The sequence below is a fragment of the Ovis canadensis genome, chromosome 1 (genome assembly GCF_042477335.2).
Source record: "Ovis canadensis isolate MfBH-ARS-UI-01 breed Bighorn chromosome 1, ARS-UI_OviCan_v2, whole genome shotgun sequence".
In the NCBI taxonomy this organism is placed as follows: Eukaryota; Metazoa; Chordata; class Mammalia; order Artiodactyla; family Bovidae; genus Ovis; species Ovis canadensis.
This window is the reverse complement of record NC_091245.1, coordinates 104,692,094-104,763,880: the sequence shown is the minus strand read 5'-3', so window position 1 is coordinate 104,763,880 and position 71,787 is coordinate 104,692,094. Positions and strand designations below refer to the sequence as shown.

General features: G+C 43.5%; 1 protein-coding gene, 1 non-coding gene and 1 pseudogene across 4 annotated transcripts; 2 read left to right on the top strand and 1 right to left on the bottom strand.

Moving 5' to 3' along the window:
* Positions 1-19,022: 19,022 nt before the first annotated feature.
* LOC138431192 (U6 spliceosomal RNA) lies at positions 19,023-19,129 on the top strand. The gene has a single exon (XR_011253597.1). It is a non-coding gene; the product is annotated as a U6 spliceosomal RNA (small nuclear RNA).
* Positions 19,130-30,245: 11,116 nt separating this feature from the next.
* S100A7 (S100 calcium binding protein A7) lies at positions 30,246-50,606 on the top strand. 3 transcript variants are annotated; one of them, XM_069571493.1, is made up of 4 exons: positions 30,326-30,448; positions 47,043-47,139; positions 48,460-48,616; positions 50,386-50,606. In XM_069571493.1, the coding sequence occupies exons 2-4, from the start codon at positions 47,072-47,074 to the stop codon at positions 50,548-50,550; spliced, it is 390 nt and encodes a 129-aa protein (XP_069427594.1). In that variant the 5' UTR covers positions 30,326-30,448; positions 47,043-47,071; the 3' UTR covers positions 50,551-50,606. The 3 variants fall into 3 exon arrangements, with proteins under 3 accessions (XP_069427600.1, XP_069427594.1, XP_069427606.1); XM_069571499.1 differs by lacking the exon at positions 47,043-47,139 and having other exon boundaries at positions 30,246-30,448; XM_069571505.1 differs by lacking the exons at positions 30,326-30,448; positions 47,043-47,139 and adding an exon at positions 46,961-47,009.
* Positions 50,607-68,005: 17,399 nt separating this feature from the next.
* On the bottom strand, positions 68,006-69,398 carry LOC138436865 (ephrin type-B receptor 1 pseudogene; annotated as a pseudogene).
* Positions 69,399-71,787: the final 2,389 nt, after the last annotated feature.

Here is a 71,787-nt window from a genome sequence, read left to right as displayed (position 1 = left end):
GCCTTGCAACCTGATACTTCTCAGGTATTAGTCATTATGCTAATCCATTTATAAGCATCATATTTAATCCTTGCAAGGTATTGTCACCGTATTTTCACACATGAAGAAACAGCTTTGGGAAGATTAATAAACATGCCCAAGATCACAGAGCTTGTGTGACCCCAGGTGGGCCTGATTCCACACCTGGATATTTAATCTCAGTACTGTCCCATGTGGTGATGACTGTTCCTGAGAAAGAGGGCAGAATAAAGAGAGCTGAAGTAATTACATACAACACAAAGAAAATCTCTTTGGGACAAAAAAGATACAAGAATGTGTAGGAGGAGGGCTTATTGCAATCCATGCAAAATTTATAAAGGCAGAAATGCCTAGACATGCTCTGGAAAAGTTATTGGATTATAAGAGGGAAAAAGTTATCTAGAAAGAAATGATTCGAGTGTCTCGTACTTCTTAGAATTTGCTCATAAGGATCACAAGTGAGCAAAATCTTCAGTTTTGTGGGGAAAAAGTTTTTGACTCAGAATTTTATAACTAAGTTATTGGCCATTTGTGAAGGCATCAGAAAAATGTTCTCAGACCTGCCAAGGTCAAAGTGATCTAATTATATTCTCTTCTGGAAGTAAATATACTGATTATATTCTTTTCTTGCAATAAATTACTGGAAGTATGACCCCAATCAAAAGATGAATCCAAATGAAGAACTTGAGGCATAGTGGCTTAGAATTCTTAATAATAAACCAATAAAGCCACTTAACTCATAGTTAAGTCCAAAATATAATAATAAAATATATTATTAATTTACTGTTCCACTAAACTTTAAAAGTAAGCTTAAAAATAATTATTTCAAAGAAAAATACAATGTAAACACAATTTATTGGCAACAACTGCAGTTTAAATTGTAAACCATATTAACATTAAACAGGAAGTGGGTTTGGAAAAAGCAAAAGTGTATACCTTTCTTTATATTATATGAGGAAAATGAAAGGATATAATTTTATTCTTGACTTTCAAGATTAGAATAATATTTGTAGAAAGTTAAAAAAATTTTTTTAAAAAGTATCCACAGGAAAAATGAAGAGTGAAATACATGTTTTCCAAGTAACTGGAGAAACTATGATGAAATAAAGCATGATCCATGTAACAAAAGTAGTAATCATAGGAAGAGCAAGAACGTACGGAAAAGGAGAGCATTAAGAAAGCAGAAACAAGGGAAGTATATTAACCGTGCCCTGTTAACCTATATATTGTTATATACTGTTGCACATTAAATAATACAGAATTATGTGTACAGTATGTTTCCAATTTTGATATTACTCTAAGTAATATGTAAGAGGTAACAGCATCTCCCATATTACTTTCTGTTGAGCATTCCTTTCTGTGAGATTTAATAATTGTTCTAGAAAAGGAGATGTGGTACTGCAAGGTGAGGAGAGCCTAAGTGAAACCTTATCAGACAGGATTTATTTTTTGTGAGTCTTCTCAGAGCCTTGTTGGATATGGGAAGTGGATAATTTTTCATTTTGGCTGCCCAGCTCCTGGATTTCCGTTTTATGTGTGGGGAAGATCCATCTTCCACTGTAGAAGCTCAAGATTCCAGTTATATACTTAATTTCTCTCTTCCTCGACAACTGCACCAATCAGAGATGCACCTGCTTGGAAGTCTGGAGGTGGGCCGGGTGCCCCAGGAATCAGGGGTTATGGAGAATCCTTCCTGGCTTTGGGCAGCAGCTTTGCCAGTGCCCGTGATGGCTGTGCAGCCCAGTGCTCAGTGTGACCACGCAGGTCCTTGCCAGACCGCTACTGTGGCACAGTTATGTCTATGCTTCTGTTTGTGTGACTTTTGTTTATTCTTGCCCATTTTCACTAGCCCGTAAGCTCTCATTCCCTAGTCTTCTTGGTGAATCTGTCTAACATCATTTGACTAAAATCTTTTCCTGTTCAAATCAGTTGGAGGCAGTTCCCATTGCTTGCAGTTCTGAACACTGACCCACACATTATGTTAATGTGTAACTATAAATTTCTAAGAGGGAATTTATTTTCCAAAGTGATCTGCCTACATTTTTTTTCTCTTCTTTGTAGAAAACTTAATCTCCTGTGAAATTAATGTGCTGTGGAACGTGAACTGGAAACTTGTGGTTAGAAAAAAATCTGGAAGAGAACATAGTAATGAATCATAATGGATATTTGGCTCCAAATAATGGGTTGAGGATTTGTGTTTGTGTCTCTCTCCAGAGATCCCATTGGAAAAAGGGATGGAAGCTTATAGCAGGAAAGGTGATGTGAGACGCATCAGACAGTGAGTCAGAGATTCAAAGATCTACAAAAGATGGAAAATTGAAGGAGGTATGTTGGTTGAGTGAAGGAAACCTCAGACAGAATATGATGCCAGGAAGGGAATGGAGTGAAACTGGAAACTCATGCGCATTCTGGAGTACCAGGGAGACTTCAGGATGAGTCGGCTATGGAGGATGGGAATGAGTAGAGGGCTGGCACTGCTAGCGTTGGCTGAAAGTTGTGGGCATCCAGAGCAGCCACACCCCTCTCCTCTCTTCCTTTACCTGCTTGCAGAGCAATAGCTGTCTGGACCCAGTATTTCCCTAAAGAAAACGAACAGGCTCCCTGGAACTTCTTCTTCTTTTTTATTTAAAATTGTATCTATCTCTTTCTGGCTGTGCCGGCTCTTCATTGCTACATGGGCTTTCTCTAGTTGCAGAGAGCAGGGACGACTCTTTGTGGTGGCGTGTAGGCCTCTCATTGCTTTGGCTTCCCGTGGTGCGGAGCACTGTCTCCAGGCACGTGGGCTTCAGAGGTAGTTGGGCACTGACTTCGTTGCCCTGTGGCATGTGCTATCTTCCCAGACCAGGGATCGAACCCACAACCCCTGCATAGGCAGGTGGATTCTCAAGCACTGGACGACTACAGGTTCAGCCGGTAAAGAACCAGCCTGCGATGAAGGAGACCCCAGTTCGATCCCTGGGTCGGGAAGATCCCCTGGAGAGGGAAATGGCTACTCACTCCAGTATTCTGGCCTGGAGAATTCCATGGGCAGAGGAACCTGGCAGGCTACAGTCCACGGGGTCACAGAGTCGGACACAACGGGACAGAGCAACTTTCACTTCACTTCACTACCCTGGAAGTCCCATAGTTGCCTTTTCTTAACAAGAGGAAATCAACAGCAACAAAAAATCCAAAGCAATTAGTGACTTGAGATAAAATAGAAAATAATAAGAAAGTCATGATCCAGAAACAAAGCAGCCTAGAATGTGACATGATTTTGAGCAATGGACAGGATGAAAGAAAAGGCTTTATTCAACTGTGATGCTAGGTCTGGCCTGTAAGAAACCAGGAGAGTGACCCTGGGCCATTAGATAAAACAGTCATAGCAACTTCCGGCTGTGGAGTAAACAATAATTATGTTGCCATAGCAAAGTAAGCCCTGTGTTTTGGTTTGTTATTTATACTAAACCTATAAAGAGAGCCTGAAGGTTTAACTGCGGTCCCAGACCAGAATATGAATGTTTTGCACAACAGTATAAGACAGAAGGTGGGAGAGGAAGGAAGGGGGAGGTGACTGCTGGGGAGGCTGAGGTCCAGATAAGTTCATCTTGAAGAGGGACAGGTAAGAGGTACTGGCTGAAAGCAAACAAAGGGGGCCTGCCATTTCTTATTAGAAGTTGCACAAGTAGTCAAGAGAAGAGCTGGAATGATAGTGTAACTATCAACACTGGGGAGGAAGACAGGGAGAAGAGTTAGGAAGTAGAAAAAAGGCAAGTTAGGGACTTCGCTGCCAATTCAGTGGTTAAGACTCCGGGCTTCCACTGCAGGGGGTGCCACATTAGGTCCCTGACAAAAAAAAATATATTTTTTAAATTAAAAAAAAAGGCAAGTTAATCTTTATTGTTTATTGTATGCACTCAGCAGATGATGTCTAAAGCCAGTGCCTGGAGTAACAGAAGCATAAGCCACGAGCATAGCATGGTGGTGAACAGTGAGTACAGAGTAAGCGGAAGAGAAACAGTTAAAATGATGTGTATTTGAAGACAGGACCTGCAGGAGGGCAGGGAATGCTCTTTTTCTTTTATTATTAAAAGCTTTTCTGAATGATTTAACTCTTGAAAATCTAGGTGCTTGCATGAGTTGGGTGAATATATGAAAAAGGAGGTGGCATTGAAAAATTAAAGCGCTTTCCAGGTAGTGCTAGTGGCTAGGAACCTGCTTGCCAATGCAGGAGATAGGGGATCGATCCCTGGGTTGGGAAGATTCCCCTGGAGAAGGAAATAGCATCCCACTCCAGTATTCTTGCCTGGAAAATTCCATGGACAGAGGAGTCTGGCAGGCTGGTCACGAAGAGCAGGACACGACTGAGGGACTAACACTTTCATTTTTCTTGCTGAGGGCCCTCTAAGAGTCCCAGTATCTGTGTCAGCCCTGGCCTGTGTGGCCAGTCCATGATGTTGTCTGGGGAACCTAGAAGGACACAGGAGGGGGTGATGGAAGGTAGGTAGGGGGGAAGCACCGGCCGTGCGGGTAATGAAGGCCCTGGGCCCTGGGGGGAGGTGAGCTCATCGCTTGCCTTCATGGGAGATGGGTGTGAGAACCACAGCAGTGGTCAGGGAGGAGCTTCTGTCATGATCCACTCCCAGGGTGTGTGGATTTTCCAGTGTTTCCTCCTTTTTAATATATTCATCCAGCTCATGCAAACACCTATGTTTTAAAAAGTTAAAATAGCGCTTTAATAATGGGATTAATATCTAAGGGGAAAAAAAAATCAACACACCTTGATCCTCATTATCTCAGCAAAGTTCAGGGCAAGGTGACCCTGATCTGTCCTCACCATCTGGAAGCTCAGCTGCTGTGTTTACCCTGGTTTGCGGCTGGAGATCTGGCCTGCAGCCGCTCTGTTCCTTGAGCTTGCTTTCACCTGCCTGAGGAAGCCAGGAGAAGTAGGGGATAGCCCCCAATCATAGAATGACCCCCAGGAAGCTCCCAATTTAAAGAAGGGAGACCCAAGTCCTGCTCTGAGCAGGAGACAGCCCCTGAACGCGAATCGCTGGTCTAATGGTAAGGATAAGGCTTCTGTCTGGGTGGGTTAGAGCAGGCCCGTGGGTCTCTCCCTTGCCCTTCCAGCCTGATGCCAAGAAGGTAAGGATGTGTCCTTGACTCCTGGGAGCAGTAGCTGTGGGGAATGGTATATGTGAGGGGTGGGGACATCAGCCCTCTCAGTTCAGAGAAGCAGGCAGGACAAAGGGGACGGACTGCAGAGCTGCCCAGGGCCTTTGCCGAAATCGGCCAGGAGAGGGCAGCAGCGTTACTCTAATAAGAGGAGCTGGGAGAGGGGGAAAAGGAGGGAGGTCATTCCCATTTAGGGGACTCAGAGAGAGGGGTGGGGGAGGAGGGCGTGGCAACCCACGTCAGTGTTCTTGCCTGGAGAATCCCATGAACAGAGGAGCCTGGTGGGCTACTGTCCATGGGGTTGCAAAGAGTCGGAGACGACTGAAGTGACTTAGCGCACCTGTGCGCGTGTGTGTACACACACACACACAAACACACACAGGAAAGAGGGTGGGGAGCGGTTTGCTGGAAGCTGGTGGAAGCAGACGTGGGTCCTTTGTATGTCTTTGTTTTGTTTTAGGTGGAAATTGAGGAAAAGATTAAATTTCACATGTAAATCATTGTTACATGTTGCTCATAGAGGTGTTTCAGAAAACAGTCTCCAGAGCAGAGATAAACGTGAGGATGTAAAGTCTCCTACAGTTTGCAGGCATCTTGGGGAGGGCTTTGGACAGCTGTGGCACTGGGGAGACAGAGGCAGGGCAGGCCGGGCAGGGGCCAGGCACTGGTAGCAGTGGACAGGGAGGCAACAGAAGCAAGTTAGATGTTTTACTTATTTATTCCTTTATTTTAAGGTGGTTTTAATATTTTAAAGTCTTTACTGAATTTGTTACAGTATTTCTTCCGGTTTTATGTTTTGGATTTTTGGCTTTCAGGTATGTGGGATCTTAGCTCCCCAACCAGGGAGCAAACCCGCAGTCTTAGCCACTGCGCTACACTGCCAAGGAAGTCCCAATTTATTTATTTTAAAAAATTTTATTTTTAATGAACATCTTTCTTGTATTTTTTTTTAAAATTTAATTTTTTGGCTGTCCTGAATGGCACGTGGGATCTTAATTCCCCGATCAGGAATCGAATTTGAGTCCTGTGCAGTGGAAGCCCAGAGTCTTAATTCCTAGACTGCCAGGTATTTTGATTTATAGATTCTGGTTGAGAGAAATATATAAAGGCCTGAAATATTTTGGAGGTAAGTGCTGGAAAAATGTGAAATGGTCAGAGTTGGTGTTTGTGGTGTTTTGGGTGATACTGTAAGACTTGTGACTAAGAAACATGAGAAGTTGCCCCTCTTTGTGACATGGGTTGTGCTCTTTGGTGACAGCAGGCTGGATCTGCATTGGGATGCTTCTGGAGAACATGTTGTTCACAAATAAAGCCACTATGAACTTGTCCTTCTTGAAGTCAGAATTGAGGCAGGCAGAGCCGGCTCCCACCAGTCGGAGAATCTACAAGCCAGGGTGACCTTTTGTCGGCTGCCCTTTGGGGCCATGACTTAGGCAGTGGGGTCTTGGTTTTTGTGACAGGCAGTAATGTTCATGGCAGTTAAATGATGACGCTTGTGACATTACAGGCTGAATGATGCATTGGAGGAAATAAAATCTGAAGCCTTTGTGGAAGGAAGAGGTCAGAATGTTTACTGTGGTTTGGGAGGCTTTGCGCAGCAAGTGAGACTTGATCTGAGTTTGGCAGGTGGAGGCCCATGGGTGGGTGAGAAAAGGAGGAAGGTGCAGCCTGAAGGAGGGTGTGCAGTGGGGACTGTGAGACCTGTCCCACCAGAGAAGTGCTGTGGGCTCTTGAGTACAAGGAGGCCTTGAGTGCAAAGGGGGGGGAGTTGAAACTGATATGGTGAAAAGCACTGATCTAGCATGAAGGAGGAAATTACAGAAGGAGGAAGTCACATTTTTTAAAAAATTTAATTTTTATTTGTTTATTTAATTACTTGGCTGCATTGGGTCTTAGTTGTGGCACACAGGGTCTTAGTTGTGGTGCACCGACTTTCTAGTTGCGACGCGGTGTCTTAGTTCCCCAGCCAGGGATTGAACCTGCGCCAGCTGCTTTGGAAGGTGGGTGCTTAATCACTGGACCACCAGGGAAGTCCCAGGAGGTCACATCTAGAAGATAGTAGAAATATCTTTACATTACTTCGAAGATAGCAGAAACAGCGTACCAAGCTGCATCAGTGAAAAAGCCAACTGGATATCTGGGACCTCATTTCTCTCTACCTTTTCCCTCTTGACCTCCCTTTGGGATCTGATGATCTGATTTCCAGATGCTCAGGTTCCCAGATATTAATATTTGCTCTACCTCTTCTTCTCTTAGCGATATAGATGGGAGGCAGGAGTTCAGCCTAAGTTGGCCCTGTGGCTGGACAGTGTCTGTTGGGACTTCTGATTTCTAAGGTCTGATTTCTGGGCAGCTACAAGGAGGGGAGCTGGAGATTGTCTCTATGATTAGTCTTGGGAAGAGGAAATTTGTACCAGTAGGAAAAGGGGATTTCAGAGGATGAGATGGCTAGATGGCATCACCGACTCGATGGATGTGAGTTTGAGTGAACTCCGGGAGTTGGTGATGGACAGGGAGACCTGGCGTGCTGCAATTCATGGGGTCGCAAAGAGTAAGATACGACTGAGCGACTGAACTGAACTGAACTGGGATCCTTTAGGCTGAAAAAAAAAAAAAAACCCTGATTTAAATTGGATTATAAATGGAGCCTATTATCTCATAATAAGAAACCTGGATGTCAGGGGTTCCTGGTCTGGATAATTCTGCAGCTCAACCGTGCCAATTTCTTTGTAATTCTTTTTGTTCCCCTCTCCAGCAGCCTTAAGTATACTTCCCTCAGCAACAACAATTCACATATGAAGGAGGTATTTCCCCTCCCCCCTCCCCAAATCTTTTTCTTACCAAGGCAGAAAATCTTTCTCCTAAATTCTCCAGGAGAAGTCTTTCTCCTTTGCAGCACTTCAGAACCAGATCCATTGGCCACTTCCATGAGCAAAGGAAGTTTTGAGATGTCTTTGGCATTTTCAACTTTCTTCATGGAAGGTGGAGTTTGCCAAAAAAAGAGGAAGGATGGGGAGGGGACAGACAGATGGTTGGTGACCAACAGTGATTGCTGCAAACTCAAAGGATGAAGGGGGATGGAGTTGCTGGAGAAGAGAGGCAAGAAGACCAACTCCTGGGGCCTTGCAGGAGGGAGAGGAGGAGAGCTTTTGGGGTTAAAGATGGCCTATGTGTTGGGGTCCAAAGCATAACTGTGGGCTGTGCATTCGATGTGAGGGGTGCTCCACCCACACTGGGGCTGGGCGCCCTAAGATCTGACATCAGAGCTGCCTGTCTCTGTTTTTCTTCCTGCCGGTTTCAACCGCGATGGCTTGCCTGGAGCCCACAGGGTGGAGGGTGGCACTGCATCATTGGCAATAGGATTCTTTCCTCTTCTGTCGGGAAAAACTCCATGGTCACCGGGCAGTCCTGGACATGACTGGGAATGAAGAACTGGGACCAGAACGCATCTCTTTCTCTTGAATTTCCTGATCCAAATGTCTTGTCCTTGGCAGCGGTGCAGATGAAACAAATAGCAGACACCCGTCAGAGGGGGAAGAAGCAGCCCTGTCCTTGGGGAATTTCCAGCTCTGTAAGGGACGATGGGCCTAAGGGCTCTGATAAGACCTGTAAGTTGGGAGGCCTCACTGAGGGACGCCTTTGTGGGGACATAGATTGGATGGGAGGTACTAGATGGAGGGGTGCTCAGCTGGGGAAAGACCAGGGAGGGGGCTTCAAGGAAGAGACCCAAAGGGCTAGGGTGAGAGTTTAGGGAACAGAAGAGAAAGCTCCAGAAGTCAGCCCATCTTGCCTCCTCAGGATTTTCCAGAGCTTGCAGGTGTGAGTTTTGACCTTGTCCTTATTTGGTACCCAGAACACTGTCCTGGTGAGGCCGTGCCCCAGGGCCTGGGCTGGGCACAGAGAGGATGCGGTGAGCCGCCTCACCCTAAGCTTAAGTTGGAATTTTCTAAGCACGCTGAAGGGTGACCATGGGCTTCCCCCCAGAAACCAAACTGTATATACCAGGACATCCCACCGCAGGAGAGCTGAGGTGGCTTCCTTCTCCCATCTTGTGTTTCAGCAAGCTCCTTGGCTTGCCAGCTAAGTGGTCAGCAAATTACATAAGTGCTGCTCCCCTGAGGAGTCAATAGCAGCCCTCCAGTACCCTCCAAAGAAGGCATGAGTGCCTGGGTTAGGGTTCAGGAGCTCTGAGTTAAGACTGTGCTGTCCCTCACCAGCAGTGTGGCCTTGGGAGAGTCACTTGACCTCTCCCAGCCTTGGCCTTGTCCTCTGTAAACCAGCTGCACTGCTCAGGGCTGTGGGCAGGGGGCTCCAGCGGGAGCCACAGCTTGGTGTCCGTGCCCTGTGTGACTTCAGGCAGGCTCACCTCAGTAGTAGTGTATCTCTACTAATCCTCACTCAGAGATGGACAGCCGATTGTTTAGAGAGTTGAAGCTGTGCCTGGCACCTGGTTGGCACTCAGTGAATGTTAACTTCCCCTCTTTGGTTCCTGAGTGTTTCTTTTTCTTTTATAGCCTTTCACCTCTGGATAAGGGAGGCACTATTATACACTGTGTTGCTATCTCTTGCCAGGGGCAAGGTAAGCAGTGGCATCAGCAACATTGAAAACCAAAACAAAATAGGTTGCAGCTCATTAGTCTTTAAGAGGGATTAAAGTCAGACTATGGGGCTGGCTGGGACCCAGGGTCAAGTTGCTGCCTGACTGTGCTGAGAATTAAAGGGGATAAAGCTAGCGTTCAGCCAGTTTTGTACCTTGTGGTGGGCAACCAGATACAAAGAACTGACTGAGTGGTGGGTTTTCAGACAGGACGGCAGGCAGGTGAGGGGCCTCCCACTCGGCCCCCAGCCCTCGGGGGTGGAGGGGTGGGGCTCAGGCTGGAGCCTGTCCAGGTTTAGGACCAGGTAGACCTTGAAGGGCATTTCCTCAAAGGAGAAATAATCTGCATTTCTCTGGAGTTCCTGAAAATGGTGAGGAAGGGCTCAGTGTTTGATTAGCTCTTCTTTGTGGTTGAGGTGCAGGAGGAATGTTGGTGGGTGAGGAAATGGCTTTCAGCTCCTCTTATTTTATTTATTTATGTACTTTTATTGAAGTACAGTTGATTTACAGTGTTGCATAATTTCTGTTGTACAAGCAAAGTGATTCAGTGACACACACACACATATATTCTTTCTCATCATGGTTATTGAATACACTTACCTGTACTATACAGGAAGACCTTGTTGTTTATTTATTTTATATCAGAAGTGTATATCTACTAATCCAAAATTCCTCATTTATCCCTCCCCTCTCTTCCCCTTTGGTAACCAGAATTTTGCATTTTGTGCCTATGAACCTGTTTCTGTTTTGCAAATAAGTTCATTTGTTTCATATTCTACTTTATTATTACTGCTTTAATTTTAATTTTTTTGGCCATACCTGGTGTCACGTGGGACCTTATTTCCCAGATCAGGGATTGAATCCACATCCTGTGCATTGGAAAGCAGAGTCTTAACCACTTTACCACCGGGCAAGTCCTGTTCCACCCACTGTTAGATTTCACATACAGATGACATGTGATACTTGTCTTTGTCTGGCTTTGCCTACTATGATCATGTTTAGGTCCATCCATGTTGTTGCATGGATGGCATTGTTTCCTTCTTTTTATGGCTGAGTAACTTTCCACTGTATACATGTACCATATCTTCTTTATTCATTGATCTGAAAGTGAAAGTGTTAGTCCCTCAGTCATGTCCAACTCTTTTCGACCCCATGTACTGTAGGCTCCTCTGTCCATGGGATTCTCCAGGCAAGAATACTGGAGTTGGTTGCCATTCCCTTACTCCAGGGGATCTTCCCAACCCAGGGATCAAACCTGGGTCTCCTGTATTGCAGGCAGATTCTTTACCATCTGAGCCACCAGGGAAGCCCAGTCTTCTTTATTCACTGATCTGAAAGTGAAAGTGTTAGTTACTCAGTCGTGTCCGACTCTTTCCCGTTCCCATGTACTGGAGCCTGCCAGGCTCGTCTGTCCATGGGATGCTCCAGGCAAGAATACTGGAGTGCGTTGCCATTCTGTTCTATACGTGTACCATATCTTCTTCTTCATTGATCTGTTGGTGAACATTTAGGTTGCTTCCATGTTTTGGCTATTGTGAATTGTACTGTTCATACACTGGGGTGCAGGCATCTTTTTGAATTAGAGTTTGGTCCAAATATATACCCAAGAGTGGCACATGTTGGTCCCTCTTTAATTGGTGCTCTCAGCTCAACTGTGTTTGTATCTCAGGGCTCTGTACCTCTTCTCCTTTGGGCCCAGAAAGAAAAGGACAACTCTACTTTCAAGATTAAGGTAAAACCTTAATGAATTCTAATGATCAATTTTAGAGTCATCAAGTTTTTCCATTTCTCTCCAGTGGTTGAATGTCTACATTCGTATTCTTGACCTCTGATTATGGCGTGCACTCACTATTGACACCTCCTCTCCACCCCCAAACCCACTGCAAAACCCACTGCCACTGCTACTGTAGAGTCATGAACAACGTGGACTCTAGAGCTGGACCGAGTGAGTGAGTGAGTGAAAGTTGCCCTGTTGTGTCTGACTCTTTGCGACTTCATGGACCGTAGCCCACCAGGCGCCTCTGTCCATTGAATTCTCCAGGCAAGAATACTGGAGTGAGTAGCCTATCCCTTCTCCAGGGGAACTTCCTGACCTAGGAATCAAACTGGGGTCTCCTGCATTGCAGATGGATTCTTCACCAGCTGAGTTACCCAGGAAGCCCGATACAAGATGGTTTCTAAGGAGCAGCACCAGAGACCATGGCAAGGAGAGCTTGACTGGACCACATGTCACATGGTCCTAGAGAAACAAGTGAAGCAGAAAGGACCTATACATGCACGTATCACACAATGTAACAAATAACGTAAGGAATGCCCAACTACCCACCAGCTTAAGATATAAACCATTATCAAAGACCTACATGCAAGAACTTGAACTATAAAACTTTTGTAAGAAAACATATGAGAAAACTTTGTGACATTGGCTTTGGCAATGATTTCTTGGACACAACATCAAAAGCTCAGCAACAAAAGTAAAAAAATAGACTGGATTGCATCAGAATAAAACTTCTGTGCATTATAGGATCCAATCAAGTGAGTGAAAGGGAAATCCATGGGATGGGAGAAAATATTTGCAAATCTTGTGTCTAATAAGAGCTTAACATCCAGAGTATATAAAGAACTCCTACAACTAAACAACCAAAGAAATCAACCTGATTGAAAAATAGGCAAAGGACTTGAATAGATATTTCCTCAGAGATATACAAGTGGTCAATAAACACATAAAAAGTGCACCACATCAATCACCATTAGGGAAGTGCAAATCAAAACCACAATGACTTTCCACCTCGCACCCGATAGGATGGCAATATAAAAACAAGAAAAAGAAAAAATCAAATTAAGTAAATGGTAACGGGATCATACTTATCAATAATTACCTTAAACATAAATGGGTTGAATGCCCCAACCAAAAGGCAAAGACTGGCCGAATGGATACAAAAACAAGACCCCTGTATATGCTGCTTGCAAGAGACCTACCTCAAAACAAGGGACACATACAGACTGAAAGTGAAGGGCTGGAAAAAGATATACCACGCAAATAGAGACCAAAAGAAAGCAGGAGTGGCAATACTCATATCCGATAAAATAGACTTTAAAACAAAGGCTGTGAAAAGAGACAAAGAAGGCCACTACATAATGATCAAAGTATCAATCCAAGAAGAAGATATAACAATTATAAATATATATGCACCCAATATAGGAGCACCGCAATATATAAGACAAATGCTAACAAGTATGAAAGGGGAAATCAACAATAACACAATAATAGTGGGAGACTTTAATACCCCACTCACACCTATGGACAGATCAACTAAACAGAAAATTAACAAAGAAATGCAAACTTTAAATGATACATTAGATCAGTTAGACCTAATTGATATCTATAAGACATTTCACCCCAAAACAATGAATTTCACCTTTTTTTCAAGTGCTCATGGAACCTTCTCCAGGATAGATCACATCCTGGGCCATAAATCTAAACTTGATAAATTCAAAAAAATCGAAATCATTCCAAGCATCTTTTCTGACGATAATGCATTAAGATTAGATCTCAACTACAGGAGAAAAACTATTAAAAATTCCAACATATGGAGGTTGAACAACACACTTCTGAATACCAACAAATCACAGAAGAAATCAAAAAAGAAATCAAAATATGCATAGAAACTAATGAAAATGAAAACGCAACAACCCAAAACCTGTGGGACACTATAAAAGCGGTGCTAAGAGGAAAGTTCATAGCAATACAGGCATACCTCAAGAAACAAGAAAAAAGTCAAATAAATAACCTAACTCTACAACTAAAGCAACTAGAAAAGGAAGAATTGGAGAACCCCAGAGTTAGTAGAAGGAAAGAAATCTTAAAAATTAGGGCAGAAATAAATGCAAAAGAAACAAAAGAGACCATAGCAAAAATCAACAAAGCCAAAAGCTGGTTCTTTGAAAGGATAAATAAAATTGACAAACCATTAGCCAGACTCATCAAGAAGCAAAGAGAGAAAAATCAAATCAATAAAATTAGAAATGAAAATGGAGAGATCACAACAGACAACACAGAAATACAAAGGATCATAAGAGACTACTATCAGCAGTTGTATGCCAATAAAATGGACAACGTGGAAGAAATGGACAAATTCTTAGAAAAGTACAATTTTCCAAAACTGAACCAGGAAGAAATAGAAAGTCTTAACAGACCCATCACAAGCACGGAAATTGAATCTGTAATCAGAAATCTTCCAGCAAACAAAAGCCCAGGTCCAGACGGCTTCACAGCTGAATTCTACCAAAAATTTCGAGAAGAGATAACACCTATCCTACTCAAACTCTTCCAGAAAATTGCAGAGGAAGGTAAACTTCCAAACTCATTCTATGAGGCCACCATCACCCTAATACCAAAACCTGACAAAGATGTCACAAAAAAAGAAAACTACAGGCCAATATCACTGATGAACATAGATGCAAAAATCCTCAACAAAATTCTAGTAATCAGAATCCAACAACACATTAAAAAGATCATACACCATGACCAAGTGGGCTTTATCCCAGGGATGCAAGGATTCTTCAATATCCACAAATCAATCAGTGTAATTCACCACATTAACAAATTGAAAAATAAAGGCCATATGATTATCTGAATAGATGCAGAGAAGGCCTTTGACAAAATTCAACATCCATTTATGATAAAAACTCTCCAGAAAGCAGGAATAGAAGGAACATACCTCAACATAATAAAAGCTATATATGACAAACCCACAGCAAACATTATCCTCAATGGTGAAAAATTGAAAGCATTTCCCCTAAAGTCAGGAACAAGACAAGGGTGTCCCCTTTCACCGCTACTATTCAACATAGTTCTGGAAGTTTTGGCCACAGCAATCAGAGCAGAAAAAGAAATAAAAGGAATCCAAATTGGAAAAGAAGAAGTAAAACTCTCACTGTTTGCAGATGACATGATCCTCTACATGGAAAACCCTAAAGACTCCACCAGAAAATTACTAGAGCTCATCAATGAATATAGTAAAGTTGCAGGATATAAAGTCAACACACAGAAATCCCTTGCATTCCTATACACGAATAATGAGAAAGTAGAAAAAGAAATTAAGGAAACAATTCCATTCACCATTGCAACGAAAAGAATAAAATACTTAGGAATATATCTACCTAAAGAAACTAAAGACCTATATATAGAAAACTATAAAACACTGATGAAAGAAATCAAAGAGGACACTAATAGATGGAGAAATATACCATGTTCATGGATTGGAAGAATCAATATAGTGAAGATGAGTATACTACCCAAAGCAATTTACAAATTCAATGCAATCCCTATCAAGCTACCAGCAATATTTTTCACAGAACTAGAACAAATAATTTCAAGATTTGTATGGAAATACAAAAACCCTCAAATTGCCAAAGCAATCTTGAGAAATAAGAATGGAACTGGAGGAATCAACTTGCCTGACTTCAGGCTATACTACAAAGCCATAGTCATCAAAACAGTATGGTACTGGCACAAAGACAGACATATAGATCAATGGAACAAAATAGAAAGCCCAGAGATAAATCCATACACATATGGACACCTTATCTTTGACAAAGGAGGCAAGAATATACAATGGAGTAAAGACAATCTCTTTAACAAGTGGTGCTGGGAAAACTGGTCAACCACTTGTAAAAGAATGAAACTAGATCACTTTCTAACACCCCACACAAAAATAAACTCAAAATGGATTAAAGATCTAAATGTAAGACCATAAACTATAAAACTCCTAGAGGAGAACATAGGCAAAACACTCTCCGACATAAATCACAGCAGGATCCTCTATGATCCACCTCCCAGAATTCTGGAAATAAAAGCAAAAATAAACAAATGGGATCTAATTAAAATTAAAAGCTTCTGCACAACAAAGGAAAATATAAGCAAGGTGAAAAGACAGCCTTCTGAATGGGAGAAAATAATAGCAAATGAAACAACTGACAAACAACTAATCTCAAAAATATACAAGCAACTTATGCAGCTCAATTCCAGAAAAATAAACGACCCAATCAAAAAATGGGCCAAAGAACTAAATAGACATTTCTCCAAAGAAGACATACGGATGGCTAACAAACACATGAAAAGATGCTCAACATCACTCATTATTAGAGAAATGCAAATCAAAACCACAATGAGGTACCACTTCACACCAGTCAGAATGTCTGCGATCCAAAAATCTGTAAGCAATAAATGCTGGAGAGGGTGTGGAGAAAAGGGAACCCTCCTACACTGTTGGTGGGAATGCAAACTAGTACAACCACTATGGAGAACAGTGTGGAGGCTCCTTAAAAAATTGCAAATAGAACTACCTTATGACCCAGCAATCCCACTTCTGGGCATACACACCGAGGAAACCAGAATTGAAAGAGACACATGTACCCCAATGTTCATCGCAGCACTGTTTATAATAGCCAGGACATGGAAGCAACCTAGATGTCCATCAGCAGATGAATGGATAAGAAAGCTGTGGTACATATACACAATGGAGTATTACTCAGCCGTTAAAAAGAATTCATTTGAATCAGTTCTGATGAGATGGATGAAACTGGAGCCGATTATACAGAGTGAAGTAAGCCAGAAAGAAAAACACCAATACAGTATACTAACACATATATATGGAATTTAGAAAGATGGCAATGACGACCCTGTATGCAAGACAACAAAAGAGACACAGATGTGTATAATGGACTTTTGGACTCAGAGGGAGAGGGAGAGGGTGGGATGATTTGGGAGAATGGCATTCTAACATGTATACTATCATGTAAGAATTGAATCGCCAGTCTATGTCAGACGCAGGATACAGCATGCTTGGGGCTGGTGCATGGGGATGACCCACAGAGATGTTATGGGGAGGGAGGTGGGAGGGGGGTTCATGTTTGGGAAAGCATGTAAGAATTAAAGATTTTAAAATTAAAAAATAAAAAACTAAAAAAAATAAAAATAAAATTAAAAAAAAAAGAGAAAATCAAGTGTTGGAGAAGATGTGGAGAAATTGGAGCCTTTGTGCACTATTGGTGGGCGTGTCAAATACTGTGGCAAAATGTGTTGTAGTTCCTCAACAGATTAAACGTAGAATTACCATGTGCTGTGTTTAGTTGCTCAGTCATGTCTGACTCTTTGAGACCCCATGGACTGCAGCCCTCCAGGCTTCTCTGTCCATGGGGATTCTCCAGGCAAGAATACTAGAGTGAGTTGCCATGCCCTCCTCCAGGAGATCTTCCCACCCCAGGGATCAAACCCAGGTTCCTTGCATTGCAGGGGGATTCTTAACCAGCTGAACTGCCAGGGAAGACGTAGAATTACCATATGATTCAGCAGTTCGATGTCTGAGTATATATCAAAGATACTGATAGTTAAAAGCAGAGTTTGAAGAGATATGTGTACACCCTGGCTCAGATGTAAAGAATCTGCCTGCAATGCAGGAGACCAGGGTTTGGTTCCTGGGTCGGAAAGATCTTCTGGAGGAGGGCTTGGCAACCCACTCTAGTATTCTTGCCTGAAGAATTCCATAGACAGAGGAGTCTGGCAGGCTACAGTCGGGAGCGACTAACACTTTCACTTTGATGTTCGTAGCAGCATTATTTACAAAGGTCAAATGGGGGAAAGTAACCCAAGTGTCCATCATGGGTAAACAACATGGGGATATTTACATCCAATGGCACGTTATTTAGCCTTAAAATTTAAAAAGTAAGGAAATTCTGACACATGTTAAAACATGGATGAGCCTTGAGGATATTATGTTAATAAGATAGTCACAGAAAGATAAATACTCTATGATTCCACTAATTTGAGGTACTTAGCAGTTAGACTCATAGAGGGAAGTAAAATGATGATTGCCAGGGGCTAAGGGAGGAGAGAACAGGGAGTTGTTTCAATGGGTACAGAGTTTCAGTTTTGCAAGATGAAAAGGGTTCTGAAGATGGATGTTGGTGATGGTTATGCAATAATGTAAATGCACTTAATAACACTGAACTGTACACGTAAACAATGGCACCCCACTCCAGTACTCTTGCCTGGAAAATCCCATAGGCTGAGGAGCCTGGTAGGCTGCAGTCCATGGGGTCTCGAAGAGTCGGACACAACTGAGCGACTTAACTTTCACTTTTCACTTTCATGCACTGGAGAAGGAAATGGCAACCCACTCCAGTGTTCCTGCCTGGAGAACCCCAGGGATGGGGGAGCCTGGTGGGCTGCTGTCTCTGGGGTCGCACAGAGTCGGACACGACTGAAGCGACTCAGCAGCAGCAGCAGCAGGACACGTAAAGTTGGCAAACATCATGTGATGTGTGTTTTTACCACAATTACAAAAACTATAGAAACCACTGCAAATAAAGTTGAATCCTCTTTGGTCCCACTACTCTCTCATTCCCCTACACTCAAAGAGACTGTCATCTTGAATTCGGTGTTTATCATTTCCCTTGTGTATCTAGTATTGTTCTGTTCATTTTAAACTTTATACTTTTGAAACTTGAGTTGTCTTTTTTTAGCATTGTCTTTGTGAAATTCACCCATGTTGATATTAGTGCTAGTTCACTAATTTTCACTTTTATGTAGTCCAATATTGTGTATCATATTTCATTTCATGAATACTATGTAATTTATATAACCATTTTCCTAGAATTCTCCTCTTTAATCTCCTGGCAGATAGACTTACTTCCTTTCTTTGCTGTTATAAACAATATTCCCATAAATTTTCTTACACATATTTCATTGTATACAGGATTCTCTAGGAAATAAACCTCAAGGTGAGGTTGCTGGGTCAGAGGGAATGTACATTTTGCCTACATTTGATATTGCTGAAGTTTTCTCCAAAGAGATTATGCAAATCCTTTGAGCAGTGTTTGAATTTGTGCAAAGTCCTAAATGCCAGATTAAATACTTTTCCTAATCTGATATCCCAATGATATAATTGAAACTTGAATTTCCATCATTGCTCGTCTGTGAGCTGCTTGTTCTTATTCTTTAAACAGTTTTTCTATTGCATCGTTTGTCTTTTTCATGTTAATTTGTAGTTTTAAAAAAGTGTATTGGATGCTATATGTTTGTCAGTTACATGTGAAGACATATAACAATACAAAACAAATATTTTCCCCTGGTTGATAGATTTTTTTCAATAGTGTTTTTTGATAAACATAAATTTTAAATTTAAGTGTAAGGAAGTCTTCCCTCCCCGCCACCCCAGATTATACTCTTTTTATCTTTAAGAAAATCTTTGCTGTGCTCGCTTCGGCAGCACATATACTAAAATTGGAACGATACAGAGAAGATTAGCATGGCCCCTGCACAAGGATGACATGCAAATTCATGAAGCGTTCCATATTTTTAAGACAGCCTTCTGAATGGGAGAAAATAATAGCAAATGAAACAACTGACAAACAACTAATCTCAAAAATATACAAGCAACTTATACAACTCAATTCCAGAAAAATAAACGACCCAATCAAAAAATGGGCCAAAGAACTAAATAGACATTTCTCCAAAGAAGACATACAACAATGGCTAACAAACACATGAAAAGATGCTCAACATCACTCATTATTAGAGAAATGCAAATCAAAACCACAATGAGGTACCACTTCACACCAGTCAGAATGTCTGCGATCCAAAAATCTGTAAGCAATAAATGCTGGAGAGGGTGTGGAGAAAAGAGAACCCTCCTACACTGTTGGTGGGAATGCAAACTAGTACAACCACTATGGAGAACAGTGTGGAGGCTCCTTAAAAAATTGCAAATAGAACTGCCATATGACCCAGCAATCCCACTTCTGGGCATACACACTGAGGAAACCAGAATTGAAAGAGACACCTGTACCCCAATGTTCATCGCAGCACTGTTTATAATAGCCAGGACATGGAAACAACCTAGATGTCCATCAGCAGATGAATGGATAAGAAAGCTGTGGTACATATACACAATGGAGTATTACTCAGCCGTTAAAAAGAATACATTTGAATCGGTTCTGATGAGATGGATGAAATTGGAGCTGATTATACAGAGTGAAGTAAGCCAGAAAGAAAAACACCAATACAGTATACTAACACATATATATGGAATTTAGAAAGATGGCAATGATGACCCTGTATGCAAGACAGCAAAAAAGACACAGATGTGTACAGACTTTTGGACTCAGAGGGAGAGGGAGAGGGTGGGATGATTTGGGAGAATGGCATTGAAACATGTATACTATCATGTAAGAATCGAATCGCCAGTCTATGTCCGATGCAGGATACAGCATGCTTGGGGCTGGTGCACAGGGATGACCCAGAGGGATGTTGTAGGGAGGGAGGTGGGAGTGGGGTCATGTTTGGGATCACATGTACACCCGTGGTGGATTCATGTCAATGTATGGCAAAACCAATACAGTATTATAAAGTAGAATAAAGTAAAAATAAAAAGTCAAAAAAAAAAAAAGAAAATCTTTACTGCCCTGATGTCATAAAGATCTTTTTCTATAATTTTCTTCTAAAGGTTTTAAAGTTTTATTTTTTACAAGTTTATATTTAAGTTTTTAACCCAGCTGGAATTTATTTTTGTATGCTATGTAATGTAGCATGGAAATCAATTTTATTTTTTTCTCCACGTGCATAATTATTTCAGTGCCACTTGTGAACTAGGCTGTCCTTTTCTACTGATTTGCACTGTCCCTCTTGATGACACCCCCTTCTTCTCATTTCCATTTATATGTGTGGGTCTATTTCTGGGATCTCTATTTTGCTCTATTTCTCTGTCTCTGCACCATTACTTCAATGTTTTAATGACCGCTGCTTTATAATGAGTCTTCTATCTGGTAGGGAAGTCCACTTCTTTGTTCATCTTCTTCAAAATTATCTGGGGTCTTTCATCAACATTTCAGAGTTGATATATTTTATTAGATTGATTCCTGGATATCTACATTTTTTTTTGTTCTATTACAAATGGTGTTAATAATTTCCCTCAGCTGAGTTGGAGAGGGATAACTTGAGAGATTGGGATGTACATAAGCATACTAATTTATATAAAAAAGATAACTAATAAAGACCTACTGTATAGAAGAGTGAACTTTACTCTGTACTCTATGATGACCTATATGGGAAAGGATTCTAATAAAGAGTGGATATATGGATGTGTGTAACTGATTCACTTTGCTGTAGAGCAGAAACTAACAACACTGTAAAGCAACTGTACTCCAAGAAAAGTTATAAAAAAAACTTTCCCTAACTGTTAACAGTAGCTAGGAATATAACTGACTTTTGCAGGCTGACACCTAGTAGGGATACCTGTATACGCAGAGTGAGGGAGACAGGTCATGGAATTTCTAGGTTGCTCTGCTCTCCAGAGCCCCTGTCAATGGCTGGAGGGACGGAAGTTCTAGTGGCTAGTTTGGACAGGAATGGCAAAGTGGTGAGGGTGGCAGAAGCGAGATGGCAGTGAGGGAACTGGATGAGACAGCTGGAGAGATTTTTGTGCTCAGACAGCACAGTTTAGTGGAGAGGAAATGGCTTCTGGTAAACATATCTGTTAAGATTTCTGTGTGCTGCTGTGCTTAAATCTACATGTTGAGCCTTTTAAGGAAGCCTATAGCTGCCACTATGCTCAGGTTTGTGCCTCTTTTGACTGGAGCTATGTGCAAATCCAGCCAAGCTGGTGAAGTGGGGTGGGGAGGAAGAGCCAGTATAAATGGGATTAGACCTCATACTGAGTAGTTTACCAGTAATTGCTGACTGAGTGGTCATATCCACTTCAGCTTTTGGGTGGGTGTCAGAGACAAAGCCTTGAAGGGAGCTGCACTTAGAGGACGGGGTTTGATACCTTTGCCTGGGTAATGGGGAGGTGGGTTGTCTTGTCCTTCCCAGAACCATCTCATAATATCCACAAGTTGCCCATAGATATCAGGGTAACGTGAGGAAGAGTATTGCAAGACCGGCACTTAATAAGCCCTGAGTGAATAATGCCCTTCCTCTCCCGTGTGCTACCTTGAGAGCCACTGTGGTGAAATCCGGTGTACGGCCTTGGGTGGGGCTTGCTATAATGGGCGCAATGACCCTGGACCCACGACAGATCTCACCACAGTCACGACCACTGTCAGTCCCATTAGAGCCTTGGGAACTGGAACTCAGTCAAACCCCACACCAGAAGCCACGTGGGACCGTCTCTAAATTTCCAGCTTGGCAGAACTTTGAAGCTGGTCTTGCCCATTTCTTTTCTTTGCAGGCATGATGGGATCCCCTCACCCCTTCCCTCCGAAAGCTTTGATCTCGGAGGAGCTGGGATTAGGGCAGTCCGTCTCCTTTCTTCTGCATTCTGTGGCTAGAGGTCTGGCTCAGGGTGTGGAGAGAGAATTAGAGGCAGGAGAGGACCTCAGGGAGCCCCCAGTCTAAGTGGGGAGAATAAGCCTTGCTCCTGAGAACCACCCAGGGTGAAGGCAGAAAGCTCTCAGCCTTGGAGGTTATCGAGCCTGAGGGAGGAAGACCCAGACTCTGCTGAGAAAGGAGGAGGTGAAACAATCTGGGCAGCAGATCTAGGGTGATGTTCTGGGCAGCAGGGCTCTGAGATGGGGGTGGTGTAGGGGTGGACATCAGGGTAAAGCTCCTGGAGGGGACAGAATTTGGAATGGGAGAAGGGGCAGCAACAGGTATTACTTAGACTTACCTTAAGCGAGGCCTGGGTGGTAGACGGAAAGTGGAGGGAGGAAGGGGCTGCAACTGGGCTGCGCGGTGGCAGATTGTGTCAAGGGAAACTTAAGCTTCCCAGGTGGCTCACTGGTAAAGTATCTGCCCACCAGTGGAGGGGTTGGGAGGTTTGATCCCTGGGTTGGGAAGATCTCCTGGAGAAGGAAATGGCTACCTCTCCAGTATTCTTGCCCGGGAAATCCCATGGACGGAGGAGCCTGATGGGCTATTGTCTATGAAGTTGCAAAAGGATCAGACAAGAGCGAGTGACCAAACAACAGCAAGAAGCTTAGGCAGTAAGATCAGAGAAGTGCCCTGCACTGGCGCCAACATATAAGTGCTAACCATTCACAGGAGCCCTGCCCAAGTAGGGCGGCGCCTATGGCAAGGCAAGTGTAGCCAAGATCCTCAGTTGAGGGCAGGGGTGTGGAAGGTGAGGTTCCTGATTCCCAGGGTGAGGAGGGGTTTTAAAAAATGCTTACAACGGACAGTGGTTTCTCTGGAGTCCTCCTTCCCATGGTGGAGCTGAGGTGGAGGCAGAGTGGCTTCTTGGGCCCCTTGCATCTTTCCTCTCCAGATCTAGTGTCTTTCCCAGGGCCATGAGTCAACAGCGAGTGTCAGCAGATGGCCAGGAGCATTTCCACTTTCATGACTTTGTGACGTCAGCAGAGAGCCACTTTGACCTCACTGTCCTGTGCTGGTAACACAGCCATGAATAAAGGGAGATTCTCTTCCTAGAGACACTGTCCTCCTGAGGATTCTGTCCTACAGGGCATGCGACACTATCCGAGGCTTCAGGGAAGGTCTTCCTGACAGATGCCCAAGACAAAAGGATGAAGGGTGAAAGGGTGGAAGGGCGTGTGGAACAGCGTGGGAGAAGCCTCTGAAGGGAACTGGGATGGAGGAATTGGAAGGAAGCCAGAGGAGAATGGAATGTGGGGACGCTGGGGAATAGAGAGCCATGAGCCTGGAGGGCAGATCACCCAGCACTTGGAATGGCCAGGAGTTTGTGCTTTACATGAAGAGAAATAGGAAGCCTTTTTGCAGGGAGGGGTGACTTAGGGTGACCAACTCTTTCTGATTTGCTGGGGACATTCAGGTTTTAGCAATGAAAATCCTGTGTCTGGGAAACCCCTCAGTTCCAAGCAAACCAGAATGAATTTGGCTGATTAGATTTATATTTTAAAAAGTTTATTCTGACTAAAGTATAATAATGGGATTAGCAAGGGCAAGAGAGAGAACAGTAAAGAGGTTGGGGAAAGGAGTTAGATTGAAAATAAAGCATCTAATATTTATTGAAGGTTTACTATGTATCAGTTGGGGTTCTAAGCATTACATTTATTGTGCTATTGAATCTTCAGGAAAAGTTATAAACTAGACAGCGTTCTCATTTTTATTTTTGCAGGTGAGGAAAAAGGTCTAGAGAAATTAGATACTTCAGGGTACTCCAATATCTCATGAGTGGAGGTGTGGGATCTGAACCTGGAAATCGGGCTTTAGTGCCTGACACTACACTAAACTGCTATGAGGGCAAGTATTGTGTCTGTGCCAGTGAAAAGAAGAATAACTGAAAGTCTGTGTTAAAAATAGGCATACTCCAGTCTCTTTTCCTACCTCTGCAGACAGATAAATCTTACTTCCTTACTCCAGCAGACTCTCAATGAGGGCCTCAAACAGAGCTGAGGCAGAGGTGCAGCACGGAAACCAGGGCATTAGGTAAGAGGCTATACATTGGTTGGAGGGACAATCTTAGCTTTTCTCTCTACTCATCAGGGAGAACACTAATGGCTGGCTTATTCCCTTCAGACTAGAGACTTGGCGATTCTTTTCTGGGGAAACTGATCACCACAAGATGGCCTGTCTCATGTGTGCGTGTTTCTTTTTTCTATACCACCAAGTCATTCTCCAACACCAGCTGGGTGTCCTACAATTCAGCTCAATTCTGACATCATTTACCTGGAGATAGCATCAGATCCCATAGGTAAATCCCACAGGCTCAGTCCCACAAAACTGTCCCCTCACCTGACCTCAGATGGCAGTGGCAAGTCCAGGTTGTTACCCGTGCTTCTGATCAGCCGGTTATAGGCCAGAGGTTCCCATGTTCCCCTCTTGGGGTTTGATTAGTTTGCAAGAGTGGTTCATGGAACTCAGAAAAACATTTCGCATACTTGATTATAGTTTGTGATAAAAGGATATAGCTCAGGAACAGCCAGATGGAAGAGATGCATAGGGCCAGCCATGTGGGGAAAGACGCAGAGCTTCCATGCTTTTTCTGGGAATGAATTATCCCTGAAACTCCACATGTCAGAAGCTGTCTGAACCTGTCCTTTTGGCTTTTTATGGAGGCTTTATTACATAGGCACGATTGATTAATTCATTGGCTACTGGTGATAGATTCGACCTCCAGCCCCTTTCTCCTTCCCAAAGAGCAGGGGGTAGGACAAATGTTCCAGCCCTCCAACTGCATCGTTGGTTTCCTGACAACCAGCCACTATCATTAGATGCTTTCAAAAAGTTTTCTTATTAAAATAAACTTTGGTGTAGCTGAAAGGAGTTTGTTATGAATATCAGCATACTTTTATCACTCAGGAAATTCCAAGGGTTTTGGGAGCTCTGTGCCAGGAACTGGAAGGAAGACCAACTATATGTGTCTTATTATAAATGGCAATATAACAGCCTTCCCTAAAATAACTCAATCAGGTCACATTATAATGAAGATTACTGATTGAGAAACCCTGACTTTTAGTCAGAGCTTCCCAATAATTTTTAGTGCCTCATTCGTAAACAAGAGCAGACAGTCAAGGATCACCAGACATTTAAGGGAAGTCTTATATATGAAAGATTAAGAAAAATCCCACATAAACAGATAAAAGGAACTTGGGGGAAAGGTCAGTGAGGTCATAGAAGGAAACTTTACAATATCTTGAGAGAGTTACGAGAAGATACAGCATTGAATTGGTGATACAAGAACAAGAAGAAATTTTAAGAAGAACATCCAGAGGAGAGAAAGGTCTTAGAAATTACAAAATGGGCTTGCTTTTACATTTCTCCTTTTTTGACAGAAGTTAAAATTCAAGAGTGTTAGAAGATAAAGTAGAATAGAAAGTAAAATTAAAAAAATAAAAAATATGGAAAATAAGACAGAAAAGAAATGAATATTGGAGGATCAACTCTGGAAGTTCAAGAGTGGAGAGTGGGCCGAGACAATGGAGGGAAGGAAATGATCAAAGACATGGTAAAGAAAATTGTTGTATCTGAAAAGCATGTTTAAATATAAAAATATGTTTTTATATTTGATTACCCAGCACAATGAATTAAAAAAAGGATTCTTAGCAAGGAATGTCATGATGAAATTTTAGAACAATGTGACAAAGGAAAGATTCTTAAACCTTTTAATGGAATGAAACAGAAAACAATTCTGGAAAATAGAAGAAAATCATAGTCTCCAAACTTTTGAAGGAAAATAATTTACAGTCTAGGCTGTTATACCCAGACAAACTATCAATCAACTATTGGTAGAAAAAAATATTTCTATCTATTCAAGGTCTTAATGTTACCTCCTAAGAACCCTGTCTCAAAAAGTTACTGGAGGATGTGCTCTTGCAAAACAAGGGATTAAACCAAGAAAGAGCAAGGCATGAGATCCAGCAAATAGGTGATGTCACATTAAAGAAACATGAAGGGAAATCCTAGGATGCAGATGTAGGTAAGATGCGAGAAAATGGCTTTGCAGCAGGTCTGTAGAGATTTGAGTCCAGACTGGAGTACGAACATGGAGGACTCCAGGAGAGATGTGTTCAGTTTAATGGGTCAGTCGTGTCTGACTCTCTGTGACCTCATAGACTGCAGCCCACCAGATCTCCCTGTCCACCACCAACTCCTGGAGTTTACTCGCGTCCATTGAGTTGGTGATGTCATCAACCATCTCGTCCTCTGTCATCCCTTTCTCTTCCTACCTTCAATCTTTCCCCAGCATCAGGGTCTTTTCCAGTGTGTCAGTTCTTTGCATCAGGTGGCCAGAGTATTGGAGTTTCAACTTCAACATCAGTCCTTCCAATGAATATTCAGAACTGATTTCCTTTAGGATGGATTGGTTGGATCCCCTTGCTGTCCAAGGGACTCTTAAGAGTCTTCTTCAACACCACAGTTCAAAAGCATCAATTTTTTGGTGCTCAGCTTTCTTTATAGTCCAACTCTCACATCCATACATGACCACTGGAAAAACCATAGCTTTGACTAGACTGACCTTTGTTGGCAAAATAATGTCTCTGCTTTTTAATATGCTGTCTAGGTTGGTCATAGCTTTTCTTCCAAGGAGCAAGCATCTTTTAATTTCATGGCTGCAGTCACCACCTGCAGTGATTTTGGAGCCCCCAAAATAAAGTCTCTCACTGTTTCCATTGTTTCCCCATCTATTTGCCATGAAGTGATGGGACTGGATGCCATGATCTTCATTTTCTGAATGTTGAGTTTTAAGCCAACATTTTCACTCTCCACTTTTACTTTCATCAAGAGGCTCTTTAGTTCTTCACTTTCTGCCATAAGGGTGGTGTCATCTGCATATCTGATTTTATTGATATTTCTCCCAGAAATCTTGATTCCAGCTTATGCTTCATTTAGCCCAACGTTTCTCATGATGTACTCTGCATATAAGTTAAATACGCAAGGTGACAATATACAGCTTTGACATACTTACTCCTTTCCCGATTTGGAACCAGTCTGTTGTTCCACATCTAGTTCTACTGTTCCTTCTTGACCTACATACAGATTTCTCAGGAAGCAAGTAAGGTGGTTTGGCAGTCCATCTCTTTAAGACTTTCCCACAGTTTGCTGTGATCCACAAAGTCAAAGGCTTTGGCATAGTCAATAAAGTGGAAGTAGATATTTTTCTGGAACTCTCTTGCTTTTTTGGTGAGAGGTGTGTGCAAGTAAACAAAGCTGTAGATCGTCTAAGATATTTAACTGAAGTGAGAGGAAGTTTATGATTTTTTGGACAGTTCTAGTAGGGTGAGTGATAGAAAAAGAGAACATTCATCAAATCAAAAAAATAGGTCAGCTATTAACACTTGAGAAAACAAAAAGTTGCATAAGGAAGAAAATATATTCTAAGTAGAAGAGATTGGTTAGCTCTGAATAGCAGTTACATGGTCATAATACTGTATGACCTGAATTCTATTCTAACCAAAAACTGATATAACTATACTGGAGGAATTGTGGGGGAGTGAGTAGTGGAAGAATATGTGTGTGTGTATGCTGTAAAAACACAATCCTCATTTTCCAATATAGGAAGTCATTAGCTAGTCTTAAAAAAAATGCAAAAATCATCAACTAGAAATAGAAGGCTATTATTCAGAAATATAAAAGTAAATACAGGAAGACATGGATCCAAAGATTGAAGTGGTTGCCTCAGGATGGGAACTTGAAAGTGGGGAGAGATGAGGTGGAGGTCCTGACGTTAGTCTTGTAGAACTGTTTGATTTCAAAATTAGCTCTGACACCAACTGTATTTATATAGGACTGACTAAAAAAAATTCTGGAGGGATCAGTAGGTCTGAGAAAATGAGAAGTGTTTTAGACAGAGGCTACAGTAAATATCTCAGAGGGTAGTATATGGGAGGTCTCTGAGATAGGAAAAGCCAGTGTGGATATTGGTGGGGGTTGGGGATGGGGTACAGAGGGGTGAATCAATGGAGTGGTCTGGGACCCAGAGGAATAGAGCAAGGCCTTGGTTTCCTGGATCATGGCCTGTGTTTGGAGGTCTGCAGAGCTCATCTGTGGTCTCTCACCTTGGAGGTGGAGCTGGCTCGGTGACAGGTGGCAGTGGTCAGAGAAGGAAGAAGTAAACCAAGGAGGTTCTATACTTTCAACCTATGAGTCATTCTGAGATGAACAACCTCAGACCTAAGGGGTGGGAAGGCTTTAGGGCCAGAGGCTGAGGAGGAGGTCCTCAGCAGGGAGGCTCGGGGGTGGGCCAGGCACTGATGGGGCTGAGGCTGGGCTGGAGGAAAGGCACTCATGCGATCTGTAAGAGGTGGGGGAGCAACGGGTCACAAAAGCCAGCTGAAGCATCACTCACGTAACAGTGAGTGCCCAGCATATACAAATGACTGCTCAGTAAGTATTTGTTAAATAAATGAACACATGATTGTGTTCTCACAGGTGGCTGCACTGATGCTCTCCAGTTAGACTGGAGTCCCTTATTTTCTCTGACTGAATAATTTGCCTAGAGAGGAGAGTCATTCATTAAACATAATTTATTTAAAGCTTACTATGTTCCGGGAACCATTCTAGAGATTGGGGACACAGCAATTAACAGAATAGAAAAAAATCCTGTGGGCGTGGTGCTATGTTTTGGAGGAAGTAGCTAGTGGTTATCTGGCACATGCTACACCTTTAGTGCTGGTCCAAGCACTGTAGAGTATTAACTCCTTTAATCCTCACAACTTTATAGAAAGGATGTTATTAATTCTCCTGCTTTATAGATGGTGAAACCAAGGCAAAGAGAAATTAGATGGGATTTCCCTGGTGGCCTAGTGCCTAAGGCTCTGTGCTCCCAATGCAAGGGGCCCGGGTTTGATCCCTGGTCGGGGAACTAGTTCTTGCACCACAGCTGAAAGTTTGAAGATGCCGCAATGAAGATCGAAGATCCTGCATGCTGCAACTAAGAGACTCGGCGCAGCAACAAACGACAAGAACAAAAACACCCCAAATTGAACTATACCTGAAAAAAATAAAATCAAGAGAGGCCAGCCAGAGACTCTGTCTTGTGGTGCCTTGCAGCAGAGAGATTGTCCATCCATCTGTGAAAGCGGGTGAGAAAGGCTGGACAGGGAGCTGGAACTGCTGGGCCCATGGGCTGGCCACCCCAGAGTCTCAAACCCCGATCCTTACTCCTGCTTCTCCACAGGGCTGGCAAAATGGCCACAGCCATTAAAAAAAAAAAAAAAAAAGGAAGGCTACTTGCGGGCATTGTTTGTAAGCAAGGGTGAGAATTCACTGGGCAGATGTTGACATTTACAGAATCTGAAGGGTGGGATTTGGTGGAGAAAGAAGCACAGTTGATCAATTTCAATGTGTTTGCCTCCAGCTGATTTATGTAAGTGCCTGATTCTGTAGCTTACACTGAATGAGGACTGGGCTGGACGAGGTGGGTGGAAGGGACCCTGAGTCTTCTTTGCTGAGAATGACCCAGGAAGCTGAATTCACATGAGGGCTGGGTTCCGGCCTCAGGAGAAGTTGAGGGGCCGGGCACCTCCTTCCCTTTCTGTAGTAGATGTAATCTTTTGATCTAGGTGCTGCTACGCCCTGTGGAAGCTGAAACTGCAGTGCCACAGCCCACTTCTGTAAACTGGAGTGTATCCGTGAAGGGAGATTTGGGATTCTAAGTCACAGGGTTTTACAGTGTCTCCTCGAAGTACACCTGAACACATCGGCAACAATAATACACTCTCTACGTCTATATAGCACTTTCTACCTTTCTAGGTGCTTTCATGGGCTTCCCAGGTGGTGCTAGTGGTAAAGAACTTGCCTGCCAATGCAGGAAATGTAAAAGACACAGGTGTGATCCCTGGGTCAGGAAGATCCCCTAGAGGAGGGCATGGCAACCCACTCCAGTATTCTTGCCGGGAGAATCCCATGGACAGAGAGCAGCCTGGCATAGGCGCCTATGGACCCATACAGTCCATAGGGCCGCACAGAGTTGGCCACGACTGAAGCAGCTTAGCACGCACGCACGCAGGTGCTTTCACATCCATTACCTCTGAAAAGCAGGGTATTCACTTCCCATTTGACAGATAAGACAAAGACTTCTCAAAAACAAAGGAAGGACAGATTCTGCCTAGTGTCACACCGAGTTAGAACACTTCTCTTTTGGCCTCGGGGGTTGTTATGTTAGTACTGGAGTCATCTCTCCGTCTCCTGGTCAGCCGTGACTGCATCCCATTAACATGTGTGTTCTCTGTGACCTGCTGTGAAATGGGGACCTGGCAATGTAGGTAAGACCTCAGCACCTGTCCCTGGGAGCCTGCTCCCTTGTTGAGGGGATGCCTGTAAGAGGTAAATCCCAGTGCCATGAGGGTGTGCCACAGACAGGTAAGACTGCCCTGTGTCTGAAGCAGAAGGGGGAACTCTATTGTCTTGAGGTAGTTAGGGAAGCCATCACAGAAGAGGTGACTTTTGGTCAGACTCGAAGGAGTGTTAAGACTTTTCTAGGCGGAGGGGAGGTAGCGGGGAAGCCAGGCAGAAGCTGTGGCAAAGACGAAGTCATGGACGAGATGGGTAAATGTCAGGACCGAGTACAGATTTTGTGTGTGCTAAAATTTTGGGGAGGATCCCCCATTCACAAAAAGAATACATAAATGTTTATTTAGAAAGGGGAAGAGACTATAGCAAGTCATGAATTTAAAAAAGTTGGCAAGTGCCACGCACATTACGTAAGCCAGAAAAACGGCAATATTTTGATTAACCGGATGACTCACCTGTCTACTTAACATTTTTTCTATGTTTTCTTGGCTCTGTGATCTTTGCTTCATATGACAATTGTTTTGTAAAATCATGAGACTAGAAAGACAATTAGTCTTTCCTCTGATAGTGTTAATTAGTTTTGCTGTTGACACTTTAGAAAAGATTTTGTTTTCAGTTTTACAACTTGTTCCCGGTAATGTCTTGTAAATTCTTAGGATTATTGCTCAAAATCTTTATAAAGTTTCTTTCATACATGACCTGTAAAGTTTCAGGGCATCTCAAGTTATAAAATATATAATATCAAAAAATTTTTCTATTGCAAAATTTCTTTCAAATAAGTTATTTTCAGATTCTTTTCCTTATAAGTTATTATAAGATATTGAATATAGTTCCCTGTGCTATACAGTAGGTCCTTGTTGGTTATCTGTTTTGTATATAGTAATGTGTATATGTTAATCCCAAACTCCTAATTTACCCCTCCTCTGCCCCTTTCCCGGGTGGCTCAGACAATAAAGAATCTGCCTGCAATGCAGGAGACCTGGGTTAGATCCCTAGGTCGAGAAGATCTGGAGAAGGAGATAACAATCCACTCCAGTATTCTTGCCTGGAGAATCCCATGTACAGAGGAGCCTAAAAGGCTACCGTCCATGGGGTTGCAGAGTTGGACACTGAGTGACTAACACTCTCACTTTTCTTTTACCCCTTTCCACTTTGGGAGCCATAAGTTTGTTCTCTATGTCTGTGGGTCTATTTTGTAAATAAATTCATTTGTATTATTTTTTTTAAGATTCCATATAGAAGTGATATTATATTTATCTTTCTCTCTCTTAATATGATAATCTCTAGGTTCATCCATGTTGGTGCAAATGACATTGTATAAAATGTAATCGTAAATAGTTTTTTAAAAAAATAGTTTTAAATTGAAGAAAAAATCATATACTAATGCATAAATGTGGAAGATAGAAAGATGGTACTGATGAATGTATTTGCAGAGTCGCAGTGGAGACATAGACATTGAGAACAGACTTATGGACACAGATGCTGGAGGTGAGGAAGGAGAGGGTGGGAGGTATGGAGAGAGTAACATGGAAACATACATTACCATATGTCATTACCATATGTAAAACAGATAGCCAGTGGGAATTTGCTGTACAACTCAGAGAACTCAACCAGGGGCTTGGTAACAGCCTAGAGGGATGGGATGGGGAGAGGGGTGGGATGGGGAGGGAGTTGGGAGAGATGTTCAAGTGGGAGGGGACATGGGTAAACTAGTGGTTTATTCATGTTGATGTTTGGTAGAAACCAACACAATATTGCAAAGCAATTATCCTTCAATTAAAAATCCATAGATTAAAAAAAAAAAAAGGAAAGGGTAATGGGTGATCTATTTATGCTGTCAGGCTCCCAGCTGTGCAACACCCTGAATTGAGATAGTTTTAACAGATTCTTTCCTTACCTTAACAAATTGTTTCTGTGCAATAATAATACTTCATATAGCTGGAAAAAAAAATTCAGCTTCTCAGTTGCACTAGCCACACATCAAGTGCTTGATAGCTACATGTAGCTAGTGGCCAGTGCGTTGGACAGGGTAATCTCTGAGCGTCAACTTTAACTGGGGCCAATTGTAACATCACAGGATCTTTTGTAAATCACCAGGGAAATAACACTACAAAAGCATATTCTCCAAAAGATGTACCTATCCCAGGAGGTGGATCTTAGGAGACTAATCGGACCTATTTTTCACAGTTCCTTAGTAAGGTTCTTGCTGGCAGTATTCAAGTCTCAGTTATAGGTGCTACATGTTGATGCTTAACTTTAGGGGAGCAGATTCCTTTCAGAGTGGCCTATGGACTAGCACTGTGAAGACCAGGGCTCTAGAGCCTGCTAAAGTCTTGCTCACTGCTGCTCTGGGCCCTGGTGGCCACACAGCTGTCTGGGCTTCCCCTGTCAGAGTCCGTGGGACTGTGCTGACAACATTTATGGCCATCTGCCTTCTGGATGGTGGGCTCCTGCCTGGTGGACCCTGATGTGCCATACCGAGGACTTCATAAAACAGCAGAAGGATTAAGGGTCCGGCTTTGGAGTCAGGCTGACCTGGGTTTGTTGGCTTTGTACTACCTGCTGGATGACCTGCTCACATTATGGAACCACTTTAAATCTCAGTTTATTTATCTGTGTAACGGAGATGCTAATATTCATCTAATAGAATTCTCTTGCAGATTAAATAAACTGACTTGTAGGGGAATTCCCTGGCAGTCCAGTGGTTAAGACTTCACATGTCCACTACATGGGTCCTGGAGTCAGTCCCTGGTTGGGGAGCTAAGCCCCTGCAAGACACATGGCGCGGCCAAACCAACAAAAAACTGATGTATGTAAAGCACATATTATACTTGCTGGGCACGGTGTTCAGTAAACAATAGTTCTCAATATCTGTAGCCATTCTTTCCTGAATGACTGGAAGGAGAGGCCATGTTTCTTTCCTCAGACACACTGAGCTATATTTCTTGGGGTTCAGCAAACTCCTCATCACTTCTCCAATTTAATCTATGATTCTATAACCCTGCTTCAACCTCTGGGGCTTGGATGGCTCAGAGGCACAGGTAGCCCCAGGGTTCTGGTGAACCCCAAGGCTCTGTTGAAAATTTCTGGGCATATCCAAAAGCTGGTGAAATACTGGCACTGGGTCAGCTGTGAGCCCCAGAGAAGCACCTGTTCCTTACCAATTTGTCTTTCTCTTCAGTGACTGCTATAGACAGAATGTTTGCTGCTACTGCTAAGTCGCTTCAGTCATGTCAGGCTCTGTGCAACCCCAGAGATGCCAGCCCACTAGGCTCCCTGAGATCCTAACTCCCAGTTGATGGTGTTGGAGGAGGGGGACTTTGATAGGTGATTAGATTATAAAGGTGGAACTCTCATGAGTGGGATTAGTGCCCTATTAAAGAGACCCAGGAAAGCTCCCTGTTTTGCATGTGAAGACACAGTGAGAAGATGATGTAACATGTACTGTGTGTGTGCATACTAAGTCGCTTCAGTCGTGTCTGATTCTTTGTGACCCTACGGACCATAGCCCGCCAGGCTCCTCTGTCCGTGGGATTCTCCAGGCAAGAATGTTAAAGTGGGTTGCCGTGTCTTCCTCCAGGGGATCTTTCCAACTCAGAGACTGAATCTCCTTCTCTTACGTCTCCTGAATTGGCAGGCGGGTTCTTTACCACTGGTGCCAGCTGGGACGCCCATGTGCTGTGCTGTGGTGTGGTCAGTTGCTCAGTTGTATGTGACTCTTTGCAACCTCATGGACCATAACCCGCCAAGCACTTCTGTTTATGGGGATTCTCCAGGCAAGAATACTGGAGGGGTTGTCATGCCTGCCTCCAGGGGATCCTCCCAACTCAGGGATTGAACCCACATCTCTTACGTCTCCTGCTTTGGTAGGCAGGTTCTTTACCACTAGTGCCACCTGGGAAGACCGTGTACTATGTACCAGACACCAAGTCTGCCAGCACCTTGACTTTGTACTGCCCAGCGTGCAGAACTAGGAAATAAATGTTTGTTGTTTAAGCCACTCGGTTTTTGGTATTTTTGTTACAGCAGCCTGAACAGACTAAGACAGCAACTCCTCACAAGGTCCGAGTCAGCCTTTTGGATTCCTCAGGTATAAATCCCACTTGCAATATTGAAGAGCAAGGGAACTTCCTGTGACTGGTTATCAATCATTGTCAGTTCACCAGCTAGCTCTGACGCCAACTGGGCTATGTGACCTTGAATGACTCATCACTCCCTGTGCCTCAGTGTGTTTATCTGTAAAATCAGGGTGTTGGGGCTACATCCATCCCAGGTTAGAAATTGATGCTCTGAGTCTCCAGTCATGAGGAGCCACTGGGAAAATGCCTCCAATGGGAGCTGAGGACAAAGCCATATCTAGGGTGACCAGAGCCCACTTTAGCCCCTTGGCCGCTAACCTGCCTTTGCCTTTGATCTTCTTTAGCAATCTGGGCTGATAAGTATTCCCAGAGAAGTGCCTGGGGGCCAAGTCAATCTTTCCCATATTCCCACTAGTCCTCATGCTCCATTGTCCTGGCCACCTTCTGCCTTGCTCTAAAAGAAGAGGTCAGTCCATAGGTCTGTAAGGAGAAAGTCCCATTATCCTCTGGGCACTCTCCTTGACTGACCAAAAAAACAAAAACAAAAAACAAACACGTCCTCAGTAGTGTCCTGGATGTTTCCCCGGCTGAGCAGCTAACATGTGGATTTACTTCTCTTTGGGGATAATTTTTCAGTCTGCTCTCCACTGCACACACCTAGGGCCTAGGGGGAAAAGGGGGTGCTATGTAGTAGGGAATTCTTAGTGATAAAGGCACCATTGTCCTTTCCCTTTGGCTCCAAACCTAGTCCGGCCCCAAAACTAACCAGCAGCATGTGGTGTAACCATGTGTATGGATCTCTGTAACAACTTGCTTTCCAGAGTCCAGACTAGGATGACCAGCTTGTCCTGGCTTGACTAGGACTTGATCCGTTTTAGTGCTGAAAGTCCGATGTCTAAGAATCCTCTCAATCCCAGGCAAACAAGGACAATTGGTCCTCCTAGTCCAGCTAACGAAGTCGCTTCAGTTGTCTGACTCTTTATGACCCCATCGACTGTAGCCCACCAGGCTCCTCTGTCCATGGGATTCTCTAGGCAAGAATACTGGAGTGGGTTGCTATGTCCTCCCCCAGGGGATCTTCCCAACCCAGGGATCAAACCCAGGTCTCCTACATTTCAGGACCACTGAGCCACCAGGAAAGCCCCGTTAATCAACTATATTCCAATGAAAACAAAACAGAAAAAGCTTAGGTCTTAGGAAAGGAGGGACAGAAACTTACAACTGTGGTTGATCCAATGGCCTTTTCTGATCCTTCCATTTGGTCAAGAAGTCTGGCATGCATTTCTTCTGAGTTTTACTCTGGAAGCAGTCTTCTTTTATGACCCTTTGAGGGTGTTCCTGGGATATTTATTTCTGCTTGTACTAGTGCCTGTGACCAGAGGTGGTCAGGCCACTAAATGTGTGTTTGGTTAGATGGGGGCTGCCCCAGAGTGTGCTCTGTGGACAGTGTGAAGTGTTATGCTGGTGTGCAGGCTTATGTGCGTGTCTGTATGAATGTCTGTGTGTGCATGCACGTGTGTGTCAAGAGTTCCAGGAATCTGAGAGGGCCTGTCCAGAATGAACTGAAGTCATGTTGCTCATTACTGTTGTCCTGCTGTGGACATTAGACTCCAGCCTTGACTTTCCAAACTGAGGAAAATTTTATTGCTAAATCTGAGACTTGAGGTAGAGAGGCTAGAAAGTCTTGCTCCTTTGTTGGTCCCCACAGGATGTGGGACCCCAATATGGGATCCCAATAACTGGCATCCAGGGCCTGGAATCTTCCCACATGGAAACTCATCTCTCTCCTTTCCCTGTGGATCGCAAGCACCACAGCCTTTCTTCTGCGTCCTCTCAGGGACCTCACAGGGCCTGAGTGGTCCCACTCCCAGATCAGGTCCTGATCTTGTGCCCTTCCAGAGCAACATGATGCTCCAGGAAACCACTCAGATTTTACTCTCTGTGGGGTGACTTCTAGAATACAGTGTGAAAGACCTTGGGTGGAGATGGGTGAGGAGAGCGGCCCTTCTACGCCCCCTCATTCATCTGGATCAAAACTAAAAATCCATTTAGTTCTGCTCTAATTTAGCTCTGTCCTCATCCACTTTACATCCTCCTTCCTCCAATCCTTTCCTACCCATCTTATCGTCCATCGACTTTATTCTTTCTCCACAGATCCACACCCAGTGACAAAACACATCAATTATTTCTTTTCTTTCCAGCAGCTCTTTGAAAGCAAAGATGAGTAATACTCATGTTGACAAGTCTTGAGTGGCAAGTAGCTCTACTCAGATCTAATTTCATAATCAATCACACTGGTATCTTCCCCTTATATCTCTGACACATTTAAGAAGAGTTTTATTGCTACACAGAGGCAGAGTCACAGTCAGCCAAAGTTTCAATGCAAATGCTGGCAGTTTTGCATGCATTACAATTAAGATTTCTAACACTTGCACAGATGTGTTGAAACTGTATTATCAAGAACGTGAAACAGCCACTTAAAAGATTAAAACTCAAGCTAGATGTACTGGAAGAAGACTCTTAACTCACTCTGGTTTTGAGAGCTTTGCATTCCCATACTACCCTAGCCAGCTTTCACTGAAGGCTCATGGCATGGATCCTTCTTCCCTTCTCCTCTGATATATCCTGTGACTGGGGCAGAGACTCCATACTGACCAGCTTAGTCGCCCCCTTTCCAGTCCCACTTCTCCAGTGCACGGGGTGGAGGGAGGGCAGTGTGATCTCTGTAGGCATTTCTAACCTCTTGTGTCTGCTACCAGTTAGTTACCATGATCAAGCTTTGCAGAGAGGCCCTTTTGTTTCAGTCTGTGTCTTCCTGTCTCTATCTCCCCAGTCACTTCCATAGTTAAAGCCTGTAGAAGAACTCTTGGTCCAGTCTCCTGGCTTTTTGAGAGTGCAAACCTGACTTGTAGAAACTCACCAAGGAAGGAGCAAGTATACTGAAAACTGGACCAGGTTCTACAACAAATTGTTCTTCTTACTACGAAGCAGTACAATTTATGCCCAGGAGAGGAACAAAATCCTCAGAATCGGGAGCATCTCTTCAGATAGGTCACTCTCTGAAATTTGACCATGACATTGGTGGGAGGCAAAAAGCCAGGAGACTGGACCAAGAGATCTTCTACAGGCTTTAACTATGGAAGTGACTGGGGAGATAGAGACAGGAAGACACAGACTGAAACAAAAGGGCCTCTCTGCAAAGCTTGATCATGGTAACTAACTGGTAGCAGACACAAGAGGTTAGAAATGCCTACAGAGATCACTGCTGCCCTCCCTCCACCCCGTGCACTGGAGAAGTGGGACTGGAAAGGGGGCGACTAAGCTGGTCAGTATGGAGTCTCTGCCCCAGTCACAGGATATATCAGAGGAGAAGGGAAGAAGGATCCATGCCTTGAGCCTTCAGTGAAAGCTGGCTGGGGTAGTATGGGGAATTCAAAGCTCTCAAAACCAGAGTGAGTTAAGAGTCTTCTTCCAGTACATCTAGCTTGAGTTTTAATCTTTTAAGTGGCTGTTTCACGTTCTTGATAATACAGTTTCAACACATCTGTGCAAGTGTTAGAAATCTTAATTGTAATGCATGCAAAACTGCCAGCATTTGCATTGAAACTTTGGCTGACTGTGACTCTGCCTCTGTGTCAATAATTCTGTTAATACCTCTTACATGTATAAATATGTTCATCTCCATTGTTTCTTGCTATTTGTGGACCTGAGATTTGGCTGTCCTGGGTCACACAGAGATTTGCTAGGGGAGCTGGGACCAGAGGACCTAGTACTCCTGACTCTTGGGTCAATTCTTTTACTAAGACTATTTCATGCTGTGATTCATTATTTATTTATTTTGTTTTGGATGGGGGCATGCCTTCTCTGTGTTGGGAGCTGTCTAGTTGTGACCATTCAAAGAGGAATGATACCTGACTAGCCTTCAGGAAGCTCCCTGTGATGCTGTGTTGGTGAGAGAAAGATGTAAACACTGACATTCAGTATTATTGGGGGGAGGTAGTTGAGAAATAGGGGTGCAAGTGTGGGCATTATGGCAGGAATGAGAACTCTGTTGGGCAAAGCAGGAAGGTTCACAGAGCAGTCAGAGAACTGGGGGAAGGGTACTGCGGGCAGTGCGGACAGAGGCAAGTGGTCCAGGAAGGGGTGGTGTGTCTGGGGACCAAGGGGCTCAGGGTGATGAGGGGAGGAGGGAGGCGAGCCTGCAGCCTGACTCAGGCTCTTCCTGACAGTCCTGTTCCCTGTGAAGGGTAGGCCTTCTTGACGAGATGGCCCTTGTCTTCTGGTTCTTTTGCTGGTCCTTGAGATGGATGAATTGTGAAGGGCTCTATGCTGGTGATGCCACCAAGAGCCTGGTCTTTGCCCTCTAGGAACTTATACTTTAATCATTTGTTCTCAGACTCTCTCCAGGATTCAAAGCCCCCCAAACCCCAAACGAAACCAAAACAAACAAACAACAATAACAACAAAAAACAACCCAAAAAACCTGGGGCTATGTTTAAAATGCAGATTCTTGAATTTCACCCCAGATAACTGGGGTCAGTAAGCCAAGAAGGGGACCCAAGATCTGCATTTTCACAATATCTGGAGCTTCTGATCCATGTGGTCCCCAAAGCACACACTGAGGATTGCCAGTCTAGGCAGAGGCGGTGATGCCGGCTGAGCCAGATCTTGACAATGGGACAAGTGTTTGTGTTAAGTCAGCAGCTCGGGCCACGCATCTGCTCTTGATCAGGGAAGGAGTAATATAAACACAGAGCAACCTTCTAGAATTTTCTTCACTGTCTTTGGAGCAGAAAACATTCTTTACTGCCTCTGGCTGTTGCTTGGATCACTGCGTCATCCTGTGAGGCTCAGGTGACAGGGACTATAGGCAAAAGTGGGATGCTCCCCTTTCCAGTCCCTCCTGCAGCCTGCTTCACACCTCCAGACACTTTCCTGGGCACAGCCTCTGGGGGAAGCCAGGTCCTGGGCTCTCCGTTTGTCCTTCTGAAGTTATTAAAAGCCCTGGAAACTCAAGCAAGCTTTTTTGTAGGTAAATGATTAATTACCACTGTGAAGATACAGAACCAGAGAAGTGTGGGGCCTCTGTGGGGGAGGAGCTCTCCTATTCCGTTTTCAGCTCAGCTCTCTGCCACGGCTCAGGGGCATTGGCAGAGTGTCCAGTCCTCTCTCCAACCACCAGCTCCTTTGCTTGCCTTTAACGCAGCTGTCCTGCCTTGGCTGGTTACATGTGGATGGGGTGGCAGCAGGCAAGGTCTCAAGTGTGGAGAAGGAGACTGTGCTGCATATTGCCTTTGCTGAGGGTGATTCAGGAGGTTTACCTGAGGTTTATGTGAGGGTCAGGCTCTGGGAGCGGCTCCGCAGAGGTGGGGAGGGAGTGGGTGTCATTTCTCTAACTGAAGCTCTGCCTTCAGGAATAACTGCTCCTCCTTCCCCATCGTATCTGATCGATGTCCTTCAACCAGGCTACTGCTACACCCAGGGAAGCTGTAAGCATGCACAACCCCCACCCACGTCTGTAAGTTGGCTGTACACTGGAGAGGACCACTTTTAGACTCTGAATCACTGATGTCACTCAGCACATCAGAATCTCTATCGAAAGGAACGTCACCTCTTCCTATTTCTCAACCTCACCAAGTGTTTCTCAACCACTGCCTCCTGTGGTCCTCAGGGTTCTATGAAGTGATGTTAGTGTCCCTACTGACAGACAAATAGACTATGGCACAGGGATGGAAGTGCCATCCCAGCCAGGCCACATGAAGGGTGACTTGTCGGGTAGGGCTAGTACCCTGTGTTCCTGATCAGTGCAGATACAGTGCCACTCTGGGGTAAACCAAGAGATGAGCAAGTGCTGCTGGAACCTGGGGCCCCTGCAAAACCTCTTTGAGGAAGTCAGGGAAAGCTCCACAACAGAGATAGCTGTTAACCTACATCTGAAAGAGGGATGTGTTTCCTGGGAAAAAAGGAGGTGGAAGGGAATGCTAGGTAGAGGACTTGACATGGAGGGTTCAGGAAACCCTAAGGAGGCCAGTGAGAAAGGAGGGGAGAGGCCAGAGCTGGGTAGGAGAGGTGGTCTTCTTAGAGACTTGCTTTTCTCTGGCTCAGGGATGGTACTCTGTTTCCAGGACACTGAGTATTTGATGAAGGAGTCTGGGTCCTGCTCCTGGTGAAGTTACACTCAAGATCAAGGGTCAAACTCAAATATTTTCAGAAGCAAGGAAGCAAAAATTTGTGACAGTCTGGTAAAAAGAGAAACCAAGCTAAAGTGTAATTTAACTCCATTTTCAGTGGAAGAATCCAAAACGGAGAGAAGAGAGACAGTTCGTCCAGGGACACAACCATGGTGGAGCAGAACTGGAGGCCGTGGGTGTCCACTGGCATATTCCTTTTAGAATGATCAAACTGAAAATTTAAAATAACTATGATTAATATGCTAAGAGCTATAGTGGAAAAGTAGGAAGTAGGTAATATGGAAGATTAGATGGATACCGTACCTGGAAAGATGAAAACTCTAAGAAAGTTATGAAAATAGTAGAAAATAGACATAGCAGAAATAAAAAACATTATAATAGCAATGAACGTCTTTGATGGGCTCATTGGTAGACTGGCTACAATTGAGGAAAACAATCAGTGAGCTTAAAGATATGTCAATAGAAACTTTCTAAATAGAAAAGCAAAGAGAAATAAACAAGAACAGAATACACAAGACAATTACAAAAGGTGTAACGTACATATAATAGGAATATCAGAGGGAAAGAAAGAAAGAAACAGAAGAAATATTTGAAGAAATAATTGCTGAGAATTTTCCTAAATTAACAACAGATACTAAACCACAAATCCAGAAATATCAGAGAACACCAAGCAGAACAAATGCCCAAAGAACCGTATCTAGGCATAGATCATATTCAAATTTCAGAAATTCAAACACAAAGAGAAAATCTTGAAAGAAGCCAGAGGTGGAGAAAACTGCCTCACCCTATATATAGAGGCACAAGAATAAGGATTTTATTGAATTTCTCTTCAGAAACCATGCAAGCAAGAATAGTGGGGTGTTTAAGAGTTTAAAGACAAAACCCACCAAACTAGAATTCTGTATTCAGTGAAATTGTTCTTCAAAAGTGAAGAAGAAATAAAGACAAAAACTGAGGGAATTTGTTGCTAGTTAGACCTGTCTTGGAAGAAATGTAGCAAGAAGTTCTTCAGGAAGAAGGAAAATGATGTAGGTCAGAAGCTTGACCTACATAAAGAATAAGAATGTTAGAGAAGGAATAAGTGAAGAGCAAAAAAATCTGTTATTTTTCTTGAAAATTTTTTCATTTTTTTATAAATTTATTTTTTTTATCAAGGTGTAATTGACACACAACATGTTTTTCTTATTCTGAATTGATCTAACTGATTACAGTTTGTTCAAAATAATTATTGCAGTAATATATTAGGAGATTACTTATAAGAGAAATAAATAATAGCAATGTAATAAACAGAAGAGGAAATTCCGGGAGTACTCTGTTATAAGGTACCTGTAAGACCTGTGAAGTAATACAGTATTATCTGAATGTGGACTTAGATTACTTGCAAATGTATATTACAAAGTCTAGGGCAACCACCAAAGACACTTAACAAAACAGTATGATTGATATGTTAAGAGGGAAAACAGAACTGTGCAAAATGTTCAGTTAAAATCAGAGAAGACAGAAAAAAGAGTGAAAGGTGGAAAAACTCACAAAAAAGCTATGAGTAGAAAACAGCTATGAATATGGTTGATATTAACCCAACTATATTGATAGTCACTTTTAGTGTGAATGGTCTAAATACACCAATTAAAAGAGATAATCTAAGCATAGTAGGGCTCATCTGTAGGCTTTCTACAAAAACTTGCTTTTATTTCATTTAAAAAACATTTTTTTTAGTTTTATTGTGGTATAATTGACAAAATTGTGTCTTTTTAAGATATACAATATGATGGTTTCATATACATATACATTGTTAAATGATCACCTGTTAAGCTGATCAACATTCATGACCTCAAATAGTTATCATTTTTTCCCCCCTTTCCTTCTCCTACCTGCTACCCATGCAACCACTTGTTTAAAGAAATCACCTTTTAAACATAAAAACACAAAAAGATAAAAAGTAAAGAGGTGGAGAAAAGCATACCACACTAACACACACACAAATTTAGAGATTTTAATTAATTAATTATTAATTTTGGACAGATAAAACAAGACTTCAGAGCAAGAAAAGTGATCAGAGACAATGAGGGGCATTATGTAATGGAAGGCGGTCGGTTCTTCAGGATGACAACCAGGCTCAACTGTGTATGCTCCTAGTTACAGCGTATCAAAATGCGTGAGGCAAAAGCTGATCGAACTGCACGGAGAAATAGATGAGTTCACTATTAAAGTTTGGAGAAGGAAACGGCAACTCACTCCAGTATTTTTGCCTGGAGAATCCCATGGACAGAGGAGCCTGGTGGGCTGTGGTCCATGGGGTTGCAAAGAGTGGGACATGACCGAGCAACTAACACTATTAAAGTTGGAGACTTCAACACCTCTCTATCAGAAATGGACAGATACAATGGGCAGAAAATCAATACAGACATAGTTGAATTGGACAGATCATCAATCAGTTGGATCTAACTGACTTTTCCAGACTCCTTTAGCCAACAACAGCAGAAAACACGTTCCTCTTAAGCTCATTCAGTGCATTCATCAAGATAGACTATATTCTGGGTCATAAAACATGTCTTAACCAATTTTAAAAGAGTAGAAATCAAATATGTGTATGCTCTCAGACCACATTGAAAATAAAGTAGAAATCAATAATAGAAAGATGGCTGGAAAACCCAAACATTTTCATGGATCAAGTAACATACTTCTAAATAATATGTGGGTCAAAGAAGCTATATCAAGAGAATGTAAAAAATATTTTGAACTAAATGAAAATGAAAAGACAATTTATAAAAGCTTTTCATTTTGGAATGCAGCAAAAGCAGTGCTTAGGGGGTAATTTTTATCTTTGAATATGTATATCAGAAAAGGAGCATCTAAAATTAATAATCTAAGTTTGCATTTTAGGAAATTCAATCATTAGCGTGGTACTTGGTACAGATTGTTCATAAATGGGAGTTCTTGTACTATTAGCTATTAGTTCTGCTAATGTCTGGATGGGTGCATAAAAACAATCTTCCTTTCCAGACACCCAAAGCCACAGTTTCTGGAGCTCAGCAAACCCTTTATCTCTTTTCTAACCCACTGACTCCCATCCCTTTTACTCTAGCTTCATGGAGCTTGTGATGGAGCAAAAGTTCAGAATGAGTTAGCCTGGGTGCAGTGTGCATAGGAAGGTCCTGGGGTTCTGATGGGAAGTTCTGAGCAGAGCTGCTCTGCTCTGGGAGGTTGGTGGGTAGAACACAGCCAGGGTTCCTTGCTGGAGGCACCAGCCCAGCTCTGAGCCTCACAGAAGATCCTGTTCTTTTGCTCAGATCCATACTTTCCATGGGTCTTCCTCCTGCTCTGTGGCTCTGTGGCAGGCTGGTGATCTGAGTTTGCCCCTTGGCTTCCAATGCTCAATGCTCCAGCCTATTAGGCTGTCCACTGACACAGGGGAACAATAATCTAAGCTTCTACTTTAGGACACTAAATCACTAGCTCAGTGCTGGATCGCAAACAGTGATTCTTTTATTAGAAGCTAGTATTCCTCAGTGCCTGTGTGGGTGAACAGAACAATCTTCCTTTCTGGAGACCCAAAACCTCACAGATGACTTCAGCTAGATTTGACTTGGATGAGCAGCCCTTGGGCTTAACCAAAAGGCATTTTTGGTTAAGGCACTGGAAGATTCCCTACAGCCTTTCTGGTGGTGGTGAGTGATGCCGGAGATGCCGGGGTGTGACTGGGCTGCTGAGAATGGTTGAAAACACTGCTGTCTTTGATGGTAAACAGGATTGATCCAAAGTTGGTCCCTAGGACCTGGGCTCTGTGTCCTGAGACTCATCTCTTCTTTTAAAATATTTGTTTATTTGACTGTACCGGGATGCAGCTGTGGGGTCTAGTTCTCTGACCAGAGATTGAACCCAGGCCCCCTGCATTGGGAGCCTGGAGTCTTAGCCCCTGGACCACGAGGGAAGTCCCCCTTCCTCATTCCTTAAACACAGCACAGACACAACCAGGGCCTACCCTGGGCCCCTGGCATACAAGTCATCAGACAGGGAGGCTGCTACACCAGGGGAACGTGAGGTCACAGGTCAAAATCTCTGGTCACCTGAGCAGGATACCACTCTGAAAGGAAGATAAGAAAGTGGACAGTGTAGTATCTGAAGCAGAATTTTTGGCAATCACGGTCACTTTCTTGCAAAGTAATACTGCACAACAGTGAAAAACCACAGCACACCCCCTAACATGATAAAACTTAAAAAAATTTACTACTGATCTAAAGAAGGTGGACAGAACACAGAAAAATATTTCCATTCATGTAAAATTCAGAAATCGGGCAAATTACCGTGTATACAGATAAATGCTTAAATGGTAAACTATGAAGAAAATCATGAGCTTCAATCATGTAAGTCTGGCTGGTAGTTTTCATGAAAAGAGAGAAGAGGGGGTGGTAACTGGAGGACATGTTTTCTTTTTTGATCTAAGGAAGGTTATAGGTGGTAGAAATAAGTTACTGGGCTGTACATACATTTTTGTTTACTGTATATTTCTGTAAGTTTGAGCTATATAAAAAAATGTCAACAGCACATAGACCAAAATAACTACTCACATTTGCAAGAATGTATTCATATAAACAGAAGAAACTGATGCTTCTTGTGACGAATGGAATGGGAATGGAGATTAGAGGAAAATAAAGAGCATGACCTTGCAAGAGATAAGAGGTATTTGTGTTCTAGGAGCTTAAGATTATAGATAGCTCAGCCTCTGAAACTTATGCTGAGAATGGAACAAAAGGAGAATTAACTCTATATACTAAAAAAACTAATTTTAAGTATTTTGACAGGGTTCAAAATGTAAAAGCTACAATTGGACTTTAAGAGGGAATTAAGTCTCAGTTCCCCTGCCCAAAGTGTCTTGTGTGTTCTTCTTGGGAGGTTTCTCAACAGGGATAAGAATGGATTAAATGAATAAATCAGGGAGGAGTGGTCCTGAGAAAGTGAATGTGATATGAACAGGGATGGCTGTGTGCTGGGAGGCCCCGACTGGGGCTCAGCAGTGGGAAGGAGCTCAGGGACGCCAGTGCCTGAACCAGCTCCCTCACTCCATGGAGGAAGTCCCAAAGCGAGCAAGAGCTCCCCGTGAGTCAGCAGGGCAGGTCCCCAGAAGCCCCCAGGCCTCAGCTTGACTCCAGGTTCCTGTTTCGTGCTCTGGAACCAGCCTTTCCGTAGCAGGCTGGGACACAGCAGAGCCCAGGGCCTGGCCGCCAACTTTGGAGAGACTGTTTAGCATGGAGGAGGAGGAATGTTATGGAAGACTTGGGGGAAGTCAGCCTCAGGGTCCAAGAGGAGACTTTGCCCAAGTTCCTGCCTCCAGGCTCATCCCACGGTCATCACCACCGCTGGAGCTAGACAGTGGGGCCCGGGTGGCCCTGGCAACCCAGGGGCTGAGAAGGGAACTCAAGAGTGAGGAGGTGAAGTCAGTGTCCCCTCAGCAGCAGGTGATAAGGCCGAGCCCATTGCCTTCTCTGTGTTCCCTCGTCTGTCACTGTGGGTCACGACAGCTGTCTCCATCCCAGGATCCACTGAGGACTGGGTGTGAAGATGGCAGTGAGGTGACCTACTTCACTCCCCTGGACTGTGAGTCCCAGAAGGAAGGTCTTGAGATTTAGTTGAAGCATTAATAGAAGGTTTTGAATTAGGCTTTTCTGGGATCACATCCGGAATCTACTGTCTGCTAGCTGTATAATCTTAAAATCTTTATAAACCTGATTTTCCACTCGTGCCTGGAGACAACATATCTAGCTCATAGCTGGCAAGGACGAAGCAGGCAGCAATGGCAGCCGTGTCTTGATGCCTGGCACTTCTTTCGCTCTTAGTAAGCGGTGGTTGTTACACTCAGAACAAGCTTGTATAAGGACTGAGTGAAGGAAAATGGAGACCTTGCAGCCTTCAGAGTCCAAAATTCCATCCACTTTAGGTCCAGAAGCCCAGTTTTCTCTACTCTGATCCCTGTCCTGTTGCCACACACTCCACGGGCCCCAGATCAAGCAGGGGACAGAGAAGCCTCTAGGGGAAGATCTTGGGAGGTGCAGTGTGTCCTGGGGTTCTGCTGGGAGAGGCTGAGCACACCCTCCTGGGTGTGGCCCACCCACCTGAGTGGGGCAATGCTCCAGGAAGCAGAGAGCGAACAGAGCCGCAGGGCTCCCAGCCCCGGGAAGCGCTCGGCTAAGCCTTATAAAGGGGCCAGTCTCCATCCAGGGCGCATCTCACTCATCCTTCTCCTTGGTGACGTCTCCTCTGATCAGGTAAGTCTGCTCCGGCCTATCTCTCTTTTCTAGGAGGAGCCGGGAAGCAGCTCTGGAAGGGGATGCAGGAGCCTGTGGTCCAGTCCCGACTCTGCCGCCAACTGGGCTGTGTGCCTTCACCCCTGCTGAGGTCCCATCTGTGTGGCAAGATGACCAATGCTCCCTGCCCCTCCACTGGCTCCTCGGTGATGCTCTTGTGGACACGTGCCCAGTGGGAGCTGAGGACCCTCCCCCTCCTCTTGCTTTCTTTCTTCTCTGCATTCACCTGCTTATCAGGTCAAAAAACCCACCGACCCCACCCTTGAGGAGAGTGGGAGCCCCAGCCAAAGCCTTAACCCCAGGCCTGGGACCCCCCCACTCACCATTACTCTGGTGAGACGTCCTGCCCTGACCTGGAGAAAAGACTGATCAACCAGAGCTCCCCACCTCCTCCCAGCAGGAAAATGCTCAGGGACCGTCTGCACACGGGGCTCGGCTCTGGTCTTGGCCGCGTTGACAGAGGCCTTGGGTGGGTCCTCTTACTGACAGAACAGTGGGCTCTTTCTCCTCCATCAGAAGGCAGTGGGGTTTGTCTTAGATACTGACACGCGTGACGCAGGGTCATGTCCTGGCTGCTGAGGGAAGTCTGGCATGGGAGGGCTGCTCTGTCCCGTTTCTCTGCTGGGGTCCAGGGCAGCCCAGACCTCTGACTGCTGGGGGAAGAACCTGCTTAGGGAAGTCAGACGTTCTCTTTATTTTAATGAGGTCAAGGCTCAGAGGTGCAGATAGTGCCCAGTAACAGAAAAGCGGACGGACCCCCATCTCCCACATTCCACTCAACAGCCTAGAACTGAGTTGTGTATTTCCTTTCACTTCAAATTCCCAGCTGATTCTGATCCCCAGTCCCTCTTCCTCTCTCAGGGGTGGTCAGGAAGACCCCCACCAGGGCTCAGGACAGGACTGCATTTCTGCCCACTTATTGTAGGCTTGCTTCATGGTCCAGGTGGGCTTCTAGGGGGTCTTCCGGAAGCAGCCCAGGAGGCTCAGATCAGACCAGAGGGGACACTGTCCTGCCCCCGCGACTCTGACCCTGACGCTGAACCTGGAGGAGATGGATTTGCTGCTGTCTGGGGGGTGGGCTCCTCCACGGCTCTGGTTGCTGCGTCCCACCTCAGGCCCAGTCTTCTCACTGGGGCTGGCCCCGTCTCTGCTTCCACATGCTGTGGGCCTCCCCACAGAGGAGTCTGTCGGTCTCCTTCACCTCCTCACGCCCTGAGCTGTGGGGACCCAGGCCCACGCCTGGGCACGCCCTCCTGCTCCTCAGCCTCTCCTCCCAGCACGCAGAGAAGCAGTTTCTTCTGTCCCATCTGAGCCGCGCTGCGCTGGCTGCTCAGCCCCCATCCATGTGTCTGATCTTGGGGACCCTTCCCTGGGGAAGGACACAAAAGGTCACTGACCCCTCTTCCGGCAGCTCTTTGGAAGCCAAGATGAGCGGCTCTCAGCTGGAGCAGGCCATTTCAGCCTTGATCGACCTGTTTCACAAACACTCGGGACCCGATGACACCATCGAGAAGGAGGCCCTGCTGCAGCTGCTGAAGGATAACTTCCCCAACTTCCTCAGTGCCTGTGTGAGTGGGGTCCTGGTCCCCCATGGCGACGGGGTCCCGGTCCCCCATGGTGGCGGGGTCCTGGCATGACTGAGGGCCCTTCCCGGGAGACTTTGGACAAGTCACTCTCATTCTCTGATCCTCGCTTTCTCATCTGCAAAAGGGCCTCATAGAACTTCCTGTCCCGTCCTCTCTCAGGGGGTGAAGAGATGCTGTATGTGGCAAAGTAGGAAAATGTGTGGATACAAGTAGTTGGTGATGAGTTATCAAAAAGCGCTACAACTGGAGGGCAGTGGATGGGTCCCCTCTCACCTGTCCCACCTTCTGTATGAGACTCAAACTCTTCTGCTCACACCCTGAGAGGCTCTAGCAGCACCCCTTAGGGTTCTTGAGATCAGAGGGAAGGTGACAGAAATTCCATCATTGGCAGAATATTTTTAATAGGAACAAAATTTTATTTATCTAAAAATATATTTGATTTACAATGTGTTGGTTCAAGTATACAACATAGTGCTTTGATATTTTTATAGATTATACTCCATCAAAGTTATTATAGAACATTGATAATATCTTCTATGCTGTACTTTACATCTTTTTATCTCTCTTTCTTTTTTTTATACCTAGTAGTTTGTACCTGTTAATCCCCTTCCCCTACCTTTCCCCTCCACCTATCCCTCTCACCTCTGGAACAACTAGGTTGCTTTCTGTATAGATGCACTACTGGCAGAATTTAACCCCTCCGTTTACAATGCATAACTCATTTGCTGACCTGCTTTAACCCAACGATTAGAATATTCTGAATGAATTACAAGAAAAAAGAGGTTGCTGCTGCTACTGCAGCTAAGTCGCTTCAGTTGTGTCTGACTCTTTGCGACCCCATAGACGGCAGCCCACCAGGCTCCCCCGTCCCTGGGATTCTCCAGCCAAGAACACTGGAGTGGGTTGCCATTTCCTTCTCCCCCCAAAAAAGAGGCTACTAGGTAACAAAGAGGTTAGGTAAGTAAGAAAAGGGAACTCAGAGCATGTAGGATCCTGGAGGCCAAAAAGAGAAAATAGGAGAGAAGGGTTAGGTTGAAGATGACAAGGATGGAATTTATTATTTATTTATTTAATTGAAGTATAGTCAATAATATAGTTATAATATATAGTTATAGTATAGTTATAATGTTGTGTTAGTTTCAGGTATGCAACACAGTGATTTGGTTATATCTACATATGAGTAGGGCTTATTTGGGGCTTTTCTGGTAGTTCAACTGGTAAAGAATCCACCTGTAATATAGGAGACCCTGGTTTGATTCCTGGGTCAGGAAGTTCCCCTGGAGAAGGGATAGACTACCCACTCAGGTATTCTTGCCTGGAGAATCTCTATGGACAGATGAGCCCGGTGGGCCACAGTTCATGGAGTCGTAAAGAGTCAGACAGGCTGAGCCCAGCACATGGTTTATCTGAGTCCCAGAGCAGAACTTAGGTAGGTTCAGCCTGGTAGGGGGTTGAGGGGGTGGTCTGGGGCTGGAGACCACCCACCACCACACTAATCAGGGCAACTCAGGGCAGAGTCTGCTCACCATGTGAATCTCTCATCCAAGTTCACATTTGGGGAAGGACTCTCTGCTGAACTGCAAGGCAATGTCAATGTCCCTACCTCATCCCTCATCTCTACTCCTCAATGCCACACCAGACACCTTTGGGCTGTGCTGGGCCCTCATTTCTCTGTCTCTGCCTCTTCCTCTTCTCCCAGCGCATCACTCTCGTGGGGCTGAATTTGCCTTGTTTTGTGTTTTTTCCCACAGGAGAAAAGGGGCAGAGATTACTTGTCCAATATTTTTGAGAAAAAGGACAAGAATAAGGACCAGAAGATTGACTTTTCTGAGTTCCTGTCCTTGCTGGCGGACATAGCCTCAGACTATCACAACCATAGCCATGGAGAGGAGCTCTGTTCTGGGGGAAATAAGTGAGCCCAGAGGCCTCCAGACAACCCAAGAAACAATAAAGTGTCTTTTCTCACCAGAAACTTGTGTTACTTCCTCCTTTTTGTTGCTGCATGTAGCTCAGAGAGAATACACAATGGTCGGTTACCTGCTTTGTAGATTCTCCAGTATATGAACAAATTCTTCATAGCAAATCTCCTTCCCAGTGTACAGCAGTGATGAGACTTTTTGCAAAGAAAATTGACAAGTGTATTGTCTAAGAGGAAACATCTCCTGAGGAAATACACAGACAGGCAGATTGACAATCACTCTGTGTGGTTTCAACACATGCCAACCTCCAAACACCCTCATTCACACAATCCCAACCATCTAAGTGGTGCAGGTGCTTCTGAAGACACTGGAACGTGGCCAGCGCTTTTTCCTGGGAGATCAGTCTCTTGCTCTGTACTCCCAGCCCTCACTGCCTGTAGGGACCCAGGGTCAGGGTATCTCTCCAGCCAGAGCGGGCAAGAGAGCCCCACCTTCACCAATTAGGTTGTTCCTCAGCAGAGGAATCATCCTTGAATATTGACAGTTTATATTGGCTGTTCCATGCACCAGTGATTAGAGAGAAGAAAAGTGTGAGGCTGTTACCATCCTGTGTTCTGGGCACTAAGAATTCTATCATGCGATTTTTGTCCTCAGAAAACGAAAACTCTTTAAACCAATGGTCCCAGAAGAAAACAGAGTGTACCCCTGTTAGAAAGGCTGGACTATTTCATGTAAGATCTCTCAGCTTCAATTTGACCAACAGTTACAAAATTCTTATTCAAAGGGGAAAAATTTCTGCTGAGGGAAAAGCCTACTGTTATATGTGGTAACTGATGCTGTCTTTTTAAATGTCCTTTTGAATCAGGTCTGTGTTAACAATAGTTTTACCCTCAATATATCCCCAGCCAAGGCGTTGTATACATAAGTGATAATGTACATTGTCAGATTTCTGTAACTGTACTCAACTGAACTAAAAATAAAGACGTGAAGGAACACTCTTATCCCAGATAAAGACAGGTACGCTTACCTTCAGGTTACCCAGAGCCTGTTCCTCAGCCAAGGCATGTGGTAGCTCCTTCACCAGGTCTCCATGGGAGCTGGAGGGACAAAGTGTCAGGATGCTGATGAGGCTGCTCAGGAATCCCTCCGGGTTTTTTTTTTTTTTTTCTTTCTGATGGGAACATGGGGTGGAGTCTATGCTTAAAGGAGGTTAGTAACCATGGACTGAGCTACTGTTGAATCATCCTCTTTGCTGGATGAAGGAGAGCAAAGGAGAGGAACAGGAAAGATATGAAATGGAGCTTCTGCATTTTAACTACTGAGAAGCTAACCAATGGGGAAAAAACCAAACACTAAAACGCATGCTGGCTTTCTGCTAAATCATCCATGTCTTCTGGATTTCTTCCCAGATTGCTGCCTCTCCGGGATACCCGGCTGCAATCAGTGTGCTTACTAAGTCATCTATGAGACTTTGCTTTTGTTTAAAAGCAAACTCTTTTAGAGGACTGTATTCAATCCTACCTTTCCAAATAGCTATTATCAATCAAGTTTTATTTTTTCCCAGTCATTTCCCAAATAATGTGTGCATGTGCACTGAGTTAGCGGCTGTCCACACTCACATAAGTCATACATTTAATCATCCAAGTAGCTCCAGAATGAGAGCAGTACCCCTTTTCCATCAGCAGCCATATTCTCCTGAAAGAAAAGTGGGGAATGAGAGAGTTAATTCTTGGGTAGGTTGATAAGGAGTCCAGGGCCCCAGAAAAGGAGGAAGGGGTCTGGAGCCCTCAAGGAGGAGAAAGGGGTCCAGATACCTCAAGAAGGAGAAAAGGACAAACTTTTTTCCTACATTCCTTTGTTTAGTCACATAAAACTTTTTTTTTTTTTTAAGCCCAGAGCTAAAGATTACATGACAAAACAACTCATCTTGCTCAATCAGTTCAGTTGCTCAGTCATGTTTGACTCTTTGTGATCCCACGGACTGCAGCATGCCAGGCCTCCCTGTCCATCACCAATTCCCAGAGCTTACTCAGACTCATGTTCATCAAGTCGGTGATGCCATCCAACCACCTTAACCTCTGTCATTCCCTTCTCCTCCTGCCTTCAATCTTTTCCAGCATCAGGGTCTTTCCAAATGAGTCAGTTCCTCTCATCAGGTGGCCTAAGTACTGGAGTTTCCAGCTTCACCATCAGTCCTTCAAATGAATATTCAGGACTGATATCCTTTAGATTTGACTGGTTTGATCTTGCTGTCCAAGGGATTCTTAACAGTATTCTGAAACATCACAGTTCAAAACCATCAATTCTTCAGTGCTCAGCTTTCTTTATGGTCCAACCTCATATGCATATATGACTACTGGAAAAAGCACAGCTTTGACTAGACAGACCTTAGTTAGTAAAGTAATGTCTCTGCTTTTTAATATGCTGTCTAGGTTTGTCATAGCTTTTTTCCATTAGCCTGTTAATCTTTATCTGTTGTTGCTGCTGCTAAGTCGCTTCAGTCGTGTCTGACTCTGTGCGACCCCATAGATGGCAGCCCACTAGGCTCCTCTGTCCCTGGGATTCTCCAGGCAAGAATACTGGAATGCCATTTCCTTCTCCAATGCATGAAAGTGAAAAGTGAAAGTGAAGTTGCTCAGTTGTGCCCGACTCTTAGTAACCCCATGGACTGCAGCCTACCAGGCTTCTCCATCCATGGAATTTTTCAGGCAAGAGTACTGGAGTGGGTTGCCATTGCCTTCTTCAATCTTTATCTATTAGAGGGCAAACAGAATGAAAACCACAGTCACAGAAAACTAATCAAACTGATCACATGGACCACAGCCTTGACTAACTCAATGAAACTATGAGCCATACCAGGTAGGGCCACCCAAGATGGACGGGTCATGGTGAAAGATTCTGACAAAACATGGTCCACTGGAGAAGGGAATGGCAAACCAGTTCAGTATTCTTGCCTTGAGGACCCCATAAACAGTATGAAAATGCAAAAAGATATGACACTGAGAGATGAACTCCCCAGGTCAGTAGGTGTCCAATATACTATTGCAGAAGAGCAGAGAAATTGCTCCAGAAAGAATGAAGAGGCTGAGCCAAATCGAAAACATCACTGAGTTGTGGATTTGACTGGTGATGGAAGTAAAGAGTGATGCTGTAAAGAATGATATTGCATAGGAACCTGGAATGTTAGGTCCACGAATCAAGGTAAATTGGAAGTGGTCAAACAGGAGATGGCAAGAGTGAACATCAACATTTTAGGAATCAGTGAACTAAAATGGACTGGAATGGGCAAATTTAACTCAGATGACCATTATATCTATTACTGTGGGCAAGAATCCATTAGAAGAAATAGAGTAACCCTTACAGTCAACAATAGAGTCTGAAATGCACTACTTGGGTGCAGTCTCAAAAATGACAGAATGATCTCTGTTCGTTTCAAGGCAAACCATTGAGTATCACAGTAATCCAAGTCTATGCCCCAACCGCTAATGTCAAAGAAGCTGAAGTTGAATGGTTCTATGAAGACCTACAAGATTGTTTAGAAATAACACTCAAAAAAGTTGTCCTTTTCATCATAGGGGACTGGAATGCAAAAGATGGAAGTCAAGAGATACCTAGAGTAACAGGCAAATTGGGCCTTGGACACAAAATGAAGCAGGGCAAAGGCTAATAGAGTTTTGCCAACAGAACGCACTGGTCATAGCAAACACTCTCTTCCAACAGCACAAGAGACAACTCTACACGTGGACACCACCAGATAATCAGTTCTGAAATCTGATTATATTCTTTGCAGCCAAAGATGAAGAAGCTCTATACAGTCAGCAAAAAACAAGACCAGGAGCTGACTGTGGCTCAGATCATGAACTCCTTATTGCCAAATTCAGACTTAAATTGAAGAAAGTATGGAAAACCACTAGACCATTCAGGTATGACCTAAATCAAATCCCTTACAATTATACAGTGAAAGTGACAAATAGATTCAAAGGACTTCATCTGATAGACAGAGTGCCTAAAAAACTAGGGACGGAGATTTGTAACACTGTACAGGAGGCAGTGATCAAAACCATCCAGAGGAAAAGAAATGCAAAAAGGCAAAATGGTTGTCTGAAGAGGCCTTACAAATAGCTGAGAAAAGAAGAGAAGTGAAAGGCAAAGGAGAAAAGGAAAAATATACTCATCAAAATGCAGAGTTCCAAAGAATAGCAAGGAGAAATAAGAAAGCCTTCTTCAGCGATCAATGCAAAAAAATAGAGGAAAACAATAGAATGGGAAAGACTAGAGATCTCTTCAAGAAAATTAGAGATACGAAGGGAACATTTCATGCAAAGATGGGCACAATAAAGGACAGAAATGGTATGGACCTAACAGAAGCAGAAAATACTAAGAGGTGGCAATGATATACAGAAGAACTATACAAAAAAGACCTTCATGATGCAGAAAATCACGATGGTATGATCACTCAGGTAGAGCCAGACATCCTGGAGTGTGAAGTCAAGTGGGCCTTAGGAAGCATCACTATGAACAAAGCTAGTGGTGATGAAATTCCAGTTGAGCCATTTCAAATCTTGAAAGATGATTACTGGTTTGATCTTGCTGTCTAAGGGATTCTCAAGAGTTTTATGCAACATCACAGTTCAAAACCATCAGTTCCTTAGCACTTAGCTTTCTTTTTTCTTTTTTTTTTTTAGCACTTAGCTTTCTTTATTATTATTATTTTTAGTTTTTAATTGTTTTAATTTTAAAATCTTTAATTCTTACATGCGTTCCCAAATATGAACCCCCCTCCCACCTCCCTCCCCATAACAACTCTGTGGGTCATCCCCATGCACCAGCCCCAAGCATGCTGTATCCTGCGTCTGACATAGACTGGCGATTCAATTCTTACATGATAGTATACATGTTAGAATACCATTCTCCCAAATCATCCCACCCTCTCCCTCTCCCTCTGAGTCCAAAAGTCCGTTATACACATCTGTGTCTTTTTTCCTATCTTGCATACAGGGTCGTCATTGCCATCTTTCTAAATTCCATATATATGTGTTAGTATACTGTATTGGTGTTTTTCTTTCTGGCTTACTTCACTCTGTATAATCAGCTCCAGTTTCATCCATCTCATCAGAACTGATTCAAATGAATTCTTTTTAATGGCTGAGTAATACTCCATTGCGTATATGTACCACAGCTTTCTTATCCATTCATCTGCTGATGGACATCTAGGTTGTTTCCATGTCCTGGCTATTATAAACAATGCTGTGATGAACATTGGGATGCATGTGTCTCTTTCAATTCTGGTTTCCTCAGTGTGTATGCCCAGCAGTGGGATTGCTGGGTCATAAGGTAGTTCTATTTGCAATTTTTTAAGGAATCTCCACACTGTTCTCCATAGTGGCTGTACTAGTTTGCATTCCCACCAACAGTGTAGGAGGGTTCCCTTTTCTCCACACCCTCTCCAGCATTTATTGCTTGCAGATTTTTGGATCGCAGACATTCTGACTGGTGTGAAGTGGTACCTCATTGTGGTTTTGATTTGCATTTCTCTAATAATGAGTGATGTTGAGCATCTTTTCATGTGTTTGTTAGCCATCCGTATGTCTTCTTTGGAGAAATGTCCATTAGCTTTCTTTCTGGTCCAACCCTCACATCCATACATGACTACTGGAAAAAGCATAGCTTTGACTAGACAGACCTTAGTCAGTAAAGTAACATCTCTGCTTTTTAATATGCTGTCTAGGTTTGTCATAACTTTTATCCATTAGCCTCTCATCCTTATCTGTCAGAGGGCAGACAGTATGAAAACCACAATCACAGTAGTCACGTATGGATGTGAGAGTTGGACTATAAAGGAAGCTGAGCACTGAAAAATTGATGCTTTTGAACTTTGTTGTTGGAGAAGACTCTTGAGAGTCCCTTGGACTGCAAGGAGATCCAAATAGTCAATCCTAAAGGAAATCAGTCCTGAATATTCATTGGAAGGACTGATGCTGAAGCTGAAACTCCAATACTCTGGCCACCTGATGTGAAGAGCAGATTAACTGGAAAAGACCCTGATGCTGGGATAAAACTGAAGGCAGGAGAAGGGGACGGCAGAGGATGAGATGGTTGAATGGCATCACTGACTCGATAGACATGAGTTTGAGCAAGCTCCAGGAATTGGTGATGGACAGTGAAGCTTGGCATGCTACAGTCCATGGGTCACAAAGAGTTGGACATGACTGAGCAACTGAACTGAACAGAACTTCTTCCAAGAAGCAAGTGTCTTTTAATTTCATGGCTGCAGTCATCATCTGCAGTGATTTTGGTGCCTAAGAAAATAAAGTCTGTTTCCACTGATTTCCCGTCTATTGACTGTGATGGGACTGGATGTCATGACTTTTGTTTTTTGAATGTTGAGTTTTAAGCCAACTTTTCCACTCTCTTTCACTTTCATCAAGAGGCTCTTTAGTTCCTCTTCACTTTCTACCATAAGGGTGGTGTCATTTGTATATTTAAGGTTATTGATATTTCACCTGGCAGTCTTGATTCCAGCTGTGGTTCATTCAGCCCAGCATTTCTCATGATGTACTCGGCCTATAAGTTAAGTCAGCAGGGTGACAATATACAGCCTTGATGTACTCCTTTCCCAGTTTGGAACCAGTCTGTTGCTCCATGTCTGGTTCTAACTGTTGCTTCTTGACCTGCATATAGGTTTCTCAGAAGGCAGGTAAGGTTGTCTGGTATTCCCATCTCTCTAAAAATTTTCCCGTTTGTTGTGATCCATTCAGTCAAAGTCTTTATCATAGTCAATGATGCAGAAGTAGTTTTTATTTCTGGAATTCTCTTGCTTTTTCTATGATCCAACAAATGTTGGCAATTTGCTTTCTGGTTCCTCTGTCTTTTCTTTTTTTTCCTCTGCCTTTTCTAAATCCAGTTTGAGCATCTGGAAGTTCTTGGTTCACATACTGTTGAAGGCTGGCTTGGAGAATTTTGAGCCTTACTTTACTAGCATGTGAGATGAGTGCAATTGTGCGGTAGTTTGAGCATTCTTTGGCATTGCCTTTCATTGGGATTGGAATGAAAACTGACGTTTTCCAGTCCTGTGGCCACTGCTGACTTTTCCAAATTTGCCGGCATATTGAGTGCAGCACTTTCACAGCATCATCTTTCAGGATTTGAAACAGCTCAGCTGGAATGCCATCACCTCCACTAGCTCTGTTGTGATGCTTCCTAAGGCCCACTTGACTTTGCACTCTAGAATGCCTGGCTCTAGGTGAATGATCACACCACTGTGGTCATCTGGGTCATGAAGATCTTTTTTGTATAGTCTTCTGTGTATTCTTGCCACCTCTTCTTAATATTTTCTGCTTCTCTTAGGACCATACCATTTCTGTTCTTTATTGTGCCCATCTTTGCATGAAATCTTCCTTTAGTATCTCTAATTTTCTTGAAGAGATCTCGAGTCTTTCCCATTCTATTGTTTTCCCCTATTTCTTTGCACTGATCAAGTATATTCTGCTTTGCTTTGCATTGGAAAAGTATATAATGCCTTGCTTTGCATTGAAAACGTATGTAAAACCTTGCTAAAAACTAGCAAGCAGGCATTCTTTCTACCCTGTTCTGATGTCTATGTCAGAAGCTTTCTCTGTCTCTTTTATAGTTTAATAAAACTCCACTACACAGAAAGCTCCTAGTGATCAAGCCTGGTCTCTGACCCCGGATTGAAATCCTTTCCTCCAGAGGTCACAAATCCCGGCGTAGCACGTGTCTCGCAGCAGTAACCTACAGTCTCCAGGTCGCATCCTGACCCTAAATCTCCTCTTTGCTTTCCCACAGCCTCTTCACATGGCCACGGCCCTCAGACACCCGAAAACTGCATGGCAGATAATAAAGATTCGGAGGAGAGCAAGAACATGCAGGTCACTTATTTCCTCTTCTGCATTAAAATTTTTTTTTTTCCTGATCCATAGACTCTTCCTTATAAACCTTTCCCATCTCCTCTTTCCATCCTTCTGGAGGACCTGAGCTCTTATAGGCACTTGGGATCCTGGGAGCTTATATAAAATCTATGAAATTGGTCTACAGCCCTCTTCCCTCACTCTCTTAGCATCATCTTGGCTCCTGACCTCAGGTCTGCACCACTGGACCTGGCTTTGTCACCATGAGTGACTTGAGCAGGAGTTGAGGCTGAAGTCAGTAGATCTGGACCCATGCAGCTGAAGGGCCCCCATGAAGTTTGCACTGCCCTGGTCTATGCTATATGGATGCTCTCCTGCCCTGGGAGGCCTTGGACCTGCCTGCCTGATCTCTTCCTTCCAGATGTCAAAACACTCTCTGCTTATGTCCTTGAGAAATGTTTTTGGGATGTCAATGGGGACGATAAAGAAAAGGATCAGAAAGAGCAAGTGTGAATGTGCAGCCTGGGATGAAAAGATGAGGCAGATGAGGGCATGTGTCTCCATCATATTCCCAACTCTCTTGTTGGTGTTTCAGAAACATTGGCAAAAACACTGGGGGCAGCTGTTGAATGTGACCACAAAAGTGGAGAAAAGAGGGTGGTAATAATCTATGCAGATTTTTTTTTTTTTTAATTCTTACATGCATTCCCAAACATGAACCCCCCTCCCACCTCCCTCCCCAGAACATCTTTCTGGGTCATCCCCATGCACCAGCCCCAAGCATGCTGCATCCTGCGTCAGACATAGACTGGCGATTCAATTCACATGATAGTATACATGTTAGAATGTCATTCTCCCAAATCATCCCACCCTCTCCCTCTCCCTCTGAGTCCAAAAGTCTGTTATACACATCTGTGTCTCTTTCCCTGTCTTGCATACAGGGTCGTCATTGCCATCTTCCTAAATTCCATATATATGTGTTAGTATACTGTATTGGTGTTTTTCTTTCTGGCTTACTTCACTCTGTATAATCGGCTCCAGTTTCATCCATCTCATCAGAACTGATTCAAATGAATTCTTTTTAACGGCTGAGTAATACTCCATTGTGTATATGTACCACAGCTTTCTTATCCATTCATCTGCTGATGGACATCTAGGTTGTTTCCATGTCCTGGCTATTATAAACAGTGCTGCAATGAACATTGGGGTACATGTGTCTCTTTCAATTCTGGTTTCCTCGGTGTGTATGCCCAGAAGTGGGATTGCTGGGTCATAAGGTAGTTCTATTTGCAATTTTTTAAGGAATCTCCACACTGTTCTCCATAGTGGCTGTACTAGTTTGCATTCCCACCAACAGTGTAGGAGGGTTCCCTTTTCTCCACACCCTCTCCAGCATTTATTGCTTGCAGATTTTTGGATCGCAGCCATTCTGACTGGTGTGAAGTGGTACCTCATTGTGGTTTTGATTTGCATTTCTCTAATAATGAGTGATGTTGAGCATCTTTTCATGTGTTTGTTAGCCATCCGTATGTCTTCTTTGGAGAAATGTCTATTTAGTTCTTTGGCCCATTTTTTGATTGGGTCGTTTATTTTTCTGGAGTTGAGCTGCATAAGTTGCTTGTATATTTTTGAGATTAGTTGTTTGTCAGTTGCTTCATTTGCTATTATTTTCTCCCATTCAGATGGCTGTCTTTTCACCTTGCTTATATTTTCCTTTGTTGTGCAGAAGCTTTTAATTTTAATTAGATCCCATTTGTTTATTTTTGCTTTTATTTCCAGAATTCTGGGAGGTGGATCATAGAGGATCCTGCTGTGATTTATGTCTGAGAGTGTTTTGCCTATGTTCTCCTCTAGGAGTTTTATAGTTTCTGATCTTACATTTAGATCTTTAATCCATTTTGAGTTTATTTTTGTGTGGGGTGTTAGAAAGTGATCTAGTTTCATTCTTTTACAAGTGGTTGACCAGTTTTCCCAGCACCACTTGTTAAAGAGATTGTCTTTACTCCATTGTATATTCTTGCCTCCTTTGTCAAAGATAAGGTGTCCATATGTGTGTGGATTTATCTCTGGGCTTTCTATTTTGTTCCATTGATCTATATGTCTGTCTTTGTGCCAGTACCATACTGTCTTGATGACTGTGGCTTTGTAGTAGAGCCTGAAGTCAGGCAAGTTGATTCCTCCAGTTCCATTCTTCTTTCTCAAGATTGCTTTGGCTATTCGAGGTTTTTTGTATTTCCATACAAAGCTTGAAATTATTTGTTCTAGTTCTGTGAAAAATGTGGCTGGTAGCTTAATAGGGATTGCATTGAATTTGTAAATTGCTTTGGGTAGTATACTCATTTTCACTATATTGATTCTTCCAATCCATGAACATGGTATATTTCTCCATCTATTAGTGTCCTCTTTGATTTCTTTCATCAGTGTTTTATAGTTTTCTATATATAGGTCTTTAGTTTCTTTAGGTAGATATATTCCTAAGTATTTTATTCTTTTCGTTGCAATGGTGAATGGAATTGTTTCCTTAATTTCTTTTTCTACTTTCTCATTATTCGTGTATAGGAATGCAAGGGATTTCTGTGTGTTGATTTTATATCCTGCAACTTTACTATATTCATTGATGAGCTCTAGTAATTTTCTGGTGGAGTCTTTAGGGTTTTCCATGTAGAGGATCATGTCATCTGCAAACAGTGAGAGTTTTACTTCTTCTTTTCCAATTTGGATTCCTTTTATTTCTTTTTCTGCTCTGATTGCTGTGGCCAAAACTTCCAGAACTATGTTGAATAGTAGCGGTGAAAGTGGACACCCTTGTCTTGTTCCTGACTTTAGGGGAAATGCTTTCAATTTTTCACCATTGAGGATAATGTTTGCTGTGGGTTTGTCATAAATAGCTTTTATTATGTTGAGATATGTTCCTTCTATTCCTGCTTTCTGGAGAGTTTTTATCATAAATGGATGTTGAATTTTGTCAAAGGCCTTCTCTGCATCTATTGAGATAATCATATGGTTTTTATTTTTCAATTTGTTAATGTGGTGAATTACATTGATTGATTTGCGGATATTGAAGAATCCTTGCATCCCTGGGATAAAGCCCACTTGGTCATGATGTATGATCTTTTTAATGTGTTGTTGGATTCTGATTGCTAGAATTTTGTTGAGGATTTTTGCATCTATGTTCATCAGAGATATTGGCCTGTAGTTTTCTTTTTTTGTGACATCTTTGTCAGGTTTTGGTATTAGGGTGATGGTGGCCTCATAGAATGAGTTTGGAAGTTTACCTTCCTCTGCAATTTTCTGGAAGAGTTTGAGGAGGATAGGTGTTAGCTCTTCTCGAAATTTTTGGTAGAATTCAGCTGTGAAGCCGTCTGGACCTGGGCTTTTGTTTGCTGGAAGATTTCTGATTACAGTATCAATTTCCGTGCTTGTGATGGGTCTGTTAAGATTTTCTATTTCTTCCTGGTTCAGTTTTGGAAAATTGTACTTTTCTAAGAATTTGTCCATTTCTTCCACGTTGTCCATTTTATTGGCATACAACTGCTGATAGTAGTCTCTTATGATCCTTTGTATTTCTGTGTTGTCTGTTGTGATCTCTCCATTTTCATTTCTAATTTTATTGATTTGATTTTTCTCTCTTTGCTTCTTGATGAGTCTGGCTAATGGTTTGTCAATTTTATTTATCCTTTCAAAGAACCAGCTTTTGGCTTTGTTGATTTTTGCTATGGTCTCTTTTGTTTCTTTTGCATTTATTTCTGCCCTAATTTTTAAGATTTCTTTCCTTCTACTAACTCTGGGGTTCTCCAACTCTTCCTTTTCTAGTTGCTTTAGTTGTAGAGTTAGGTTATTTATTTGACTTTTTTCTTGTTTCTTGAGGTATGCCTGTATTGCTATGAACTTTCCTCTTAGCACTGCTTTTATAGTGTCCCACAGGTTTGGGGTTGTTGTGTTTTCATTTTCATTAGTTTCTATGCATATTTTGATTTCTTTTTTGATTTCTTCTGTGATTTGTTGGTTATTCAGAAGTGTGTTGTTCAACCTCCATATGTTAGAATTTTTAATAGTTTTTCTCCTGTAATTGAGATCTAATCTTAATGCATTATGGTCAGAAAAGATGCTTGGAATGATTTCGATTTTTTTGAATTTATCAAGTTTAGATTTATGGCCCAGGATGTGATCTATCCTGGAGAAGGTTCCATGAGCACTTGAAAAAAAGGTGAAATTCGTTGTTTTGGGGTGAAATGTCCTATAGATATCAATTAGGTCTAACTGATCTAATGTATCATTTAAAGTTTGCGTTTCTTTGTTAATTTTCTGTTTAGTTGATCTGTCCATAGGTGTGAGTGGGGTATTAAAGTCTCCCACTATTATTGTGTTATTGTTGATTTCCCCTTTCATACTTGTTAGCATTTGTCTTACATATTGCGGTGCTCCTATATTGGGTGCATATATATTTATAATTGTTATATCTTCTTCTTGGATTGTTCCTTTGATCATTATGTAGTGGCCTTCTTTGTCTCTTTTCACAGCCTTTGTTTTAAAGTCTATTTTATCGGATATGAGTATTGCCACTCCTGCTTTCTTTTGGTCTCTATTTGCGTGGTATATCTTTTTCCAGCCCTTCACTTTCAGTCTGTATGTGTCCCTTGTTTTGAGGTGGGTCTCTTGTAAGCAGCATATAGAGGGGTCTTGTTTTTGTATCCATTCGGCCAGTCTTTGTCTTTTGGTTGGGGCGTTCAACCCATTTACGTTTAAGGTAATTATTGATAAGTATGATCCCGTTGCCATTTACTTTATTGTTTTGGGTTCGGGTTTATACACCCTTTTCGTGTTTCCTGTCTAGAGGATATCCTTTAGAATTTGTTGGAGAGCTGGTTTGGTGGTGCTGAATTCTCTCAGCTTTTGCTTGTCTGTAAAGCTTTTGATTTCTCCTTCGTATTTGAATGAGATCCTTGCTGGGTACAGTAATCTGGGCTGTAGGTTATTGTCTTTCATCACTTTAAGTATGTCTTGCCATTCCCTCCTGGCCTGAAGAGTTTCTATTGACAGATCAGCTGTTATCCTTATGGGAATCCCCTTGTGTGTTATTTGTTGTTTTTCCCTTGCTGCTTTTAATATTTGTTCTTTGTGTTTGATCTTTGTTAATTTGATTAATATGTGTCTTGGGGTGTTTCGCCTTGGGTTTATCCTATTTGGGACTCTCTGTGTTTCTTGGACTTGGGTGATTATTTCCTTCCCCATTTTAGGGAAGTTTTCAACTATTATCTCCTCAAGGATTTTCTCATGATCTTTCTTTCTGTCTTCTTCTTCTGGGACTCCTATAATTCGAATGTTGGAGCGTTTCATATTGTCCTGGAGGTCTCTGAGATTGTCCTCGTTTCTTTTAATTCGTTTTTCTTGTTTCCTCTCTGATTCATTTATTTCTACCATTCTATCTTCTATTTCACTAATCCTATCTTCTGCCTCCGTTATTCTACTATTTGTTGCCTCCAGAGTGTTTCTGATCTCATTTATTGTGTTATTCATTATATTTTGACTCTTTTTTATTTCTTCTAGGTCCTTGTTAAACCTTTCTTGCATCTTCTCAATCCTTGTCTCTAGGCTATTTATCTGTGATTCCATTTTGATTTCAAGATTTTGGATCATTTTCACTATCAATATTCGGAATTCCTTCTCCGGTAGATTCCCTACTTCTTCCTCTTTTGTTTGGTTTGGTGGGCAACTCTCCTGTTCCTTTACCTGCTGAGTATTCCTCTGTCTCTTCATCTTGGTTATATTGCTGCGTTTGGGGTGGCCTTTTTATATTCTGATAATTTGTGGAGTTCTCTTTATTATGGAGCTTCCTAACTTTGGGTGGGGTTCTATCAGTGGCTTGTCAAGGTTTCCTGGTTAGGGAGGCTTGTGTTGGAGTTTTGGTGGGTGGAGCTGGGTTTCTTCTCTCTGGAGTGCAATGGAGTGACCCGTAATGGGTTATGAGACATCAAAGGTTTTGGGATAATTTTGAGCTGCCTGTATATTGAGGCTCAGGGGAGTGTTCCTGTGTTGCTGGAGAATTTGGGTGGTATGTCTTGTTTTGGAACTTGTTGGCCCTTGGGTGGAGCTTGGTTTCAGTGTAGGTATGAAGGCATTTGATGAGCTCCTATTGCTTAATGTTCCCTGAATTCAAGAGTTCTCTAATGTTTTCAGGCTTTGGGTTTAAGCTTCCTGCTTCTGGTTTTCAGTTTTATTTTCACAGTAGCCTCTAGACTTCTCCATCTATACAGCACCGATGATAAAACATCTAGGTTAAAGATGAAAAGTTTCTCCACCTTGAGGGACACTCAGAGAGGTTCACTGAGTTACAAGGAGAAGAGAAGATGGAGGGGGTAGTTAGAGGTAACTGGAATGAGATGCGGTGAGATCAAGAGAGGAGAGAGCAAGCTAGCCAGTAGTCACTTCCTTATGTGCGCTCTATAGTCTGGACCGCTCAGAGGTATTTACAGAGTTATATGGGGAAGAGGAGAGGGAGGAAGTAGACAGAGGTGACCAGGAGGATAAGAGAGAGGAATGAGTAGGAGAGAGACAAATCCTGCCAGTAACCAGTTCCTTAGGTGTTCTCTACCGTCTGGAACACACAGAGATTCACAGAGTTGGATAGAGAAGAGATGGGGGAGAAAAGAGACAGAGGCCACCTGGTGGAGAAAGAGGAGAGGCCAGAGGAGGAGAGAGTGGACAAGTCAGTAATCTCGCTCTCAGGTAAACTTGGGTAGTGAAGTTTGGGTTTTTAAATGTACAAAATTGACAACAAAGATTAAAAATCTGGAGTAGAGGTTGGATTTTCAAAGATACAATATTAAAGAAAAGCAGAAGGAAAAAGGAAGAAAGAAAAAAAAAGAATTATTAAAAAACAAACAAACAAACAAAAAAACAAAACACCAACAACCATCCAAAGAGTATATATGGTGTTTGCCTTAAAAAAAAAAAAAGTCTTTTTTTTTAAAAAATAGTAATACTAGGTTATAGAAATAAAAATTAGAGGAGAAATAGAAGACTTAACAATTAAAAAAAAGCTTGGAAAAAAAGAAAAAAAAAGCAAAAGGCAAAAAAAAAAAGAATGATTTTAAAAATATTTAAAAATTAAAAATATATCTGGCTCTTCTCTGATGTTATGGGCCGTGTGGGCTCACTTCCAAGGTGGTTCCCTCTGTTTAACTTCTTCTGTTTGCTGGTTTTTAGGCTCACTAGTTCAGTCGCGCTGTGGGGAGGGGGGATGCTGCAAACAAATAGCACTGCCGTGTGTACACAGTATCTCTGCCCCGCTTGACCTGTCCTTTCTCGCGGCGTACAAACCGCTCCGGCTCTACGATGCTCAGCCGGGAACCGTCTGGGGCCGGCCCTAGGCTGCGTGCACTTCCCCGGTCCAAGCCGCTCAGGTTCGGCCCTCAGGCAGCCCTCAGAGGCACAAATGCGGCTGGGACTGCGCTTTGTGCCCTTCCCAGGTCCGAGTAGCTCAGGAGTTTGGCGAGCGCGATCGCCGGGGCTTGTCACCTTTTCCGCCGCTACCGCTCAGCTCTCTGGGTGGACCGCTGGCGCACCCCGTGAGGCAGACTGTGACTGTCCAGCACCCCCAGAAGTCTTAGCAAAGGAGCCTGCTTGCAGTTAGGTAAGTAAAGTCTCTCCGGGTCTGCAATTGCCCCTTTCCAGTCCTTACGGCTCTGGCTGCCTGTCCCCGGCGGGGAATGGTCTGCAGCCGGCTTTTTCCGCTCCGTCCTTTGTTCTGTGCTCAGTCCTGGCGGTGTCTTATGTTCGAGCTTTTCGCGTGGTAGCTATCCCACAGTCTGGTTTGCTAGCCCAAGTTAGATCGTTCTGGTTGCGCGTGGGGCGTTCCTGCCCGATTCTTACAAAGCTCTGCAGCCCGCGCCTCCCGCGCGTCCCTCTAATCTATGCAGATTTGAGGATGCCCTGAGCACATCTCCTCAGAGCACAGGTCCCCATCCACACATGCCCCCAAGATTGCTGGGCTGGATCCTCCGGCAGCTCTATGTTTGCAGGGAGGCTGGGGGGACACTGTGGGGTCACTGTGTGTATGAATCCGGGAACTGCTGTTCCAGCATGTTCTCTTTGAAGATCTCCACTGGCGGGTTCCTCATCTCCCTCTGCAGGACCCAGCTCTGCCCTCCCAACCCCCTAAAGGCATCAGGAAGCATCCCTAGTTCAAACCCAGCTGTAGTGAGAGGTTGGGGTGGACCCACCCTCCCTAGTCCTAGGCTCCTGGGAATAGAGTGGAGGAGACACAGGTGCCCAGAGCTCGTGCAGGCAGGGAGTCACTTTGCAGCTCTGCATCCCTGTGGGTGCTCCTCGGTCCTGACGGTCCCAGCTAGCCTGAGAAGGAACTGAGCCTGGGGTCCCTCAGCCTCTGGAGCCCTGGGGGCCCTGGGTCACCTTGGGGCACCATTTCTCAGCTGGAGTTGGAGGTTCCACAGATTCTTCTGTGTATGTGTCCAACTCCAACTAAAGAAACACCAGAAAGCAGCTCAGTGCAGTGTGTACTTGGGATGCACGGCAGGATTCAAGTTACTCATGCTCCTTTTATTTTTCACTCCATTTCTTTCTGGGTTTTCTTTGTAAACCCAGACATGCTTCTGCTCATTTTTATTAGATAAAATTAGCAAGGAGATTAAGGTCAGAGGAGAAATGAAAAATATTTAAATGTTCGGTAGAATTTGCAAAAGTGAATCAAACAATGAGGTACAAGAAGGAACGCAGAGAAACACAGACACATCTGAAATGTTCCTCGGATTTCATGTGACTTAAACCAGTCTCCAGACTTCCCTGGCCTTTCTTGTTTGCGTCTGTTACGAACAAGTGGTTATTTGATAACACAGAAATACACAGGTGTGCCCTTGCATCGCTTCCCCTCTTCCCACCCCAGTTTTTGGTTTCTTCTTCCTTTTTGGAGAAAATGCAAACAGAAGAAAAACAAGGTTTTCTACTGAAGATACATCTCTTCTTCAATATGAAGACATTAATTGAATTGATTGGATCCCCCATGCAGTGGTCAGCAAGGTCCTTTGGCAGCTGACGGAACATCTTGAGTCTCAGGAGCTGGGGTTTATTTGAAGAAACTTCCCTCTACAAGTCATGAGGAAAGGGAGATAGATGTGTGGGGAGGGAGAGGGCTTGTGGGGAGGAGGACGAAAGGAGAAAAGAAAAGCATGTCATTGGTGAGGAAGAAAATGAGAAGCTGCTTCTGTTTCTCTCCCCCCACCTCCTTCCCTTTCTTCTTGCTGAAGGATGACTCCAGCCTACCCAGGGTGTGAGCTGAGTTCACTCCTGGGGTCTTCGATGCATACAGTTTTGTCTTCACTTCCACTGAACATCACCCTTATGTATTTTTATCATTACACGTTTGGTTCCCACAGCATCTTAACTGTGCATCAGTCACTGAGAAATGAAGGTTGCCTATTAGGAATAGGTCTAGCTTATTTGTTATGAGAATGCATTTCTTAGGTGAGAAGCCAGTCTCTCCAGAACATTCCACAGTGGTCAACCTCTGGTTCCCCCTTAAGCCTGATCCTTTTCCTTCCTCTCCTCCCCACAGAAAACAAGAGTTGTCATGTCATTGCCATTGGTGATTGACTCATCTGGACCCTCACAGATAGAATGCTGTTCAGAACCATCTTCTGATGACCTGCCAAGGTGTCCCCTATTCTCAGGAGGTCTTCTGATGTCATCTGGGTGACCAGCTGGAGGGATGTGAAGCCGGCAGTGAGGAAGCTGTCCCTGTACTGGACCATCTTGATGGCAGTGAGCCGGTCATCCACGGTGGTGAAGGCCGTGAGGTCTGGGATGGGGCAGTGGAGCAGGGGCTAGGAAGGCATGATCTTGAGACTTGCCAGGTTCTGGATCATCTTGTCCAGGATATTGACAATCTCTGCAAAGCAGGGCTGGCTGTTACAGTCCTTCTGCCAGTAGTCCAGCATGAGCTGGCGTAGAGCAGCTGGGCATGGGAGGGGGCAGCCCATGGGAGGGGGCAGCCGGTAGTCCTGCTCAATGGCATTGACGACATCTTGGTTGGACATGTCCCGGTAGGGTCTCTTTCCAAATGACGTGACTTCCCACATGACAACCCCATAGCACCAGAGGACTGTCAGACGTGAACTTCCAGTAGGTGACGGCCTCCGGAGCCATCCATCTCACGGGGATGTTGCCTCCCAGGGAGATGGTGTGGGTGGGATCTGAGGTGTCATCCTGGAGGTAGTGGGAAAGGCCAAAGTCGGACACCTGCATACCAAGTGACTGTTGATCAGAATGTTCCTTGCAGCCAGGTCCGGATGCATGGAGTTCATCTCCACCAGGTACTTCATACCCACAGTGATGCATCTGTACCAGCTAGATCACCATGAACTGTCTGTAATTTGCCTGAGGAAAGAATCCAAAGCACCAATCTCTGTGAACTCCATGATGATCATGACCGGCCGGCTCTTGGTGACCACACCCTCCAGATGAATGATGTTGGGATGGTCTAACTGCCCCATGACGCTCGCCTTGCTCAGAAAGTCCCGTCACTGCTTCTGTGAGTACCCAGCCTTCAGCATCTTGATGGCCACATGGATGTCCCTCTTGCCCGGAAGTTTCCAGTGCCCCTTGTGCACCTCTCCAGACTCTCCTGCTCCGATGACCTCTCTGCTGTACACAGCTCCTTTGCTGTAAGCACGTTTCCTGCTGAAAACAATGGAGATGACCACCACGAACACCACCCCGGCCGCTGCTGAATACCATGCCAGGCCCCAGGTCACTGATCCGTATAGTGTTGGTCTGGCTCCTGGCCATGGAGGAGTTGAACTTATTGTGTTCCTTCTCATAGTACCGGATCTCATAGTCCAGGATGATGCCGCTGGGCTGCTCCAGCTGTGTCCATGACAACATGATGCTCCTCATGGTGGCACTGACCTGGTGCACGAGGGGAACAGTGGAAGGGGTGAAGCCTTGGACTTCCGTCTCCATCGTCTCCTCAGTCTGCGCCTTGCCCTCCTGTGGGTAACTTCAAGGTCCACCTGAACAGTGTACACCCACTCCCCAAACCCACAATTCTTCTATTTTTTATTCCAATTCTGTCATTAATAACATATAACTTGTTTTATTACAGTTTAAAAGGCAGTGTCTTCTGTAGACATTAATGTTACCATACACTAAACATATACAATATATATTTTTATTAAAATAGCAATTAATACTTTAAAATCATAAACGTCAGGAGAGTTTGGCTGGGGGTTAGAAAGGATTATTAGGGGAATTAGAGACTACTGATGTCTGTCCATTTCTGATACGCAGGTCTCAGGAGCAGTTGTACGGAGTGTAGGATGGGCAGGCAGGTTCCCCCACTCCCGTGGCATCTGACTTCCTGCTCCTCCCAGGGCCCCAGGGGAGAGGGGACTTGGCCCTTTAGTCCACGATCCCAGAGCCCCCCATTCCTCTGCCTGAGTCTCACTGTCCAGGGGACCTGTCAGTTGAAGGCTGCTGGCCAGATTCCCAGGTGGAATTACTCCGGTGGGACCTTTCTAGACACTCCCTACTAACAGACAACTCCCCCAGCAAAGAGCAACAAACAGACCCAGTGCCTTGTGGACTGACCCCCGGGGACATCAGGGCCCAAGGTCCTGTCCAGACCCTGAGGCTGTGCTGGGGTCCTGCACACCCTCTCCAGAAAACCCCCTTCTGTCTGACTCTGCACCTCCCTAAGGACTCCATCACCTGTGTTGTGTTGTAGGCTCTGGTCTCAGTCCTGGACTCCAGGCTGGGCCTTTTGAGAGGATGGAGCCCACATGCCATCAGGAGCCTTATCTGGACAAACACTGAGAAAGGGCTCACTGCTCATCTCCTGAGGCCCGTATCTAGTACAAGCTCAGTTGTTTGGTCATATAGATTTAGTTTTAGTATTACCTACAGTTTTTTTTTTTCTATTATGTGTATTTATATTCTTTATGTTCAGTTATGTATATTTGTTCCATAGTTAAAGTTTTTTATATTAAAATGTATTTATCCATCTAGTTGCCTTTAAAATAATTTTCCATAAAATCAAGCACACGTAAGAAAGCACTCTGAAAAGAGGTAGAACTCAGTGGATAATTATAAGGCAGTCACCCTAGTGTCTGCTCCCTCTCTCATGTAATGCTCCTTCGTCTCATTTGAGTAAGGAACTGTGAATGTAGTATCTACCATCTGTCCTTGTGTCTGTCTTTCAAAGGATTCTGTTTTCTGAAGTCTGTTTTCACCGTTAGTCAAGGTAATGTTATTACCTTAGGTCTTTCATGATGACTTGGATGTATGGACTTTTGATACCGAATCAGTTTGTCTGGAAAAGAATTCATGCATCATCGTGTCTCTCCTTGAGTATCTAAATTGTGTTGACCTGTTTACTTCTGACACAGGGTATTTCTCTCCATAAACGTTGATAAAATTCTAATTTTTGTTTCCTAATATATCACTTGTTCTTTTATTCTAGATATTCAGAGGCCTTTTGTTTTTCTTTAAAGCCCAATAATATTTCCAGAACATCATTTGCTATTAGTCATTACGGGTTAATTCTCATAGTTCTGTTTAATAAACAGTTTCAAACTTTTTTTTACTGTCTGAATAATTTGTATGATAATGTTTAGTATTTGCTTTCCATCTAGGCTTTGATTTTTTTCCCATTTATTCCAATCATTCATATATCAGATCTATCTTCCACTTTTGACACATTCATCAAATAGGTTGCGATTTTTTTGCTATATTTACTTCCCAAAATATTTATTCAATATGGTTTAAGAATTTCCTTCATAACCTCTACATTCTTATAATACATTTTGATTATATTTCTCTTAATTTAAAATTTATCTACAATGATATTTTCAATGTTTTATTTACCTTTGGAGCAATGTACTTTCATTTCTGAGTTGTTTAATCCTGATCTATGATGTACTTTCCTATTTTGAATATTTTCTTTGACATTTCCATCTTTATTATTAAACATGTTATTATTCATGAAAAGAGAATCATTGCACCCATGGAGAATTTGCTAGAGATTTGTGTAGGGCTTGCTTATTTCCTAGTTGTTTGTACTTTTTAAAAATTGAAGTGTAATTCACTTACAACAGTGATAGTTCCAGATGCCCATCATAATGATTTAATATTTCTGTAGATTACAAATGACCCCCACCATAATTCTAGTTACATCTGCACGCAAACATATTATTGACTATAGTCTCCATGCTGTATATTTCAACTGCTTACTCATTTATTTGTAACTGAAAGCTTGTAAGTCTCAGTCTCCCTTTCCAATTTCTTTTATCATCTCTCCTCTCTGGCAGTCACATTTGTTCTCTGTATCTATGACTCTTTTTCTGTTTTCTTA

Coding starts and splice junctions, on each gene's coding strand:
- S100A7 (XM_069571499.1), top strand. CDS start 30,342: ATGTTAGTACTGGAGTCATCTCTCCGTCTCCTGGTCAGCCGTGACTGC. Junction 30,449..48,459: donor ATGGGGACCTGGCAATGTAG/GTAAGACCTCAG, acceptor CTCTTCCGGCAG/CTCTTTGGAAGCCAAGATGA. Junction 48,617..50,385: donor CCAACTTCCTCAGTGCCTGT/GTGAGTGGGGTC, acceptor TTTTTCCCACAG/GAGAAAAGGGGCAGAGATTA.